Source organism: Poecilia reticulata, chromosome 8, assembly GCF_904066995.2.
Source record: "Poecilia reticulata chromosome 8, P_reticulata-male-v2, whole genome shotgun sequence".
Lineage (NCBI taxonomy): Eukaryota > Metazoa > Chordata > Actinopteri > Cyprinodontiformes > Poeciliidae > Poecilia > Poecilia reticulata.
In genome coordinates, this window is record NC_088837.1 from 19060834 (window position 1) to 19131838 (window position 71005).

General features: G+C 38.3%; 4 protein-coding genes across 4 annotated transcripts in view; 1 reads left to right on the forward strand and 3 right to left on the reverse strand.

The window, feature by feature from the left end:
• ints1 (integrator complex subunit 1) overlaps window positions 1-15012 on the reverse strand; it is a 19419-nt gene extending 4407 nt beyond the window's left edge. The window contains exons 1-38 of the mRNA XM_008415910.3: window positions 14877-15012; window positions 14437-14557; window positions 14062-14352; window positions 13774-13970; window positions 13302-13439; window positions 13056-13215; window positions 12863-12968; window positions 12547-12733; window positions 12030-12175; window positions 11771-11912; window positions 11195-11371; window positions 10998-11106; window positions 10801-10921; window positions 10633-10710; window positions 10379-10536; window positions 10081-10177; window positions 9897-9988; window positions 9581-9641; window positions 9299-9496; window positions 9075-9204; window positions 8746-8925; window positions 8491-8640; window positions 8223-8402; window positions 7491-7595; window positions 7213-7380; window positions 7002-7113; window positions 6712-6870; window positions 6477-6623; window positions 6294-6392; window positions 5964-6088; window positions 5589-5843; window positions 5341-5500; window positions 5130-5261; window positions 4077-4245; window positions 3733-3859; window positions 3525-3640; window positions 3351-3438; window positions 2983-3233 (exon numbers count right to left, since the gene is read on the reverse strand). Coding sequence (XP_008414132.1) covers window positions 2983-3233; window positions 3351-3438; window positions 3525-3640; window positions 3733-3859; window positions 4077-4245; window positions 5130-5261; window positions 5341-5500; window positions 5589-5843; window positions 5964-6088; window positions 6294-6392; window positions 6477-6623; window positions 6712-6870; window positions 7002-7113; window positions 7213-7380; window positions 7491-7595; window positions 8223-8402; window positions 8491-8640; window positions 8746-8925; window positions 9075-9204; window positions 9299-9496; window positions 9581-9641; window positions 9897-9988; window positions 10081-10177; window positions 10379-10536; window positions 10633-10710; window positions 10801-10921; window positions 10998-11106; window positions 11195-11371; window positions 11771-11912; window positions 12030-12175; window positions 12547-12733; window positions 12863-12968; window positions 13056-13215; window positions 13302-13439; window positions 13774-13970; window positions 14062-14352; window positions 14437-14491 — 5366 coding nt within the window. The 5' untranslated portion in view covers window positions 14492-14557; window positions 14877-15012. The remainder of the gene's footprint in view (window positions 1-2982; window positions 3234-3350; window positions 3439-3524; window positions 3641-3732; window positions 3860-4076; window positions 4246-5129; window positions 5262-5340; window positions 5501-5588; window positions 5844-5963; window positions 6089-6293; window positions 6393-6476; window positions 6624-6711; window positions 6871-7001; window positions 7114-7212; window positions 7381-7490; window positions 7596-8222; window positions 8403-8490; window positions 8641-8745; window positions 8926-9074; window positions 9205-9298; window positions 9497-9580; window positions 9642-9896; window positions 9989-10080; window positions 10178-10378; window positions 10537-10632; window positions 10711-10800; window positions 10922-10997; window positions 11107-11194; window positions 11372-11770; window positions 11913-12029; window positions 12176-12546; window positions 12734-12862; window positions 12969-13055; window positions 13216-13301; window positions 13440-13773; window positions 13971-14061; window positions 14353-14436; window positions 14558-14876) is intronic.
• Window positions 15013-21151: 6139 nt separating this feature from the next.
• On the forward strand, window positions 21152-32731 carry mafk (MAF bZIP transcription factor K). The gene is made up of 3 exons (XM_008415909.3): window positions 21152-21374; window positions 29600-29678; window positions 29763-32731. The coding sequence occupies exons 1-3, from the start codon at window positions 21211-21213 to the stop codon at window positions 30195-30197; spliced, it is 678 nt and encodes a 225-aa protein (XP_008414131.1). The 5' UTR covers window positions 21152-21210; the 3' UTR covers window positions 30198-32731.
• Window positions 32732-33899: 1168 nt separating this feature from the next.
• tmem184a (transmembrane protein 184a) lies at window positions 33900-54527 on the reverse strand. Its single transcript, XM_008415907.3, has 9 exons — window positions 52651-54527; window positions 52298-52498; window positions 46110-46275; window positions 45206-45296; window positions 42402-42477; window positions 39044-39135; window positions 37947-38116; window positions 37629-37826; window positions 33900-35247 (listed from the first exon to the last, which is right to left on the reverse strand). Exons 2-9 carry the CDS (start codon window positions 52496-52498, stop codon window positions 35018-35020), a joined length of 1224 nt encoding a protein of 407 aa, XP_008414129.2. The 5' UTR covers window positions 52651-54527; the 3' UTR covers window positions 33900-35017.
• Window positions 54528-54634: 107 nt separating this feature from the next.
• On the reverse strand, window positions 54635-57575 carry psmg3 (proteasome (prosome, macropain) assembly chaperone 3). The gene is made up of 3 exons (XM_008415906.3): window positions 57426-57575; window positions 56076-56298; window positions 54635-55330 (listed from the first exon to the last, which is right to left on the reverse strand). The coding sequence occupies exons 2-3, from the start codon at window positions 56286-56288 to the stop codon at window positions 55178-55180; spliced, it is 366 nt and encodes a 121-aa protein (XP_008414128.1). The 5' UTR covers window positions 56289-56298; window positions 57426-57575; the 3' UTR covers window positions 54635-55177.
• Window positions 57576-71005: the final 13430 nt, after the last annotated feature.

Genomic DNA, 71005 nt, shown 5'->3' on the forward strand with positions numbered 1-71005 from the left:
AAGTCAGAGCAGGAATTCACAACACAGGCAAGTTTGGAGCTTCCGCCTTAATCCTCTTGCCTTCATTATAATACACTGAGCTTTTAAAGAGATCACACTACAGACGACTTCTGCTGGTTTTAATTTCACACCAATAGACCTAATTATCGAGTTCTCCCTGGTCCAAAGCATTGTGGGTGACAGGGGGAGTCGAAAAAGTTCATCTGCGCGGAGAGAAGGAAAATCTGGTGCAATTTAGCTCGAGTCTATCAGTGCAACATAAGAAAATAAAACATTTTGCAATATTTGAAGATATTTTTGAGGAAATGATTGAGAACTAGAATAAACACTAATTACCGCCTTTGTGAAACAAATTAGGCAAATTTCAGGCTGCATGGTGGTGCAGTTGGCAGAACCATTTCCTTGCAGCAAGAAGGTCCTGGATGTACCCTGCGTTAAGTCTGCATGTTCTTTGCATGTTTTCGCCACGCACACATGGTTACCAGGGTGGTACGGCTGTTGATACACACAGGCTGCTCTGTGTGTTGTAGAAACTCTATTCTACTGGTATTTTCATGCACAAAACATCTCTCAGATTTACAGAAATTGGTTTGAAAGAGCAGAAGTTGAGTCGAAATTGAAGCACTGCTGACAATGAGGACAAGTTCAGAGAAATCGGACAATTACAGTCTGCTGAATATCTGTTTCAAGTGCAACGTTAAACTTGTAAAATCAGAACTTTATCCGTCCAGTCTTGGATCAGTGGTCCAGCCTGGGTGGTGTAATGGTGTTGGGGAGATTTTCTTGGCACACTACAGGCTCCTCGACACCACAGACCATAGTGTTCCCTCTGCTGATGACGACTTCATCCAGCAGGATAACGCACCGTGTCACAAAGCTCAAATCACTTCAAACTGATTCTTGAACATGACGAGGAGTTCACAGCACTCTGATGGCTTCTACAGGTATCAGACCTCAGTCCAACAGAGAACCGTTTGGATTCTGACGATCAGCAAATTAGCGTCATGATGTCAACATTCACTACAACTTTGTGGAAATACCTTAAAGTTCTGCCTCTTTAAGCCATATTGCCCATCATTAACATTTTTTATAAATGTAAAATTATTCAGTCAATGATAATAAGTAGAGATGTGCCGATCAGGTTTTGTCCTGCCGATACCGATCACTCATGAGAGCCGATCACCGATACTGATCACCGATACCAATCACATAATTATTTATTTTTTTTTTATCATAAACACTACTGGTTACATTATGTGGAAAAAGGAACCATGTATTCACCTTAATTTAGACAAAAACTTGTTTTTAAAAACTTTTTCCAAGAAGAAAACTAAACAAAACAGGCATTGTGCAAATTGTACTGCTATCGGTAATACTATCTTTAACAGACTGATAACATATGAAGGCTCTGAAGAGGCTAAATAATGCAAAGACCCAAAATAAAACCTCTCAACATTGCCAAAAAAATTTAAGTATAAAACCTAACATTCAAAGGCAAATACAGGATCCATTACAATAAACAATCCAGAGTTACTTAATGAAAACTTCCTGATAGCATGGCGGCTAGCTGATTACTGTTAGTTCTGAGTGGCTGTTTCTGGCTGAGCGGAGTAATTATGCAGAAAAGGGAGGAGATCGATTATTTTTTCAGAGATTATCTGTCTCATGTTAGGACAGCGAAAGTTTTAATACATATGTAAAATGTATTTTTTTTTTAAGTTAGATGCTGCAGCTTTAAGCAGAGGTTCGGTGTGAGAGTCACTACCAGGTGGAGCAGAGGCGGCGCTCCGTCTGTGAAATATTACTACCTGTAGCGCATAGCAGCGGTTCAACGGCGAGAGCAGAACCAGCGTCTTACATCGCAGCTCGAAGACTTAAATAATTTTGCGGGTTATTTGTTTAGCTTTCTGACCGTCATGCTAATCCGGGTGAGTGTTTGTAGCTGTGCGCTGCTTTACCTGCTATCTGATTCTCCATATGTCTTTTTTACTGCAGTGAGCCTCGATGTAGCCAAACTCCGTCAAGTATGGCATTGTTTTTATGTCGTATTAGTTTCGTTGTGTTGATGCATTTTGACGTGCTTCAATTTTCCGCCACAACACGCAAACTTCCCCATTCACTCAGTGCGTTATAGTTCCACATCGCTTAGGATTTGTTGCTGCGCGTTTGCGTAGAGTGAAGGAAAGAGGAGACCAGCTGCACATTCAGGCTGCGAAATGAGATGCAGGTAATCGGTATCGGCAACAAGAGCCAATGATTGCCGATCATGCACTTTTTCACAAAAATTGGCCGATTATGATCTGTGACTGATCGATCGGCACACCTCTAATATTAAGTGATACTTTTTTTTTGTTTAGTTTTGACATCAATTGACTTTTGTGTTCAATTATTGGTTAACAGTTGGTATTTAAAGGATTCTTCTTCAAATCTCTTTAAATGTCACACACACATTAACTCGTAAGGTGTTTTTACACCCAAGGTATCACATCAGTTTAAAACCAAGTTTGGTTCTCACCAGGAGTGAGAGCGAGAGTGAGCATTATCCAACATGGATCTGACTCAGCTACCAGATCAGCAGGTTTGAGCAAAACGCCTTCTTGTGGCCGGGTTTACCCTGCATTCAGAATGAATTACAGTAAACAAACTAATAAACAATTCCTTGAAGCGTAAAGCCCAATTCAACTTTCAAGATGTCTTCTCTGACAATTTTGCCTGAAATAATGCAATAAAATTAACTTATTTGTTTTACACTGGCTCAGAAGACAGAATCTGCTTTCTGTGTTTACACTCGGTTCTCTCACCCTGGACACATCTGACCAATAAACAGACTGAATGCTCACACTTGGCTTTTAGTTTTCAGGTCTGCTTGAAGTTTTCTTTGTGTGAAAACAAACCGAGCCACTGGAAAAAAGTTACGACTTAAACTCATTAACTGATTCAAAGCAAAGCAAAGAAACTACAGGTGTGAAATTAAAACCTTACCTGTCATCCCACTTCTTTGTGCAGTTAATGAGGTATTCCGATACTTTCTTGATGTTTTCGAGGGACCCGTCACAGTAGGAGTGAAGGAGAGGAAGTCTGGATTGGATGAGGGAACAGGAAGCCTGGTCCAAGCCGCTTCTACCATCGCTGGGTGAGCTGACGCTACTGAGCTTTGATTCCGACAAGATCAGGTCCACCAGGCTGATGAGCTCCTCGGAGCTCAGTCGCAGTACGAACTTCTCCGTTTTCTTCTGCAGAAGCAAATACAATCAGAGTCATCAGCCTCAGCAGATAAAACTGTTTCACCTTGTTTTCAACAGAAACAACATGAAGTTGTCGGGAAAGTGTGAATGCAAGTTTAAAGTTACCTGAGGAATCTTCTGGTCACGTCCTTGCCAAATGCGTGGAATATGACTGCATGCCCAGAGGAAGTCTAGGGCTGATGACGGATCCAGTCTAACAAAAAAAATAATAATTATTTTAGTCATTTGTAATTTAGTATATATTACTATGTCATGAAGAATATTGCAGATGAATTTTACTTGTAGTCTCTGTGCTTGCAGAGAAGAGCGCTGATGCACTGCAGCAGGGTGGACCAGTTGGACTGGTGAGTAAGCAAGGCCAAAAGATAAGGTCTGTAAGCCGGGGTGCCTCGTGCCTAAAACACACAAAAAAATTGATCATTAATGCAGCATATTATTCTGTCATTTGACCAAATGAAAGAAAGTTCCTGTACAAATTTGATTTTACCTTGTTGAGGGCAAAAAGCAGCTTCTGCTGCAGGTCTGGGCACACTGAAGTCACTTCAGGGTCGAGATGCTCCAGCCAATCAACCAGCAGGCCGGAGTTCAGGCCTGACTTGGTTACCTCACAACCGCTGAGGAAGGGCAAACTGAGAGGTTAGCTCCTAAACCTATAAATCTGCTAAATCAATTAGGCAAGACCCAACAGAAGCTTAAAAGTACAAGAAGACACAGAGCAGGTGCAGTTCTGCTGGCTCTGTCTCTGTCAGGTGTGTCTCTCATTTGGTTCAGTCAGACGTAAACGTTTCTAGTAGAAACCAAACGGGATAAACTGCTACGAAGAGTGCTCACCTCTTCGTTTCCACTTCCTTTTTCCCTGGTCTCTCTTCGCCTTCCTGGAGGAGCAGGGATATCACCATGGCAACAGGGCCAGCCGCCCCATTCTGAGTGCCAACGGTCATCAGCAGAGACAGGAGCTCCTCCAAATACGGCGACTTTACCTCCATCAGCCCTTTCAACACTAACAGAAATAGGACAGAATGATTAAACTAACAGAAACAACCACTAAGCTTTAACCTGATACATGGAATTAAACTTAAGTTTGAGATGCCATTAGGCTACAGCTTTGCCTTCTTCTATTAATTGCATTAGGGCTGGAACGATTAATCACGATTAATTGTGATAAATCGACTATTGAAATAATTGTCAGCTCTTTTAATTATTGCCTAATCATTAACTGGAATACACACAAGCAGAAAAAGGCCATTTGCTGATCAAACAACAAAGTCAGAGCAGTAATTTGGCCAAAACTGTGTAAAAAAAAAAACATTTTGCAGTTAAGATGACTAAAATTTGTCTGTAAATATGTCCTACCCTGAACTCAGGTGGCATAGTTTTAGCTGCACTTTGTTTTTACAGAATTTTAAACTATCTTATTAAGCACTTTCTGTTACCCAAATATCAGTTAATCCAAATAATTGTCAAAAGAACATTTTGTTCTATATTGTATTAATGCTGAGCTCTTCACATGTTTATGTTAGTCAGCCTTGGCAATAAATGATCAAGTTCACACCAAAAGAATGTTGTTTTGCATTTTAGGCACAAAAAACAAATCTTATTTGAAAAAAGGAATCAAATTATTTATTTGCATCTTTTAATGTATTGCTGAATGTGCCGATGTTTTTATGCGATTACTGATCAGAATAATTTATTAATCAATTACTAAAATAATTGTAAGTAGAATTACAAATTGAGTAGCAGATAACCTTCAACTTTCAGCCAGAATTCAGACAAAATTCTTGTGCATATAGAGGCTCTAATGAAAGAATGGTAATGTCAAAGCATTGTGTATGCATAATAAGCAGCTTTAAGGATCCGTTTATTGTCCCTCAGCTCCACTGATACCTTTGCCAATGAGCTCAGGTTCAGCGTTGCATCGTTCCCCGGCTTTCAGCATCGCCATGACAGCTCTCAGTGGCACCTCGGGGTCTCTGCGGTACGCCAGCGCCTCGGCCAGATGGATGAAACCCGTTCTCACTGCAAAGCAGCAAACACACATCAAGTTACTCATGCAAACATCAATCCACCAGCGAATAAAAAGACAAAGTATTCTCACCGTCACTGTGTCGCTGTATGTGAGTGCTCTGGCCAGCGAAGGTCTTGAGGAGGGATTTCAGAGGTCCGACCTCAAGCGTCGGGTTGTCCAACCACATCAACATCTCGACGACGACTTTTAGGAATAGAGAGGAGAAAGCAATGTCCTGGGAAACGAGGCGCTGCAGCGGCACAGGACAAAACAAAATCAGACTAAACTATTATATCAAGCAGGAAGACGGTTACACACTGCATGGTTATATCTTTCACCTGGTACAGATGAAGTTGGCGCATTAGAGGACAGGAGAGCGCATGGCTGCGGTGCATTGACAACACAATCGGCCCCGCATGGGTGGAAGTGAGCAGAGCTGCAACAGCCTGCAGGAGACGAAAGGCCAGACCCCCCTGCTGAATCTGCCCCTGCCTGGCCCGCATCAGCTCCTTAGCCAAGGCCTGCTGCAGGGTGAGAGAGAGCTGACTGGGAGGAGGCCCATGCCAACGAGGGTCCACCTTTATCGGGAAAATCTGGGGAAGACAAAAATAAACCAATCGGTTTTATGCACATGCTTAACAACTTCACGGACGACAACAAAGAAACAAAAAGTGGTTTGGGAAGTTGTTTAGAAAACCAAAAGAAAGCAAGACCTGAAGCAACATGCCGGTGAGGTCGTCCTCAGGCCCGACTGGTGGGAGCTGAGTGGCCGCTCTCATCTTTACTGAACTGTGAGGCGTTTCCATGGTAACTTTTGCCTTGTTCGTTTCCAACGAATCTGCCGAGAAGAAAACATTTAGGAATCACAAAACCTAATTTGTATCCTGTGGTTTCTAAATTACATAAGGATGTGGAAGTTTAATGACGTAATAAAGTTTTGCTGATTAAACTCAAATTATTACAGCTATGTAACAATTTGCTGAACATGTTGTTTTTATGTGCAGCACAAAAACAATAAGAATCTGGGAGATAAAGTAGCTGACCTCTGCGCGGCGGAAGGGATGAGCTAAGCAAAGCATGGAAAGTGTGCCCCCCAGTGGCCCCTCGCTCATGCTGCACCTCAACCAGATGAGCCATGTAGTCTGTTGGTGAAGAAATAAACACATTATGACAATTTTAACTGCACCAACTCTTGAAAAGAAGAACATCTGAAGAAAGAACCTTACGTTTGTCCATGATGTTTTGCTCCAGACTGTCTGGATCATGAGAGACAGCCTGATCCAGGTACTGCAGGAGTTTACTCATGCTGGAGACGGGAATGCCAAACGACTGGACGAACAGCAGCAGCTGCTGAGGCTCCAAGTCCTGTAAAGCTGAAAAAAAAAACAATGTTTGGTTCATGTAAAAAAACAAAATACTCTCCCATTGGAAGGTAATTTGAGGAACAGTAGGACGTTTTACCTGCATCGACTAATCGAGAGACCTCTGAACGGATCATCCTCAGTTTCAACCAGTCCGGCAGCAGCAGAGCCTCCTCCGAGGTGTCGACCAGGAAGGCAGTAGGCAGAGGTTTCTTCTCAGGAAACCAGATGCTCAACAGAGCATAAAAATCACTCTCTCCTGTAGGAAAATAACAAAGGGGATCCCGCTGTATTACAATCAAGCAGAGCCAAAACTGCAAAAATTGTTTGGACGAACACTCTGTTCTTCCATCTTCTTTAACAAAGCAAACCTAAAGTAAGCTAGTCTACCTTTGGGTGGTCCCAGCGTTAGCAAGATGACCATTGCATGGACAACAAGAATGTGCATCGTGGCCGTCTCTCCTGTCGTCCAGCGGAGGAACACTTGGTCCTGAGACTCTGACTGGGAAAGAAAATTAAAATAAAATAAAAAAAATCAATGTTGAGATCTGTTGCAAAGTTTGAAGAAGCGGTTTCACTTTGTGTTAATTGCTCGTCTCACCCAGCTGTACAGATCCTCGCCCTCCTTCGTCTTCCTCATCCTCTTGATGTACGTGGAAAATATAGTGAGAAAAGCAGAGAGCACTGCATCGGACTCGGGTCTGCTGGAGTGTTTGGAAAACAAACTGTTCATGATGGTGGAACGCTCCACAATGAGTCGGGCAATGTCCTGGAAGAAGAAAGACGGCGAGAGAGGGAAAAAAAAAAAAAAGCTGTCAGCACTCCTCTGGGAAATAAAAGCGGAGGCAGGAGAAGATGCAAGCAACTTGCTTTGATTACCAGCGCGAGGTCATTATGAGCTGCCTGCTCCTCTATCGGAGCATGCTGGGAAAGGTAGATGAGGTATGCGCTGATGGTCTGGGGATCTGTTTCCATGTGAATGGCCTTTAAGAAAGCACACAAAAAATATCAATTGTTAGGAGAAAACAACTGGTTTGTTCGCTTTTCCCACAGTAAAATTCAAGCATTTTTCCAGGTATGTTTTCAACCTTTCCCAGCACCACACTTTGGAGATAGAAACAATACAATCTAAAGAAGACAGTTTCAATTCATTATTGTATGACAAAAGTTATTACTGCTAATAATGTCTCGTGATGGTGTTCCACATAGTAGGGACAAAGTAAACTAAAATATAACAAAATGTTCCGTCTTGAAAAGTCTCTCTCCTATGCGCATGTCACTTGAGCCATTAGGAATAATAATAAATGTACATTACATTGAACAAATCTGTTTGTGTTGATGTAAACGACCTTCCTTCTCAAATTAAATGCTTAAACACAATAAGAATCATCACTTGACTTTCTCTAAACAGTCTTTTCTTTCACAAAACTGTGCAAATGGAATATTGAGCACTTTCAAGGGCTATATACAGAAATCAAGCGCTTTCCAAACCTTGAAAACATCTTATAGAAACTCAAGCACTCCCAAGAATTTCAAGCACCCATAAAAATCTGGAAAAAAGCTCCACAAACGGCACAAGTTAGCGACAGCTCGTCGCTGATCCGAACTGACCTGCTGCAGGGCGGTGGACGTCATGCCACGGACGCTGTCGAACAGGGGGAGCTTCGGGAGGTCCTGCAGGAGCCACTGGTAACCAGGCAGAAGCTCGGCGTCTCCAGAGTCTTCCTCCATGGGCTGCTCTCGCTCCTCTCCGTCTTTTAAGCCTCCTTCGCTCAGCACCAAAGACAAACCCTGCGTATGCATAAAATACAGGAACTTAATTTGCTCCGCCAACACAATGCGACTAGAAGGAGTTTTCACTTGGGTTTTAGTTTGGTACCTTCATAGCTAGGACTCTGGAAGCAGCTTGGGAAGAGCTAAGACGGCGCAGGAAGTAATCCAGAACTTCGCAGGTTGTCTGTTCATCAGCTTTAGAACCCAGGAGAAGATCCTGGAGCCGTCCAAGCAGCTGCCTCTGCTTTTGTTGTCGCTACGAGAACAAATAAGGAGCAGTTAAGAATCTGTGTTTAGTATAATCCAGCATGCATTGACTTTAATTCAGGGTAGTAACTATAAGAAAGAGAAAAAAATGTACCTGTCTCTTTTTGGCTTTCTGCTCTTTGCTCTCTCCATCTTCGTCGTCCTCCACTGGCAGGCTGTCATCCGCGGCATCGTGCAAAAGGAACTCACACAGACACTGAACTGGAAGCACGTCCAGGGAACCCTCGCTGGACTGGACCAGGTCGGCCAGCCAGGGCATGGACTGAGAGGACGCCTTTCAGATTAAAAAGCAGAAACCGCAACAATCAGATAAAACTCACATTTTCCCTTACGTTCATCCATACAGCGGCAGCTGAAGATCTATGTCCGTCCTCAAGACGGCAGAAAACTCAGAAGCGAGTGTCACACGGATGTGTCCATCACCTGTCTCTGGATGATGTTGAGCAGAAAGTCGGGGCTGCGGCTGCGACAGAGGAGATGACCGAGGCGGAGCGACTGGTTGAGGCTTTTCACCTGCTCCTGCACCTGAGGGGGGGGCCGACGCGGAGGACCCCTTAAAACAAAAACACACATCATGGATTTTAGAAGGCGGGTGCGGGGGGGAAATTATAAGCTTAAAAATCTGGATCTCTCGATTAACATCTCACTGTGGGTCCAGGCTGGTGAGCTGAGACAGCAGCAAGCTGTTGCTCTCTGTGATGGTCTGCTTCGTAGAGGCGGCCGCCAAATGGCTCTCAAAGGCCAAAATCTCCTGCTTCTCCCGCTGGGAGATCTGCAGCTCCCTATTGATCATTTCTGTCTTTGTGTCCTCGTCGGCGATGGTGCACGGCGGGTAAGTGTAGTTACTGAGAAATAGAAAAAAAAAAAAAAAAGTCTTAGCCAGTGTTCGCTTGGAAATGATTTTACTACAAATTACATGTTACACTTACTTTGTCATTACCATCTCCATAAGCATTTTCAGGGTAGGATAACCATCCCAAGCAGCCAAGCCTGAAGAAAAAAAAAAAAGAAAGAAATGTTAGAGCATAATAATTACAGTTCATTACTAGAGTATAACTTCAATGTATGTGATAGACCAACGCAAACTAGTACATAGTTGTAAAGTTTAAAAGAAGTAAAATACATAGTTTACAATTTTTCAAAGATAAAAATGTGAAAAATATGGCATGCATTTATTGCTAATGTATTGTGAGAAAGTGAATAATGAATACTTTTCAATGTGCTATTCGAATGCTATTACTCTACCTATTTTTTGAGGATTAAAGGCAGCCACCACCAGCAGCAGGAGCCATGCCTTCCAATAGAGAGTGGATATCGCCAAATTTGGCGGTTGGTACCTTAAACAGCAAAGTCATGAGTTATTTTTAGTTTGTGTTTGAGTGACCCAGTGTGTGTGTCTTTCAAAGCCAATAAAAGACCAATGTCCTACCCAGCTGGCAGCTGAATGTTCTCCGGGTGATGGTATGTACACAGATTCAGCACCGCATCAATGAGCTGGATCCTCTCCACTCTCAGGACCTCTAGATCTGTTCAACAGGAAACCAGATCAACAAAATTAGCTTTGCTCCTGCTTCACATACACAACTCACAAAGATAAAACGTGAATGAAGGAGTTTCCTCTCGGAATAAGTCAGGCGGCACATTACGCCGAGGCACAAGTGTTTAAAGTACTGTCCAAACATTTTGACAGAGAGTAAAATAAACAGCTGGAACGGATCCTCGCTCACCATCGGACTGAGCCGCGGCGGCTCTCTTGACCAGGTGATCTGCAAGCTCCATGGCGTCGGCCGGGCCTAGAGGCAAATCACGGGACAGCCCGATGACCAGGATGCGCATCAGCGTGTCCTCGAGCAGCGGCACCTCAGAACAAAGGCGGAGGAAGAAACTGAGGGACAGAAAAAAAATAAAAATAAATACATTAAACCAATTAAAGACAGTTGGAAAACAAAAGGACGTTCAGAAACGCTGAAAGTAAACTCACTTCCTGTCACTTTCTGGAGGCCAGTTGTCCCACTTGTAATAAGTCTCAGGCTGCTCGGTGAAAAGCACTTTGTGAAGGCTGCACACGAGAAGGAGATAAAGTAATAGAAACAAAAGTGACGCGCAAAGCTAGTTTGACAGTAAACATATCGGACAGGTTTACACTCACCAGTGAACGTAGTCTTTTGCGCCCACTTTGCTGATTGTAGGGACCACCGTGTGGAGCCACCACACAGCGTCTCTCTGGATGGAAGCAATCTGATTCTGGAAGGACCTCAGGACTTCAAGATCTGAGAAAAAAATAAAATAAAATCGCTCAAGTCAACAAACAGCTGATCACGCATCATTGATCACGTCATTCCATACTTTTTTTCTCTCCTTTGTCCCAAGCAACGCCAGCTTCCTTGACTTGAGCAGTGATGCCCAACATCATGGAGACTGTGAGTAAATCCGTCACCTGGATCACGAAGCGCTCCTACAGCGAAGGACGGAGGTTAAATAAATAAAGAAAACGGCTAAGGTGAAGCAAAGCGGGGGGGGGGGCAATCTTCACGTCTGCTTACTTTGAACTCCATGTCCACATAGCTGGTCTCTTTTCTCTCTTGCATCAAACCGAAACAAAACGACTGGAAATTGATCTCGTGCTTCGTCTGTTTGATGATCTCCCTGAGCAAAGCTCGAGAGGCTCGCAGGTAGTCGTCCTTATTGGTTAGCAGATCCTGGAACACCATCGCCAAGAACTGCACATGCAAAGACAAGACAAGAAATTTCTTTTGAGGAAAAACAAAAAAAAACTTTAACTGATTGCAAATAAATAAAAACATTAAATACCTTCAAGGTTCAAAAGTCTAAATATTTTTTAATTTTAGAATTTTAAAGTACCGTAAATTTCTGGACTGTTGAGCATATCCAACTATAAGCCATACCAATTAACTTTAACAAAAACAACAAAAAGTACATATATAGGCTGTATTTGTCTATATGCCACAGGAGTCCATGTTTTAACATGCATACAAAGAACAATTTTTTTGAACTTTTAATGAAAATATGAAAATAATTACATAACAATATGTAGTTTTCCTTGCCTCAAAGGAACCCTCAATTTGTGTCCATGTGACTCTAAATGAGTCTAATCTCACCTTCGGTGCTTGTTCTGGGCTGTGCTGCAGCACTGTGTGCAGAACCTGCATGTTGTTGGGATTCCTGGCATTAGAAAGTTCGTTGAAAATCACCAGCTTCACCATCGTGCCCAAGTTGTCTCTATGTGCGTTTAGCAGCTCTCTGGAGAAGAGCATCCAAAGCACATGTTAAGAAATGAAAGAAAAAATAAATAAAAAATAAAAACACTGACACTTTTATAACAAGTCAGAAGAATGATAGCGAGCGGTTTACACACACCTCACACACAGCATATAGTGATTCAGCAAAACCTTAGGTTTCAGGCGGATCTTGATGAGGCTGGAGATCACCTCCATGTCGTCTGCTCCGTGTGTGCTGCAGTTCATGCACAGCGACATGAGGAGGTCCTGAGCGGGTCGAGTCAGCTTTGTACACAAGATGGGGGAAAAAAAAAAAAGCAACAGTCAGCTACAAATAACGACGATGGAATACCTCTAATATATTGACACCACTGTACTATAAGTTACATAGTGCAGCTTTAAGGACATTACAGCAAAATGTCAAACTTTAAACCAGATCACAGTTGATGTTGACTTTCAGAAAAAGCTAAACGGTCCAGACATTTTTTTTTTTTAGACTCACAGATGAAAGTGATAAAATCAACAGCATCACAAATGAAACCTTCAAAGCAAATAACGATCTCATTTCAACCAGGAAGAATCTATGTCCTTTGGCATTTTTTTTTAATAACTAATTTTGTGAAAGACATTACCCAGCATTCATGTGCATTTCTTACCTTCGGGTTCTGGAGCCACATCTCCAGCCTCTGCACAGCCAGAAGACGGGCCTCTTTGTAGCCGCAAGTTGCGGTGAGCAGACGCAGCAGATTCCGGGACACATTGTCCATCGGTTGCCTGCGGTTCAGCTGATCCCTCAGGACGTCCAGCACGTAGTCTTCCACACTCTCTGCCAATTCCTCATACCTATAAAACGAGACACGATCAGAAAAAGACAACAAAACCACAGCAATTTAAGAGGTTTTTGAAATAATGTTTTAATTATTTAAAACACTAATAGAAAAACAAAGAAAAACAGCCATGCATCAGTCATACCTTGGCATAATTTGGCCGTCATCCTCAGGACTAAGTTTCTCTTCTGCTATTAGTAATTCAGTCTGACTGTCATCTTCATCTGGCGTTGATGGATGAGGGCTGTTACCTGGAAGATCAAAAAGCAAAATATGACATCAGAAGTCAGTTAAAAAAAAATCATAGATCTGGCCAGGTCAGAGAGTATTTACGCCACCTGCACTAAGATCCCCAGGAGTGCGACCACTGTCGGCCTGCAGCAGCATGCTCTTTGGTGGCATCTTAGTGCCAAATGCCGTCTGGATGTTGTCGACAAAAGTCTTACAGTGGGAGCTGTCAACCCATATTCTTTCTCCAAGAGAGTCTTCGATATAAACCTGAAAAAAAATGCAATTGAGCACGTGCAGTAAGAATTTAAGCCAATACTTACATTTTGCTGGTTTAAATTTCCAAATGTTCTCACTTTGACAAAGATTTCTGGCCAGTTCTCGTCCTCCTCATAGGCTGCCATGAGTAAATTGCACGCCAGAACTGACACCAGGCTGTTGCCTTTTGCTTTAAAGTTGATGGAAGCGTCCCGTCGCAGGAGGCTGCACAACGCCTGGTGATGACGGAGAGACGGGTAAAGAAAGTTTACTAGAAATTTAACAATTATAAGATTATTTGTTTATAGTCAAATTACTTTCTGAATGAATAATTGGTTTATTTATTAGAATTAAAACAGAAAATTAGAGAGAGAGAAAAAAAAAAAAAGCTGTTCAAGAATCTCTGGTTTAAGTGTATACATTTGACATGGTGGCAACGATGTACCCTGGCAATTGTAAGAAAGTGGATTTTGTGACTGCAGAATTTCAAAATTTGTCAAATTTGATCATTTAATCTGTGTGGATTCTATTACACCTTCATTCCATTCAGTAGATCGTCTGGAGTCTCACCTCAATAATTCCTTGAGTAGCAAAGACATTGGGCTTGATTTTGGCCAGAAACATTAGGCTGAGGTACAGAGTGATATCCGGTTTGGCTCTGTTCATCTTCAGCTGCCTCACTGCTCCACACAGCAATCCCTCGACGCGATCGTCGTTTCCATCTGACTCTGCAGCTTCGATCTCATCCAGCAGAACAGCTGGAGATACTGCACAAATGAGGAGCAATCTGTTAGGAACTACAGAATTTTTAGCTGTTCATTTGTCAGATTATGTGCTGACATAAAACAAGTGGTTTACCTTCGATTGGTACCACTGAAGGCTCCTTTATCGAGGGTGATATAGCCCTCTTGTCCACTGCTGCAACATCGGCGAGGCGTCCCAGAGCACTGACAGGAGGTGTAGTAGATAATTTGGGTCTCTTGGTAAGGGTGGACAAGCCGGATGAGGAGGGCAGAGCAGAAGAGGCCTCTCTCTTACGGTCAGCAGGTAAACCAGTTGATGCTGGCTTTAGGAGGACAGGAGGCGCTTTGGGTTCTCCTGACTGGCTTTTTGATCCCAGAGCAATAAAATCCCCTGGTGGAGGATGGGCTGAGAAAAAAGATGGCACATTTATCATGTCCAATTTACATAAGACAGAAATAAGAATCAGGCTGGCTTTTTAAATTGTGCTACCTGACGGTTTTGCAGCACTTGGGCGCCTCAGTGTTGTAGGTTTTGGACGATTCATCTTGATAGACCGGTGCAAGAACTTAAACAGCAGGATGAGCTAATAACATTGTCGTTGAGGAGCCCTCTAATGATAAAATAAAATAGTAAAGACAAAGTGCACACGGTTGTGTTACAGACTTAAAATAATTTCGATATGAAGCCTTTATACTTTCTATTACATCCATATTACACACAGGAGTGGCAAAGTAACAACAAAACACAAGCAAAGCCAGTTACTTTTAGCAATTCAAGCTAACTTGACGGGCTAAAGTTTTAGCATCAACGACAATCACAGCAATTTTTAATTTACCTTAAAACCAGACAGACATTCAGAAAATATAAACGCTTTATAAAAATTACTAACTCAGACAAGGAATAATATACCATGTCAAAATAAAAATTACCGTCTCAATAAAGATACCCCAAATAGTAAGCGATGGTGGCTTCTTCTGTTGTTATAACTTTTTCATTATCCAAGAAAATTACCAACACCGCCATCCTGCGTAACGTGGTGTCATAACAGTAAAGCGGCGCAGACCGATTTTATGCTCTCTTTTCCTAATTTTTACTGTTAATAATATTGGTAATAATATTATAATGACAAATATTACAGTCAATTTATGTTTACATTGAAATATTTTCCAAGAAACCCCCAATAACTTTAAGCTTAAACGTTGAAAATATGTTGATGACTTGTAGTTACTCAATGTCGCCACCAGGAAGCAGTATTATACCTACCCATCCTCATGATCAGAGACTCGCTAACAGAATGACGTACTATGTTCACAAAATGGTACGTCATTCTGTAAACTTATGGATAATGAACACAAGAGGGCAGTAAAAACATAAAATGTTGATGGAAAAAACATGAATCAACTTTTTTATCTTGAATGATCACATAATTAAAACATATTTGGGGTCAAATGTGTATAGAAAGCATCCAGATGGATGAATAATCCCTTTAAGCTAGAATTTAAATTGGTATGTTTTTGTGACAATGTAAGAAAGGATGAATAAAAAAAAAAACTTGCTGAGAAGGTTGTTTCTTTTCCCTCTCTTTTTTCACCAATTACATTTCGATGGTTTTAATAAATTCCAAACATAAAAAGGGAATATATATATAATATATATATATATATATATATATATATATATATATATATATATATATATATATATATATATATATATATATATATATATATATATATATATATATATATCAAGCTTTTTACACGTCACAATTAAAGTTTGAAATCAATGTCTCACTCTCTCTGATGCTTTCTGCATCCCTTTGTTAAACATATGTAAAACACACGTGATTCCCACATAACTGACAGCTAACAATGTAAGCATCAAATGTATTATAAATACCCATGACAATGACTAGCATATGTCATCACCTTGAAAAAAAAAATAGCCACAATCAAACAGGGTGTTGGCAGCATTATGCATGGGGATGATTTTTTTTTAATGAGCATGGAAGCTGGTCACAGTTAATTTCAGTCTCTCCAGATGAGCAAACCTGATGGAGACAAAAACTTTTACCTGTAAATGTAGAAAAAAGTTCCTTCTCAAAAGGACTGTCTGAAGGGGCTGACATTCAAATGAATGTAATACTCATACTACAAAAATACTTCACCATGTGAAAAAGATCAAAATTATATATATAAAATGTTTTTAACCTAAAAAACACACAATATTTACAAATTCTTAACAGAGCTTTCACCTTCATGCATTACTCACAAAGCCTCTGTTCTTGGAAAACAAAACTGAAGCATCAGAGCACTTCTTTTCCTTCATGTTCATATTTATTCCCAGCCTTGTTCAGTAGAAGTGATTTGTTAATTCCTCTGGGTTTACTCAGCTGTGACAAGACGGCTTAGTATGGAAAGATTTTCCCATCTTCCCACTGAAATGCGTAAATGCCAATACCACAGCCTTCCATTTTGTTAATTTAATACATACTAGTGACAAAGCAGAACCTTGAAGCACTGAAATCCATCCACAAAGGCTTCTCCATACGCTGCTGTTGCCACCACTGCTACTGTAACCCCACCATGTTCCTTTCCATGCAGCTCTGTGCTGCCAGCTGGTTACATAAAGTGTTTTTATATGAAACACATTTTGGTGAAGTCAGTGGAATGTTCAGTAAGTGCTCCAAATTAAATCTTGTGTCACTCTGGGAGTCTACAAGTGTGCAAAAAAACAATTCTTCAGCTTTAAGGATGACGTACGGCTCATGGTGCGCCAGAGGCAGCCTTCTGATGTGCCAAGTATTTTTTTTTTTAAGCAAGCTGTGTCTGAGAAAACTTATTCAAAACTTACTTGAAAAAATATTTTTACATTACGCATTTCATTTTCAATGCTTCAATCAGCTTAGAAAATCTTGCAAGTTAAACATTGATCTTTCGCTTCAATCTAGTGCCCTCAGAAGTAGCAAAAAAAAAAAACAAAAGAGTTCTTTACAACAGAGGGCCTCTTTCAACCAGATCAGATTTCTGCCTTCAACAGTCTGAGTCAGAGAGAAAAAAAGATTAGTGAGTCAGTGTTACTTCCTGTAATCCAAAACTGGCAGAAAGGAAAGCAGACCCCACAGATAGAGAAACCAACAGGAAGAAAATATTTCTATGTAGATTCTTGAGCAGATTTTTTAAACGATGTGTTGAACATATTTGTTTATTTTGGCCTATTATTGTGCTTGCTCCATGCAGCAAGACAGTGTTCAATTGGAAGAGCAGCTGGATATGTGACTGATGCAGGATTTCAGAAATGTTCCCACAGATGCTTGATCTTATCTCTCTCTGTGATGCGCTGACTCGGCATGTTTCTTCAGATTCAGTCCATACGTTTCTCAAATTTTTCTCAGCTTTTGTAATGGACATTAGATTTAAATTATGACTTGACAACATCAGTTTAAACCTCTCTTCAGTTTATGTGAATTCATCTTTAGCCTGGGATAATTTCATTAAAATAAATCTCATTACTCAAACAATCCATTAGAATATATATATATACATATATATATATATATGTAAAGAGAGAGAGAGAGAGAGAGAGAGAGAGAGAGAGAGAGAGAGAGAGAGAGAGAGAGAGAGAGAGAGAGAGATCTATATATACTGCTCGAAAAAATAAAGGGAACACTTCAGTGTTCACTTAAATGTTAAAGTGTTCCCTTTATTTTTTTGAGCAGTGTATATACAGTATATTCTTCTACCGTCAATATCCAACAGTAATTGGAACAATATTTGGATTTTTTTTTTCTTTCAGCCAGTTCAGCTCTACTTAAAAAAACAAAAATCATTTAATCTCCAATATTGTCCAGTTGAGAGTAGTATTATTCTTACAATTCCAATTAATTTAATAGTAAAAGTCAATCTTGGATAACCTCTAATTGTTTATGATCCCATCTGATCAAGTATTTATATTCCAGTTTTAGTTTAGTTTCTCCTCATCAAATTTAATGTATTTTACATTAGAATGCCATATTGAAATGCCTATAATTTGTTTATGATCCCATCAGGTGCCATTTGACCCATACACTTTGAAATTCATGTTGTTTATTTTGATTCAATGTCATCTAATCTATGTCAAATCAGTATGTGAAAAATATTGCAATCTTATCTCCTCTTTGGTTCATCCAGATTGTACGCTATTTTGTTTGATCTCCTTCCTCCATTCCTCCACACATTGACTCTCTTCTGCTTATCTGAGGTCTAGCCGTAAAGGTAACAAGGCAATTTCAAATCCCTGGGTGTCTCTAACAACACTTTCAAGCTTTTTCTAAGGGATATATTAATCTCCAATCAGCACTCTGTCTTCCTTGTGGAATAGAGGTGGAAAACCTCCAAAGTTCATGAAGCTTTGATACTTAAATCGTGTCAAAATGACCCCTTTTGATGCAAAGGAGCAGCAGCAACTTTTATTATACACATGTCTGCTTTTTGTCACTTGGCAGTCATAAAACTGAGTGCACAACAATTACCTGTGAAGTTCTCCAAGGCTCTATTATCAGGCCACTTTCATTCAATATCTATTAATCTCCCAGCTCAAATTATGGAATAATGCAAAATATCTTACAATGGATGTGCTCACATGTTGTTATGAACTTTAACCACTACATAAAGTCTACCACTTTATCAGCATATTTCCACTTGCAAAATTTGTTAGAACACTTTTATCAAAAAAGGACAAATCTATTGCAGCAGTTTTGATGCCAATCAGCATATAAAGTTGATTCAGATCCCAAATCTATATATTTTTGAATTGTTGTTCTTACGTTTAACTCTATATTAAAAAAAAAAAAAAAAAAGCAGAGGTGGAGCGGCTCATCAACCCATGCATCTGCCTGACTGATACATACAGGAAACGCTGCGGTGCTGCTTGTGGTTAATGAGGCGGTGATACAAGCTGAGAAAACAGAAGACTGTTAGTCATCAGGTTCAAGTGCCATTTGGCTTTAAAACATGTTGCAATACGCATGCAATAATCAGACTCACCATCTTCAGCAAACAACTGATTCCACGTGTGATTTAGAGAAAGATACCATTCTTCGGAGTCATATAAGGTAAACCGAAACAGTTACCATTAATGTTACAACCTGTCAGTATGGTGCGGTAAATGAAAAGAAATCTGAGTCAGTTTCACCGGAATATGCCTTTTGCGTACTGGACAGGCATTCCTTTGTGAGTTCAAAGTCTCGTTGCTAATAAATTGTTTCCTCTAATATAACTAATCGAGATAAAACAGACCATAATCGTATTTGTCTGAATAAATGCAATTGCAAAATTCAGTTCAGCAATTACTAATCAGGCATAAGTCAAGAAGTATTTATAGGTTAGGATAACATCATGCATGTGACTGTGTGAGTGTGACAGATTTTTTTTTTCTGTGCATTTCCTCATTTACTGCTAAACATAGTGTTGTAAAAATAAAATAAAATTAAGCATCACACAGCAAGAGTCTCAATAATGAGACAGTGTTTGACCTAAAATGGTCAATGACAAACGGACACATACACGCACACCCACCCACGCACACACACACACACGCACATTACAGAGCTGCAATTTATTTCTGCAAGGTGTAAAGAGGTGATGCTTTACAACGTGCATAAATTATTTCACAAGTTTAAAGGATAAATATTTATATAAACAAAGTAATGTACAATTATTAGTATTTTTAAAGGGGGGATAATCCTTTCCTCTGTTGTTTATGACTGTGTCCCCCCATAGGCAGGCCAAATGTTGTTTGGGGCCCAGATTAGAGCTCCTTTTGGGGGTCCACTTCCAGCTACACTCATCACAGGATGAAGGAAGCTTTAATGTTTAGTTCACAGGCAAACAAACCAGGCTGTTACTCACTGATCTATACCAACAAACAGTGACCGTGTGTTCATGAACTGTGCCCCTCAGCTCAGACACATGAAGCACAAATTAATAAACTAGCATCAAATGTAGACGTGTTATTGCAACTTTCAAATTCTGAAGGTGGTTTAATGTGCGATGTAAATCACTGGTGGTGCATTTGAGCATATTCATTCCAAGAAATTGTCGTTTCATCACTTATGCTGCCATTCCAGTAAAAAAAAAAAATATATATATATATATAAACTTGTCAACTTAATTTCCATTGCTTATCAATTAATTTGTCCCGGTAGCTATAAATAGTTTAATTTAATTGTGTATTATTTTACTGAATATTCTTCATGTCACCTTACTTGCACTGATTGCTGTTTTGACCCCAGTTTGGACCATTTTATGTTTTTATTTTTAAACATAACGCATGTCTCCTGATCAAACTAAAATAAATCTAATGTGTGAAATATTCTTAGCAACGTCACATAACCTCTTTCCTCACTGCAGGTCATAAGCAAGAGAGAAAATTACTTTAACTGAACTAATACCTGGTGCATGTAGAATGTCATATGGATGAAGGAACCATTTGGAAAGAGACAAAAGTCAGGAATGAAATGACCGACAGTCAAAAAGTATGAAAGCTCAAAGTTGCAACCTTGAGCTGTTGTGTAAATTCAGGTGGTCTTGGACCCCCAGACCAGCAGGGCCCCATGTAGAGGCGAAGTCTGCTATTTGGGTGAGCTATATATAGGTGTTTAAAGTGTAAACAGTGTTTTTATGCTTTTTAATACCAGTGTCAAATAAATCCGATTGTTTTAAGCTGGAAAGCTGAACTGGCAAATCAATAAAAGTTTCGACCTTATATGGCTTAACATATTTAAGGTCAGTAGTTAATTACCCAAAATAGCAGTGACGCCACATGCTGCAGTTAAAATAAGAGAAATCCTGTGACTTCTGGGCTACTACTCTGCATACTTTCCCCAGGAATGGAATGCTGCTGCTCCCAAAAGGCAGACAGAGGGGGTGGGAGAGGGGGGCGTCGCTGTTTTCCCTCCGTTAAAGCACATTTTTGAATACCTTGTAGCTCAAACCTGGCCATGAACGTGTGCGCTCACAGAACAGGCGGCTCGTCTGGCGGAGAGAGCAACAAGTACAGCAAGTAAACTGCTGGCAAACCGACTTTGATTTGTTTTGTAAAGTAAGCAAAAGCGGTTGCCAGCAGTATCTGTCTTCTATTTCTGGCCTCCCTCACCCCCCCCCCCCCCTTCCTCGCCCCGGGCCCCCCTCTCTAGACTGACGTCAGCAGAAAGTTATTTTCATGAATGGAGGGGGCGGTCACGAGGAATCGGTGACGTGAGCGCTTGCGGAAGCAGAGCGTGGAATGTTGGTACATTGTTGTTGTTTTGTAGTTAATTCAGTACGAGGATACACCACTACCCTCCTGCCGCGTCTCGCCGACTGGGTCAACTCACTTCGCCGCTTGGATAGGAAACGTACTCCGGCACCTTTACGCATCCCCGTCTACACATATCCGCGTTCACAGAGGTATGATTGTTTTTTTGTTTTTTTTCCTTCTTTTTCTTTCTTTTTTTCCTTTTTCTAGAATATGTTTTGACATTCCTCAGAAAATTGCTGAAATTTGTCACGCTGATGTATAGGCGCAGACACGCTGGTGTTGGATTCACTGGCCGGTTAGGAAGCTTATTGGTAGTGGTTCTGGAAGTTTATGTTGACTTTGTGGATTGTTTGAGCCCAGAGGACACGTGTTAGTGCTGGAGACAAAAAAAAAAAGAAATAGTGCACAGAAAGTGATTGTCTTTGAAGTGAGAAAATTATCAGAACTACTGAAGATGTTTTCCCTCTTTATATTATTTTTACTTTACTAAAGTACAGCTATAAAAAAATACTTTAAATTATTATCCAAGTTTTTTATAGTAAAATAATTTGCATGTCTGAAACCTTTGAAAATAAACTAGCATCAAAATAGCCTATAACAGCGTCACTCACTTAAAAATGACAAGACCATCGTATATCATTACGAGTTAAAAACACACTTTTAAAATTTTTTATAATGGTCGTATTTTTCAATAAAAAAAAAATCGCCAGTCGATCAGGTTTTTAAGGAAAATGGAAGTGAAATAATCCAAGAATTTCCACCTGTCTCTGCTGAAACTATTTCCACGTACATTTTTCACAACCTGTTTCTAACACTCAGCCCTCAATAATAGGTTCCTACTTTGCAAAGTGCCAGCCTACGGTTTTTGACATCGGAATCAACACGTGGTCTGCATTGTAGACATGTGGGAGAAAGGGCAGCAGAGACCACCGGGGCTGACTAGTCCATTGCAAGAGGGAGGAGGGGGAGGAAGGGGCATATTTCCACAAACTATAAATCACTCAAGTGGAACAAGTGCTGTTATCTTATCACTTGTTTCATTACGATTTCTGGGGGACAGAAATCGTCATGTCTTGGGTCAAGATAAGGGAGACATCCTATAAGGGCCAATGACATAATAGCACATGATTCTCATTACTTTAGCATTATCTTCTGCACAACATTTTGGACTTGTGGTCCAGTGATTAATAAATGGAAAATATTTGTGTCTCAATGGTTTATTCCACCGAGATCTGCCACAGATTCGGAGCCAGGAGGATGTTCTGATTCACTTTTGTTTCTGGTGGGCGCCTTTCAGCCTGGAGGAGGGAGGGGGTAGCGTGTGTATTGCGCTGTCATAAGGTTAACATGTGGCTCAGTCACCAAAGTGATGATGTGTTTTTTTGGAGGAAGAACTTGCAACAGCTGACTCATTGTGCCACCAAAGCACTCAAAGAGAATTTCCCCCGAAACAGGCAGCTTATATATATATGTATGTATGGATATATTATATATACACAGTTTATTCCCAGGGTTTACCATTTTGTCTGGTGAAATCGGTGTCACGGATTGCACAAGGCATTGTGGTGAAATGTTGTGAAAGTGAAATATTTGTGGTCACTTATGGTATGATTCACATGGAACACGTTCACTGTGGTGTGTTTTGCTCCTCTTATTGGAATAAAAGACGTCTTGTTGATAATTACCTTTTTAAGCATCATACATTTTTAATACTGTTGGATGTACAAAGTGGGGTATAAACAGGAAAAATAACACATAATTGAATGAAGATGTGTTTTTCTTCCTGAAACGGTTCTCTCTGCCACTTAAAATTGCGAATAGGTTGTTTTTTTTTCTCTGCTTTTCCTATTAAAGTCTTAAAAGGTTCCTTTCAAGCTTGTAATGTTTCAACAGAGCTGGTCTCAGGTTGTCAAGGGACCCAGGGGCTAATTTCCACCACAGCCCCACTAATGTCAAAGGGTGTGGTGATACATCCAGCTCACAAGACCAAACACAGCATTGTGATTGTGAGAACAAGAACAGAATCTATGGATCCTATTTTTTTTATTTATTCTTTTGCTTTCATGAACAAAAGTTTATAAAAAAAAAATCGGGGGTCTTAACACACATATATGCAATTAGATTAAACGTCAATAGATTTAAAGAGTGTCTGGTTTTATATTTTGTAATTTCGTTCTTTGATGAATGTCTGTTTGGTGTGGGATTTTCCAGTCTATGTTTAATGAGACTATTTTAGGTTTGATCTAGAGGTGATCACATTCACTCTAGACTCATTTTTGTGTCAAAAGGAAACGTCAGTGCTGATAGCTAAACTATTGGCCGGCTCAGTATTCTTGCATTACTTACAAATTGTTCCTATGTTACTATGTTGACACCCTCACAGTTAAATTTTTTCCAAAGAGCATCAAAAAAAAATTGCCATTTAAATTATTTAAAGTTTAAGTAGGCCTCATTAGTATTTAAACTCATGTTGCTAGCCAACTAAATGAGGAATAACTTAAGCACTTTTTTCCGAGTGGACTTGAAAATGAGACTTTCAAACAGATAGGTCAAGCTCAAAGCAGTTATCTTCATGTCCAGGCCAGAGATTTTATTGCACCTTCCTAATTTCTCATTTATGCCGAGCATGTTTTTGTTTTGCTTTGAGAGTTTGCCACAGCTTGCTTTGAAGGAACTAATGAGCCTGAACTAATACCTTAAAAGGAGAGCACAGATATATTTAAAACAGAGTTTTATTGAACAGACATGAGCAGTGTAACAGACATGAGCAGATAGTTATGTACCAGCAGTACATAACTCTCTTTTATTTTGCTTAACAGAGCAGATTTTCTTTAAAGGCCTAAGCTAAGCAATGCTGGGCCAAAAGCAAAATAAACTTTTACCATCTTAAAAAAAAACCCAGCAACCTCAGAAATGGCATAACAGTTTCAGAGAATTACTCTTATTTTATCTATCATTAAACAGCTGTCTTGTTTCACTGTTTCTTTATGGCGATGGCATTTTTCCCAACCTGACCTGCGAAATATTCACTGCTATTTTAAATTATTTCCCCGCAGCTACTGGGGGGGACCCTCAGACGCCGCATGTGACGCTTAAGCTGAGGGCTGGTTCTGGGTTTTATCTATTCTTTTTTGGCTTCTTACCACTGTGGTGAGAATAAACGGTCATCAGCAGGGCAAACAAATAATCCAAAGCATTCAAAGTGGTGGTATTTTTATTGCTTTAGAAGTTGCAGGAAAACCTCTCAACTATTCGCTAAAATTAATGTATGGAACCCTGCTGATGATCATTTTCTTGCTCACTCATATTTAATGTCAGTGTAAAAAAAAAAAAGAAAAGAAAAAAGTGAATAGAAGTGCGTGTTTCCTCCCTGCATTCCTAACATTTCTATAACAGTGTCTGGGAGAATATCTTTTCCGTGAGTCCTCCTCCCTTTCCGCACAAAGGTTCCGGCTGATCGTAGCAACTATTTCCAAAGTTCTCTGTACTTTTCCTTCCTCTCTCTGAAACAACGGGATTTTCCAGGAAACGTCAGATCAGGAGGGTGTGATTCCCTGCCGCTGGTCGTCGCTTTTACCCGTAAACAGCATGACTCACCATGCAGTTATGCTCTCCGTTTCCTTTGCATAACATCCCACCAAATGTGCTGCGCTGGAGAAAGAGCAGAGTGCCACGCACGTCAGTCGGGAGCAAAAATCTCCTCGCATTCTTGAATAAGTGTGGGAAAAGCTTTCTTAGAAGAGTCTAGACAAATCTGTTTTCTGTTTACTTCAGACTTATAAAGGAACAAAGACAAGTCAGCTCTTTTTTAGCTCCAGAGTATGAGCTCATTACTCTTTTGATAAGCTGTTTATTTTAGGAGGCAACTGGGCCCCACAGTATCATGCTGTAACCAATATTTGGTAATAGTTGGTGTCACTGATCATGCGGAAAAGTTTACTGAACCTCTGTTTGAGTCAAGTTGTTTTGGATTCACTCGTCTTGTTTCTATTTGCCCTCTCATGCTAATGTTAAACGCAGGCTTTTGGGTGTCAGAAGTCTGTTAGAGTTTCCTAATAAACTGCATATTTAGTTGAAACGATTTATTTTAATTTACATAACCTTTTGTCTTCACTGACATTATACAAGATGGGGAAATTTTTATTTTTCAAATAATGTCAGAATGATGAGAGTTGTTTTTGATTTATTTATTTATTTTTTAAATTTACTTCAAATTTGGAATTTTACTCTGAGATTTGCTACTGTACCTGTAAATAGTCTGGAAAAGCCCAGCTGATGATTTCATAGATTTGTAAACTTCTTTTTAAATTATGTAAAATGATGACATGTCTGTGTATGTATTTCCACGGAAACCATCAAATGCACTGTTTCCTTGTATATTCGTTGAATCAGCTAAGATATCAGGAAGAGACTTATGAACCTTAATAAGTCTGGGCCATCCCTTGGTACAATCTCCAGATGTTTGAAAGGCCCACGTTTTTCTATTCCAACAATTATATGAAGGTATAAGCATCTCTGTTTTGCACCTCAGAGATGAATGTGAAAAATGTGCATATTAACTAGTCCTGCACAGTATATTGCTATGGTATTATGGAATACGGCAGTGACAGTAGAAATTAGAATTAACCTGTATTTTTCTGACACTTTTCGTTCTTATCCTTCATCTCTGTGGCTCCAACCCTCTTGTGAGCTTTAACATCTCAGTTACAAAAAAAACAAAAAAACACATAGTGTGGGCATGAAAGGATGTTAAAGTTTACCCTACATGCTAAACATGTTACTGGGAGCATTGTTTGCATGGAATCTAACATTCTTCAAAAACTACTGCATTTAAGCAATCTGTTGCACTAACTGATATTGTGATGACTGCGAAGCAATATGTTATATATACTGCTCAAAAAAATAAAGGGAACACTCAAATGACACATCCTAGATCTGAATGAGTGAAATGTAATTGCCAATAATTTCCATCTGTTGTCTATTCCATTTGCACAACAGCAGGTGAAATTGATTGTCAATCAGTGTTGCTTCCTAAGTGGACAGTTTGATTTCACAGAGGTTTGATTTACTTGTAGTTATATTGTGTTGTTTAAGTGTTCCCTTTATTTTTTTGAGCAGTGTATATTAAAAGCAAATGAAGATTCTGGCTGAAATTGGCAAGATCAGTTCGTTATCCACAGAGTGGCACAACAAAAAGACAGATTTCAGTTGCAAATACGGGAAGTAATGCCTTTTGATTCTCTGTTGAAATTAAAATTGAATATGTCTAAACTTCCAAAATTAAACAAATGAAAGAGATAATCTGCTTAGAAAATCTTGCTCTTTATTATGGCCTTTAGCAAACAAATATTTTTCCAATGCTAGAATTCCAATAACAGCAAACGTTTAGGCTGATTATTTGTCAGACATTTGGGGGACAAAGTTTTAGTTATACATTTAAACGTTTAAATGGATCCACTAAGAATGTGCACAGCTCTCTCTCTAGTGCTGCTGAGTAAAAGTTATCCTTAGCTATTAGTCACTAGACATGCTTCTCCAGTGATGAAACATATGGAACCTGAGAGTTAAAAAGTGGTCTGTATTGTTTATGTTTCCTTCCTCAAAGAGTGATGGTGAAGTGCTTGCTTGCACACATGTGCAAAGGCTGCAGATGATTTGTTTGGGCAAGCAGTGGACGTGAGACTCTTCTGAATTCCAGACATTTTGGAATTTTTGCAACCATTATGCTAAGAGTGGGGATATTGCGACCCCCTCACCCCATACACGAGTACATCACAGAACATGTTTCAGAATACATGCATTCTCTCTCCCGAGAAGATTTACCCATAAGCATGTGAGGGATTGCACATGTGTGCTTGCTCAGGAATGCAATTTAGTTTGTAGTTGTTGTTTTGTTTAGTTTTTTTGTACCCGCCATCTGCGGCTTTGCTTTGAGGAATTTACTCAGGCTGTCTTATGGAAAACCTGATCTAAGTCGGTTTCTTGACTGTGTTGAGAAGCCATGTTTTGTTTGTGTCTCGTCTTTACGAGTGGATTTGGTTGTGTGACATAATTGCCACTTTCCCTCTGAGGAAACTTGATTATGAAAACCATACCGGCGTGCAAGTTGCAAAAAGAATAAGCACATGGCTGAAGAATTTCAGGGCAACAACTCGGCTTCTGGATTCTGGCCGGAGGCCCCTTTAGAAGAAGGGGAGGCCCTGCACCACTTTTCCAAGACTTTCAAGACAGCAAATGTAACAAGGGATGCCTTTTGGCACAATACTACTCAAAATTGTCTTGCTATAGACTAACTTGTTTCAGGAAATACTTTTTTTTCTCCCTCCGTCAATATTTAAAGCTTCTGAAATATCAAAAATGCAATGCTCTGTAGGGTAAATGAGACATTAGATCATTCTCAAGACTCTAAACAGATGTTTACACATGCATAGTTTAGCACCTTTCATGTATTTTGCTTCTGTTTATTTTCCGTTTAACTGTTCTAAGGGAAGTTCTTGACGTTGCAGAGTAACACGGTTGTTTTTCAGTTTCACTTCCCTGCAGTTTTCAACCGCATTCTACAAACTCTTGAATTAGCATAGACCTATTTATGGCCTAAAATGTGAAAACATGATAAATATCACGAAGCGAGCCCCCCAGCACCCAGAGCGTTTTTTTTCCAGTGAAAGCTGCATTTCAAAGCGCTGCAGAGGATATTTGTTCTCTCTCTGAAGTATCACTTATCACATACTCTCCTAGATTTGTTTAGTTGGCAGAATTTTATGTCAGCAGTGTGAGCTAAAAATATCCACTAGAGTTAAATAAGGGCATAGAGCAGTTCAGGAAAGCCCAATGTAAGAGGATCCAACCGGAGAGAGACGGCCTTAAATCGATAGACTACATTGTCTCGCAACAAAAATACATCACTGACTGTAAAGGAAACTATTTCCCTGTGACATTCTCCCTCCTGGAATTTTCCACCGCTGTACTCCTCTGTAAAGTTCAGCATAACTGCAAATGTTATACTGATGTGGGATGAAAGAGTGGAGCACTGAAGCCTGACAGTAGACCCACAGACATCACATTAAAGGATTAAACACTTTGCGAAAGACGGGATACGAGCTAACTGGTAAAATTAAGAGAAATATCACAGAAGCTAAGTTTAAGAGAGAGTCTTATGATCACATTTAAGAAAGTTTGAGTTTCTTGTTAACACTATCTAAGGGCCATACTGCGGTTATGAATGAGAGTTGTTTACCCTTTTGCTGACCATGTGACTCGCTCCCACGCCCATTCACAGGGCGTTTCCATGGTAGCTGTGGAGCATGGAACAGTGAACTCCCAGTCAGGCTGGTCTGCAGGTTCTGAAATGGAGCCTTGGGGGGATGCGTGCCACACTTGCTCAGTTTTTTCTCCCCTTTTCTTTTTCTTGTTCTTTGGTCATAAGAGCAGCCTGAGAAACCTATTCTGCTGTATAATAAGTGCCATGGGGGCTTAACCACCCCAACCCCCAGCTCTGGCAGACACACAGAAAGTTTAAATCTTTAAAGAGTTCTGTGAAAGAAAAACCTGGTGGGGCTTAGCTGTTTTATTCCTGCTTGTTCTAATGAACAAGTTTGGCTCACATCACTCTTAACAGAAAAGACAAACGCGGTCAAAAACTGATGAGGTTTAACGTGGAGGCTTGCTGCCATCTGCTGGCATGTGTAAGCCAAGCTCCTGTCAAAATTGTTACAAGGAGAAAAAAATATATAATACACTAAGGAGACCTAGTCTTCAGTAAAGCTTATAGTGAGATTGGGACATTTGTCAGTCTTTATTCAGTGAAGTGAAATAACCAAACTTTAATTAACCTAGCCCCTGCATTACATGACAACCAGTTCATAAACATACAAGATTTTACATGAACAAGTGTTGTTTCTAGCCAATGTGATGGGTTTTTCTGACAAATAGCAAAGCTTTTTAGAATTGTATAAGTGTTATATTAGAATTCTATAGTTATATAAAATCAGATCTATAATAAGCTTTATTTCCAAAAGTATTTCCTCATCTATCCAAATAATTATATGTTGTTCCGATGTTTAGCAATAGTCTTGCTCGATACTCTAAAACAAATGGCATCAAAAACGGGTGACTATGACCATTCAATTCAAGGACAACGTTCATTATTGGGAGTGAGATTTGTCAGGGCAGAGCGAGAGACGGAAAGAAAATCTAGATTATCAGTCCAATTGAATCAGATTTGGCAACTCTGAAAATTGTCCTTCGTCGACAAAAGTGGAATGGGTAGCTGGTACTGATAAGGTTAACTAAATGTGTTGCCAATCACCTTTAACACGCTGCTCTCCAGCTAGTTGAAGTTAAACAGTCTGTTTTTTATCCGTTTCATTTTCAGTGCAACTTCTGTGAGGTTCTGGTCAGTTTTCTGCATGCAGGGAATGACGACTCATTTCAAGACAAGCAAAGCTTTAAGGGTAAGCCTCATGAATTTAAGAAATGGTTTATAAAATTGCGTTCGCACGTGGAGTTGTTCTTTACTCACTTCCCACCTCCGGCAGGTCAAGAAGGAGACGGGCGAGAATGCCCCGGCGCTTAGCGACGATGAGTTGGTGGCCATGTCGGTGCGGGAGCTAAACCAGCACCTGCGTGGACTGACGAAGGAAGACGTCGTCCGGCTGAAGCAGCGGCGACGGACCCTGAAGAACCGAGGCTATGCAGCCAGCTGCCGCATCAAGCGTGTCACCCAGAAGGAAGAGCTGGAGAGACAAAAGACAGAGCTGCAGCAGGAGGTGGACAAGCTGGCCAGAGAGAATGCCAGCATGAGGTTGGAGCTGGATGCGCTGAGAGCTAAGTACGAGGCCTTGCAGTGTTTCGCCAGGACTGTAACCCGGGGGCCAATCTCACCCGGCAAAGTGGCCACCACCAGCGTCATCACCATTGTCAAGTCGACTAACCACAACACCAGCCCCACCCCGTTCTCAGCTCCCTCCTAGTGCTGACAGGACTGGGCTTTCCCTTCTTTTGCCTGGTCTTTGCTGGCTCTGACGCATCCTGAAGCCAGTCATCCTGTACTGAGAGGATCCTCAGTAGTTTGTTAGACTGAAGGATCGGGTGCCAGGCTCTGTCACGTAATGCTGCATTCACAGTTCCGTCTCCGTTCGCCTGCCTCTTACACAATCTATACTGTCTGCACACTGTTCACAACCCCGTCCCGACCCCCAGCACCGGCAGGGTATTGGGCCTCTGTGACCCGACCTCTGTGACTGATGGTAGAGATTTATTACAGTCTGTCTTACCGGTGTAATACTTGATGCTGCAGAACATAAAATACAAATGATTTGACTTTATGGGAGTATAGCTACTTGACACTTGTGTAAATTTACATAAAAAAGTGTCAATTTTGAAGCTGTTGCCTTAAAGATCTATAAGTACTCTACGACTAACATGCAGTTCAGCACAACAAGGAGTTAGATTTCCCTGGATTAAAGTCTAGAGGTTTCTCAATAGTTTCCAGTGATATAAGAGATGGATGAAACTGAAGTTTTCTCAGATTTTCATTTGTTCTTGAGCTTGTTTAGCTTATGCTAATCCGTAAAAGAAGCTGTTAACGGGATAACTGACAAACATATATGTGTGTTTCATGTTTGGAAAACCCTGGTGTGGGTAACATTAATTGGAGGCATTGCCAAATCCAGAGGATCTCTCCTCCATGTTTGCTTCAATTATGAAACATACCTAAAGGTCCTAATTTTTTCGCCATTTTAGATTATTTTTGTTAAAAAGGTTAAAAGGTATTAAAGACATTGTAAAGTTTGTTTGGGAAGTGTTGGGTGTAATTCTGATGGCTATTTTATGCCCCCCTGACTTTTCTTTTTTTGGTAACATTAACAGGTTTTAAATCTTTTTACAACTCAACTTACGACTAACTTTTTTACAATTGAATGTGCTTAGAAAGCAGATTGAGCTAAATGTGCTTGTAATAATAGAATTTACTTCATTATAGCACTTATAACTGTAACTATACAGTATAAAGTAAATTACAAGATGCAACAATGAAATTATTCTTGTATGTACTGGGGCTTAAATGTGCGATGATGATGATGTGATGGGAATATTTAGTGGAAGTCTAAAGTTAGCAAGGATGGTAAACTCTGCTGCACTTGCAATGTTTGGTGGGTAATCCATATTGGATATAGTGACAATGAAAGTAGTCCATGTAAAAATCAACTTTCTTCCTGTATATTACAGATTAAAGGTGACAAATCCTCTGCTAGTTATGCTGTCACTTACGTTGATAAACTCCGTCCAGACATAAAAAAAAAAAATCATTCCTACCGCTGGGTCACAAGAAGTGCTGCTGCTGCCGGTGTTGGTATTTTAAAAAATTTATTATATATATTTTTTTTTTACAACCAGTAGTTATTTACTTTACATTTGACACACTCTTCTACAAGAGAAACTCCTGACGCCTGTCTTCACAAAAAACATATATTAAATGGAGTAAATGCCTTTTTCTCTCTATGAACATCTTGCATTATTTAAATATAAAGATGACTTGAAAACAAGCTGTTCCTACAGAGGACCCATTCCTAAATTGGAGTCAATGCAATAGAGACTGCTCATGTCAGGATTTTTTCTTGCCTAAGAAGACATGACTGTTCTTCCCCTGTTCAGAAGCTGCAAAGAACAGAATGGGGAACTACGCTGCTGTACAACCTGCTGTGATTTTATTTTGTTTAAGCAGGGGCATTGCTGTGCTCTTACTCCTTGAATTTTCACCCAGTTCTTTTATGTCCTTTGTTCTTTTTCTGACATCAGTTTTATACAATACACATACAAAAAAAACATATATATATATATACATATACATGTATATTACTTATTTTTCTGTCTTTCACTATTCTGGGAGTGGTGTGTCTGTGTAATCACTCACTGAAGTTAGTGACATTGATGCTGACCATTTTCAAATTGTACTCACATTTACGAGACGACTGTGTTTATAACTTAAAACCTTTATGTATTTATACTCGACAATTAACTGCTTAAGGTTACATTTAGATGGCTCATATCCTGCAGCCTTGCAAACAGTGGAAATTGCAGTTACGTCAAATAAAAGCTCATTTAGAACTATTAGTAATGCACTAGTGTTAGGGAGATGTGAAGCGGACCTCACTAGTATGTGATCAAACAATAAACCATAGTATAGAATCCTTCAGTGCACATTTTAAAGCACACATTTACGTTCCCACAGAGACAAGTGTTGTGAAGACTTGGTCTTTAAACTTTCCCGTTGAACATATCTTAAGAGTTTATACATTTTATGTGTAAACCTGGTGCAGACACCACAGGTTTTGAAGTGTACTCCATGATAGTGATGCTTTTAGTGCTTTACGTATTCAGCACTGTTAACCCAGACCTGTTAATGTGATGGTGTGTTTCAGTCCTAAAGCCAAAACCAACATTGTTCTGTTTGCGTAAGTCAATTTTTACATATTCATGACAAATAAAATGCAAAGCATTATGCTGACCTCTAGTGGCAAGTCTTCAAAACTATTTATACACACTTGAACACTGAATCTGAGACTAGCGTGATTGATTTTGCACACACCTTAATATTATATGTCGTGTTTCCTATTGTCCCACGTAAAAATCAAAAAAAGCCTTAGTCAAATAAGAGACAAACCTTTCTCTGGGTGAATTAAATACACAAGCACTATATCCAGACCAAGATACATGATGGTCTTTTCTTTTATGCAAATCAGTAGAAAAAGTTTTTCCAATTAAATTGAACGGATGTTAGACAAAAATCTAGAAGGATTTATTTGTGGGACGAGGCACAGCCATCTTCCTGCCGTAGATGTTTACTAAACTTAGTCCAGACATTTTTCTTTCCTCTTACAGATTGTGAATATATTTGGCAATATCCAGAAGTTAAGTTACCTTCTGCCCAATACTTTTATATGAATTGTACATATATATAGAAGTATATATAAAACTTGTATTTTTAATGAAAATGTAAGAACTTTTATAGATTTTCTTTAAACATGTCTGATTAAATAAGCTTTTGACACCAGCTTTGCCAGTCTACAAGCTACTGTTTAAATTCAGCCATGTAGAGAATAGGCTAGAATACAGAAAGGACGACAAAAATCAAATATGGTTTTAGTAACTGCAGTTTGTTTTTTAGCCAAATTAGCTTGAAAAGTAAGAGTTTTTTGTAGTCTCACAGCAAAGATTTGAGGCCAACTAGTTGCCATCCATACCAACCTTGAACGAGGACAGTAAATGGCAGCATACCAGTTATTTACCCTTTAAACTTGTCAATCTGCTCATATGTTTTGTATTTATTTCATTGATTTGTGTAATTGTATAAAAGAAGAACAGCTAAATTATTTTTTATTTTGCATTTATTTACATGTTTTCTCAATGAACTACCCTTGTGTACAAATAAAACATTTTTTCTGCCCTGATTGAAATGAAAATATGGTCAATTATTCCTTTTAGTAGTATTGATGTGTGTTTATACCTCTAAATAAAATTTTCCTCATCAAAATGTTCAGTTTTTGTTGCGTTAAAAGCTTTAGAAAAGTCAAATTTAAGGCCAGTTTAGCACTACTTTGTACATTTATGTTAATAATAAATGCCTTTCCAGAAAAAAAACACACACACAAAAAAAAAAACACATACTCATTGGCACAAGTTAAAAAATAACTTAACAAAAAGGTCCCTGAAAAGCTATACTTACATATAGAGATTTAACCATAAAAATTGAGAATAAAAAGTAAAATGTATAAATGTTCAATAATTGAAATGGCCCGAACTTTTCACAATAAATAGAATAAAAATGTTTACAATTACATATTTGTACACAGACCATACTGAGCAGTACAATTAACACTAATCAACTTGTGAACACATTTCATGACCCTTGCAAGATGGGATAACATGAGCATTGAAATGAAATCATAAAAACTACACAAAAAATAGTCACAAAAGAGAATATTCCTTAAGAAAAAAAAAATTAACTTAGCCTGTATTACATGGCTGCCTATTTGGGCTACTCTTTAGCATGCTAAGAGAAAATTAATGAGATGATCCAGCTTCCGTCTTTGTAGACAATGGGTTTATCCAATTTATGCCTGCTATGGTGGATACAAAGGATAGTGAAGTGCAGTTTGAATTGCCTGCTCCAAAACTAATACGTCTTTGAACAAAAGCCTTTCATTCGTCAGGAAACCATGCCGAGGAATGCTCAGCAAATACTTCAAACAAGCAGATGTGAGTAACGGTCCATGAAGTGCCATTCTCAGCCATTGCCGGCTTCCCCTGCCTCCCACCTGGAGTCACATATTAATCATCCGCTCTTTGAAACTGACATGATTCAGATGGAACACACTTCAGACAGCCAGAGAGGCTGCCGTGGCGAGATGGCGCGGACGGAGTCGGCGTCGGGGGGGGGGGGGGACGCAGCTGAAAATCCGGCAGCTTGATTTAAGGGAAGCGCGTGGCTCCTGACTCGTGTGATGAAGTGAAGATGACATGTCATTTTCTAGATTATCGCAGCAAGATGGAGACGGATCAGTTGTCGGGCACATTCAGCGGCGAAATTTAAAACTTAAAATTTCATGCACATCCTCTGATTAAAATCATCATTACAGAAGCAGGTAGTCCCGTCTAAGTACTTGCGAAAATGAACCGCCTGTGTTCAGCCCAGCTCAGCGAGTAATGCAACACAGCTTTTTTTTTTTCCCCAGGGGGTCAGAGGTAAAGGTGGGAAGGGCACCAACACCTGGGTCTCTTGCTGGAAAAATGCCTAGAACTCATCATCTGATGTAATCAGCATGATTTTGTCAGACTTGCGAGAGCTCTTGTTGCCCGTGGCCACTTTTCCATTAGTGCTGGGCTGGCTGACCTCCTGTGTGGATTGCTGAGTGTACTGCTGATAGGCTGGCGAGAAGTTGTGGATGGCGTCCTGAACCATGTCGCCTGGGTTTATGGTTTCCTTTAAGCCGCTGGAGATGCTCTGCATTGGGGGAAGATTCTCTGCAGAAACAAAACAATAAATAAAGTTGTTGTTTTTTTTTGTTTAATCTGCAAAACTGTGCTGTTACTTTTTGTGCATGGCATGAAGAACAGTGAAGGTAAGGCAGGTGGGGGAAAAAAAAAAGCAAGAAACTTATCTGGAACCAGAAAGATTATGGTAATTATATCACATTTAATGTGTTCGTTACAATCTTTTGTTTTCTTTGCCTTCTTGTTTTATTATCTGGGTTGTTGCTTCTTATCCTCTTAATCTGTGCTTTTCTCTGTCGCCTCATTTCTTCTGTGTCCTTTACCAAGAATGCTCTGAAAACTGAAGCTTGATGTCCTAATGTGCGGTCACTGGCCATCTCAGGCCCCAGGGCTGCTTGTTCCTGATCTGTGACTGATGGTCCATCCAGCCTTCAGAGCATTTGTTGGTCTCTGTGGCCCGTTTCTTCCAAACTGTCATGCCCAATGTTCATCCCTGCTTTGAGACATCCTATATTCATTATCATGCCAGCCCACTCAGCTGTAATATAACTGACAATTAGCAGTGACAGTAATAACGACTTGTTCATAGGATTAAAACAGTAATCCTTACGAGAACAATGTGCACCTTCAAAAGCGTTTCCATAATTACTACCTTGAATACTAGATATTTTTCCCTTTATTTTATCCCCTGTCAGTCTTCTACGTACCATGCCTCACTTTCATGCATCGTTTTGGTTGAATCCGGCTTGGACGGTAATTTGCTTTATCTCTCTTTTCCTTTCCACCTCCCAGCTCCCCTCAGGCTCCTAGTGTGTGAGCCAGTTTCTTCTGAAGGTTTACTCTGGTAAAATACATTTAAAAACTGTGCTTTTCCTTACGACTGCCTATACAGCATTTCTAAACCAATGTTGCTTATGGGTTTCATTGCTTTATGTTCTACCACTAAATGATTCTGTTACAGCACATTGCAAAAGTGAAATATTCATAACTCCATTTAGATTTTCTACATTTTCACTACACAACAACAATGAAAAAAAAAAAAAAACAATGACATGAATATTTTAAAGCAAAGAATGTTTTTGTATCAGAATGGCCCAAACAGTGTGGCAAGACTTAAAATTGCTCATCAATGACAATCCATCCAATCTGATCGAATTTTAGCAATTTTCCAAGGCAAATTAATTTAGTTTTCAGTTTTTGTGTACAGCTGGTGTAGATATACTCCAAATGACTTGCGACTGTAATTGCTGCGAAATGCGGATCTACAACGTATTGACCTTAACATCACACCTTGTACATATTTCTTTTAATACAAACTAATTTTCTTCTACTCCACAAATCTGATACTTATTATTTTTTGATTATCAACAAAAAAAAATCCTAGCATAAAGCTTTTTATTTTTTGGAGGAGTTATGGTGCAGGACCTTGAAAACACATAACAGATTTTTGATGGTGAGAGAATACTTTTGCAAGACAGCATAGAATAAATTATGTGTACTACGGCTTCAGCTCGACTGCACAAAAAAAAAAATTTGCATTGAGCAAATCAAGGTACACAGCATCAATAGCCACACTGTTGTAAGCTGTGCAGAATGAGGTCTGCAGAAGCAATCACAGACCCAGACCAGGCAAAGGAATTACCATTACTGTACACATTTTATGGCGCCTGAAGACTTTGCAGCCCTTTGCACCCAACAGTCATAACCTTTGCAGTCAGTTTTCTGAAAAATCCTCAAGTCTTTTCATTGATGTGCCTCCCAGATGCTAAAGGAACGAACACTCTTTGTGATTTCACATAGACTCTGTTCTTCTCCCTTTCATTATTCAATAAATGAAACTCATGTAGTTGAAGCTCCTTTAAGATCCAACCCGGACACCCACAACATTCATGTGGCATGGATCCAAACACTGCTGTTTGTTTAAAAAAAAAAACATCTCAACTTTTGTAGAAATAGACTTTAACATAATTTAGAAACAGATGAGATGTTTGCGAGAATCTCAAATTCTTTGATGTCTTTTCGTGTTCTCAGGGCATGCGATCAAAAGTCTTTTCTTACAGCGATAAAGGGGAAAACAAACAAACAAAAAGCAATAAAACCCTAAGCTATAATCTTTCAAATGCTTTTTCCTTCATCAACATCAGATCTGGAGAAATAAAAGCTTCAGTTAATGTCAACTATTCTGTCAGGTTTTGGAGAACGCGTTGACTTTACAACACTGTTTAAAAGGCCAACCTATGAGTTAAAGGTCAGTGTGACTGGGCCAGCAGAAACAGATCACCAAAGAAATGCTGCTAGAAACACTTTCAAGAATGTCATTGGAAATGCGAGAAGGGCAATTAGCCTGGAAACACGTCAATATAGTTTATTTGTTGCGACGGCAGTGCCCATTTTCAACTAACGCAGCTCACCTGGCACATCGTTTTTCTTCTCCTGGTAGACGGTGCAGGGGAAGGCATATCGGAGCGCAATGGCAGCAAAGAACATTTCGATGCAGATGATGAAGTTTTGCCAGCCGGCTGCAACGGTTCCAGCACCCACATTATGTCCTTCGATGAAAAGTGCGTTGGGAATGACGCCGCACCGCTCCAGGATAGCAAGGACCATTCCTAAAGAAAAGAGCAACATTTTACCCGTTCATTTGTAGCTTCATGCACCGGTGGTGACCAGATTTCTATTAAATAAATAAAAACACACACACACACACAAAAAAAGAGGGATGAACTTACCTTGCCAGAAGGATAAAAATATGACAGACTTTATTGTGAGGAATTTGAGCACCGGTTCATACGGTCTGAGCAGGTCACTTGTGGCAAAGTAGAAAAGGAAGAGAGCGTAGAGGGCCAGGCTCACAGAGAAGTTGTAGATGATTGTGATGTACAGGTAGCCTCCATTAACACTGCATTGAGAGGAAGTGGAACAGCGTCAAACAGCATTTAAATATTCGCCTAAGCATAGGTGTAATTCCATGAGTGCATGAGAGAAGCAGGCAGACTTCCACGTTTGATTGTTTCTTGTTGCACTCGAACAGAGCCGCTGCGATGATTCAGCTGTGACAGCGCTTAATAAACCATTGCAGAACAGAGCGCATGGTTGGATGAAAGCATAAGAAAACAATGAGTGATTCATCGTGGTTTTGCAGCAAAGCTTGGAGGAAGATGTGACGTTTGTGGATGAATAAAAGAGGGAATGAATTAAAAATATCTTTAGGTTTGATATGAGGGCGAAGAAGAATGCTAACTGGAAACTCGTGCATCAAGCACTCATTAAGGTCTGCTTCCTTTACGTAATTTTGAAACAAGTGTTGTCACAGCTGACTCTTCAGATAGAGATACTGAGCTGAGGAGGATCAGAAGACATCTAATGAAGAATTTAGATGAATTTATAAATGCTAATTTACCCTCCTTATTATGTTAAGAGCTTTGCTCTTATCTGAAGCCTTGAAACTTTTACTAAACTTTTTGAGTGCAATTTATGCCCATCTTTTACATGAATTATATACAAGTGTAAAATGTAACAGTCTTTTTTCAATTCAAAGTACGCCAGGTAATTACAACCCTTCGTTCCAAAGCAAAAGTTGCAATATCACATCTGACCAAATATAACAGACTTGAGCTGCAAAGTCTGATCCCATAACTTTGAACTCAAGTCAACCATTATTATCATTCTCCCTGCAAAGAGGCGATATGCCTATCTCCATTTCCAAATTGTTTACATGTTCACAGAAGCAGCAAAACAAACCCTCTGGAAACCTCATGCATCAGTGGGATACACAAGAGAATGAAAAGCAATAAAAAAATAAATAAAAAAAGGAGGTGCTGCTCACTTAAAATCTCCGTCGTGATATTTGCCGAAGGCCTGTAGGATGATGGTGATGGCCGCCATGATGGGTTTGACAGCACAGAACTGGAGAGTCGCCTGGAGGTTACATGACGATTCAGAATGGCATACCAAGAGACAGCAAGCAAGGGCAAAACCAACAAGGACGGGGGCATCAGAAAATTGGGAAAATGTTTAGGACTGCTCAATGACAAGCACTTTTTTCTCATTATCACAAACAAAAACATGTTGATTTTACTTTACTGAAATGCACAAATATAGCTGGTTACTAATAGGCATACATTTGTTAGTAATGCCTCATACCAAAGATACCAATTTTGTCATATTAAAAATGTCCCTGCATTCAAGTTTTATGTTATTGACTACCAAAAAGAAGCAAGAAATGACAAAGAATTTCATGCTTCTTAGACAAAAACTATTGTTTTCGTAACTGTTTTCTTAGTAAGCATCTAAAAATATTTGAAGCTGGTTTTGCTGTGTCTATTTGAGTGAATACTTAAATAAAATCTCTTTTTGCATTATTTGCAACAGCAAGTCATTTTTAATTAGTCTATACCAGCTTTGAGGAATTAAAACCTGATTGGTCTATTGTTACTTGTACAACAGCTCAAGCTCAGTCAGATTGGCTACAAACCATCTGAACATCAACCTTCATCTTTTGCCAGTTTCTGTATTTAATTTGGATCTGTATTTTGACTAAGCCATTCTGACAGAATGAAATTTTTCTTGTCCAAACCATCCAATTGCAGCTCTGCATGAACCCATGGTTGGCAAAACTCCCTCTTTGTACATATAGTATATTAGTCACTAAATTAATTGTAAAGGTAGTCTTTTCTTTAAAATAATTATTTTTTTCTTAGTCTGATGTTGATTTAGAAGAACAATTACTCCTGGAGAGAGAAAAATGCAAGCCATAGATCCAAAGCATTCCCAATGGCAGGAAAGTAGCACTTTGTCATCTACTGAAGTCTGAATAAGCAAATCTAACAGAACTTCTCACATGAAAGTAACTGGCCAGCAGTGTTCAGTTTGATTAGTCAGAGGGAAGCTTCCCGTGCTTTGCAAATTGCCATGAACAAGTATTCAAACTGCAGAAAAACTGATTTACTTTGAAGTTTCCAGTGCTGACAGTCATTATTTGCCTTTAACTTGTTGCAGTGCCAGTCTGTCACTCTGAAAATTCTCAATGCAAAGATTTCAACATGAAACGCTGACATGTCTGGAATTCAAAAATACAGAGCATGTTCGTGGTTTCTCCCAAAACTTAATCCTGCAACTTGCACTCTTTGGAGATGTATCAGAACTTCATAAGTAAATTTATATGTTGGTACACTTCATGAAAAATGATAAAATGTCAATTATGCATGCCTAATTAGGATCATCTTCGAGTCGATGCAAAACTTTGATTTTTATTACTCTACATATAAAGCTGTGAAATTTAGGTTACATCTTGTCATGGCTGTCATCCCATGAAATTGCTATTTTGTGTTGGTTAGACAGTCATTAGTTAATACTCTTTCTGGTGTAATATAAACTATTAAACAGTTAAACTCTGCACTTAATTCCTAATTTATTTGGATCTTGTACAACAACTGTGCCAGGGGTCTGCAGGGTTCTTTCTTCTGCCCAATAAAATAAAACCTTCCTCAAGCATATAACAACGACACACTGAAATGTCAAAAAGCAGTTTAGCATGCAAGAGCAGCCCGCCCTCACCCTTATCATCAAAACCCACAGTAACTTCAAGCTGCTTTCCCATATCAGTGATTGAACTGGTAAACTGCTTTCAAATGACACTAACACGTTTTCCAAATGTGCAAAGACTGCTCATGTTAATAACGTCCCCACTCCGTATTTAAATAGGAAGGAAGGTCCATCAGATCTGCTGCATTGGTTGGATTTTAAAAAGTTTAGCTTTAAGGCACTTTTAAAAAAAGATTTGTTCTCATCTGTGCCATTTTGCTTCTGTAAACTCCAGAACTATTGCTTCCAAAATAAGGGCATAAAGAGCTCAGAATAAAGACAGACGCTTCTGAGAACGCTTGTTCGTGATTAACACAAGGAGTCCAATGGATGTATACCATTTACCGCATACGTCTGTGTGGTTGCTCATAAATCACTGACTTGGGTCGCAGTTCAGCCCTCATAAAATCGCTTTCAAACTCTTGAACGGGTTTTACTGAAGTTATTTCTGTTCCTTCAGCATGTCCCCCCAGCCCCATCTCATTTTTTTCTACCACCCATCTTCCCCTTATTATAATTTGATACAGTACTCTGAACAGCCAGCTTCTTTAGCAATGACCTTTTGTAGAATTCCTTAATTTTGGAAGGAGCAGTAAACTGCCTGCTGGACAACTGTCAAGTCAGCAGTTTGGCCATGACTGTGCAGGCCATAACTTTTTTGTGCTAAGAAACAAATGAACTATCACAATTTTCAGACAATTTCAAGTTTTTCATCACTTATCAAACAAAGCCATCAAAATGACAAGAAATAAATGCTTATTGAAACTATACAAGGTTCACTTTTTGACCCGAGTTACTGAAATAAGTTAACTTGGATGCTATTCCATTTCATTCAGGCGCACCTGTAATATGCAAGGCAGAATTATTATATTACTCTGAATCTCTTCAGCACTCCTTTCACATTGGTCCTGCTGTGCAAATCAGCATTTTTTAATGTCACCGAAGTACTTCGACAAATAGCAGTGAGAATCATGCAGAATAATGTGTTTCAAACTGCAACGTATTCGTTCTCAAATTACAAGAAATGAACAGATTCATTTATTTGGGGTAAACCTAAATATTAAGTACTACGTTCCATTCTATTAGAGAAATATCCTTTATCACTCTCTCAGTTGTACCTCTAGAGAGAATTTGAAAGGTTTTCAATTTAAAACCTGTGTACACAACACTGTCAAAGTACACAGTTTATCATCTGCCTGTGGGGAAAAAAAAATAGTCCTTTTCACCATGCGTTTTGTTCTGAAGACATCGCTCAGTTTCAATATCCATCAGTGTTAGAGAGGAAGCCTGTGCAGCATCCCAAGACACAGAAGGAGCTCTGTGCTGACAGATCAGATCATCTCTCTGTGTACATCATCATGCTGCCTTCACCCACCCTCACCTGCGTTTGCTTTCCCTTTCCAATGTTTTTAAACCCACAGAGCATCCAATTACCACAACTGTCAATTGTAAGCAGTTTGGAGGCTTTAAATAACAGCTCAGGGTTTTTGTTTATTTATTTAATGATGACAATCTAATGTATTTTTATTTTCAGCGTGAGCAAGTTTATTCCAGAGATCAGAGGGATCATCTCCAGAGTAGAGGAGAGGACTGAGGCTCACCTGTTTGCAGAATCTTAAGAAGCCGATGGAGTAGCTCATTCCAACCAGACAACACGTCCCATATAAACAACTTGACCTGTGTAGACAGCACGGAGAGATGGACTGATTTTGCATTGCCAAACAGGAAACCTACCAGCATGCAAATACTAAGTGCAAATTATCACATAAACGAGAGCACATGTGTAAGAAAACAAAGACTAAATCAGCATTTTAATGTAAACCGTTCGGCTATGTGATATATTGACAAGCAGCAAAAATTGTTACTTTTAATTGTATTATATTGTTAGTGCAATTCTGGGTTTCATGCATTCATTTTGATTATTGTATTGGTTACTTGCTTATTTACTGTCAACAGCGACCCCAAGTCATCTAACCATTTCAATAATCACTTATCACCCACACATTTGACAATTTTCCCTTCACTAGCGCACATTAAACTTCAAACATTTTATTGCAACACAATTTATATAAGAGAATAACAAAAGTTTGAGCAGCAAAAACTAATTTAACAATCTACAGAAAATCAACAGGATATCTGTTGAGCTACAACACCTGTCTCTAACAAAATAGAAGTGTTACTCATTCATTTAGAGATGTAGTCGTTTTTTATTATCACTTCTTGAGGAGCTGTTTAAGCTTTTATTGTAGCCTCAAGCCTGGGAAAGATTAAGAAAATTAGTCTGCCGAAGTGCAAATACACCTCTTATTATGGGTTTTCTATATCTAGGCAGCAAATCAGCCTGATGCAAAGGCCTGAGCACATAAAAATGATAAAAGTAGCAAAAAGGTAAATAAAAGTCCTTTGCATTACCAGAAATAAAAATGTAAGTCAATATATTTTTTAAAATCACCATTACATCCACCTTGCAGGATTATCTAGAGATGGAATGCAGGTGTTTAAACAAAAATGGGGCTGCATAAAACAATCGTAAAATTATATTTTGATTCTGTTTGGATGCTTAAATTAAATCAAATGTATTAAAGTGTCTTACCAGTAGCAGAGTTCAGCTCTGTGTAACTATATGTGAAGTACAATAAAAAATAAAAAAAACAACTAAGAAACTTCCACTTAAGGTGCTAAGTCCTTAGCAGTGCTACTGCCAAACTAAAATTCACCAAGGTTAATGGAAATGAAACTTACTTTATCATGACAAAGGTTTTGTCATGATATATAATTATTAACAATATACTGTAAATGTTTTTAGGACTCTAAATAAAGACACAGCTGGTAAAACGTCTGATTTCTGTGATGTCAAAAAATAGACTGATGAATAATTTCTAAACCTTTTCCACATGTGTGACATTTATTTTTTTAACTATTCAATAAACAACATATAAGATAAAAAAAAGTTGCAATAACTTTATTATAAAGGTGTGCACCATGTTCAGGTTCATTTACAGCATTCAGTGTCAAGAATTCACACCTAGAGTCAATTATAATAACTAAACTAAACCTTCAATTGTCTTAAAGGTTGACATTAGCCCACCTGCATTTTTTTAGGTAAAGTCATTGTTTGCAAAGTGGTTATAAGGATCAACATTATTTTGTACGAAATGTTCCATGGCATTATATGCTGTAGTTACACAATGGGGCTTTGAAGCAGGTGGGAAATCTGGAAAAACAAGGACATTAAAAAAATCTAAACCGACTAAAAGATGAGTAAGAAACTTGTCAAGGAGGCTGCCAAGAGTTGCAGGAATTTCTAACAAGAACTAGTGTTGGTCTGCATGTGACAGCCATCTCCTGAATTCTTAATGTCTGGACTCAGAAGCAGAATTCAAAGACAAAAAGTATTTTCCTCCAAAGAAAATATGCAGGCCTCAAAATCTTCCTAACCAAAATGCGTGAATGCCTGATGGAGCTAAACTTCAATTTCAGGATTACAATCTCAAAGTGCATGGATACATTTTGCAAGGTAGAGCAATTTTAATTCAAGGGTGTGCACATTTATGCTGCATTAACTCTATTTGCTTTTCTACTTTCATTACACAAGATTTTGTCACATTTCCCAGAGTAAAAAAAAAAAAAACTTTCAAAAAGATTTAAAATAGTTAAATTTCAAAAACCTTGCATTTTAACAGGGGTTTGTAGAGCCTCTGTCTATAGTATTGATTTAGTCAAGCTGACCACTGAGTGCGACGAGTCATATTCACCCATCCACACTCCCAAATTGCAACACAACTATTCTTCCCGCTGAGTCACAACCACCAGCCTCCAAAGGTTTACAGTCCATTACGAAAGTTGTTCCACTTGAAGCACAGCTTTAAAAATCATAATAAACTTAAAGTTCATCATCACTTCTATCCTTAGCCATGGATATTACACCATATTCCAAATCTAAATGAATAAATGGGATAAATGAATTAATTTATTTGCAGGAAATTCCTGACTGGTTTGACTTTAGACACATTGACTTTTTTTTTTTACATATTTCATATGAATCAGGTGAAACAACAAATGTTTCTGACAAAGAAAGTCTTAAACTAAATATCTCAACACTATAGTTTTGTCTTTAGAACCTGGCAAAGAGTCTGTGCCCAAAACACAGACTATAAAGGGCATTTCAAACGCTGAAAGATAAAGCAACTGCCACCTATGAGAGTTGTTTACTACTAAGACTTTCAGAGTGAACTTCAAACTAAATGTTAATCTAAAGGCCAGAAAGACAATTCTGCAGCTTATATAGCCATAGAAATATTTGCACAAACCCAGCTGATGCATTTATTTGTCCTGAATTAGCATTTTGAATATAAAATGACAAGGAAATACATGTAATAGGCAAAGTGATTCAATCTGTACTTACTGTATAGGCTTCCCTCTAATCTCAGACATGATTGCACTCTCTCCGCCGAGATACTCGAAGGACAGGCTCAGGAAATTGTAAATAACAAAAGCTGAAACATAAAGAAATGTTCTTCCTTTAATAAAATATCTATATTTTGCACCACTGCAGCTTCAGAACAGTTTCCCATCCCCTTCAAGTCTTACTTTTCTGTGAAGGTCAAAGAACATGAGATGGAAATAAACTCCCACATAACAAAAAAATAATAATAATCATCATTAGTTCGACTTTATAGAACAATGAATGCTTCAGTACTGACATTAAGGCTTTTCCAATGGTTCTGCGTCTCGAAAATCCCTTCTTAATCCTTTGTTGCTATTTAAGGGAGGATTAAATGAAGCAAATGCAGATTGTGTCCGGTGTAGAGAAGGTTCATTATGCTTTAGCTGCAAATAGTGTCAGTGCTTTCTGGTGCAGTCACAATACGGGGCTTTTAGTAATCTCCACAATCTAATCTTACAAATAGCTTTTATTTAAATTAGAATGACAATCACCTTTGCAACTTAAAAAGTACTTTTATATTTCAGTCTACAAATAATAATTAAGATGTACAATGGTAGATTCCAGTGCTACACGCCACACTTTATCAAAACTAACAAAAGCAAAGCCTGTCACAGTCCAAGAAAAAAAAAAGGGATGCTACTAAAATTACTCCTCCAAGAAATGCAACACCTCCTATGATGAAGTCTTTAGTTATGAGAACAAAGGCTGGAGGAAGAAAAACTAGTTAGGTCACTTTCTTGGCTCTCTGACATCTGCAATGACTAAGGGGGCAGGAAAACACCCATCTCTGCACTAAAAAAGAAAAAGAAAAAAACGAAGACATCTACCAGATACCAGATCACACCTTTAGTGGTACACATACCTTCATAACAGTCTCGAACGGAATCGAAATAAACATAGTACTGGTCGTTGCTGATGAATAGGAGACTGAGCCAGGAGTCAAAGGCATAAACTGGCACAATGAACAGTATGCGGATGATGTAGCGCTGCTCATTGGGGACAGTGTAGGACCGGAGGTGTGTGTAGATCTAGAATAAAAAACACAAAACATAAAGTATCAGTTAGAAACAAGAATATAGTTAGAAAACCACTGAATTTGCTTAGGAATTTTACAATGTGTGAACTTTGTTTCTGAACATGGAATAAAGCATGGCAGTAAAATCGGACCACTGCACTTCTGAAATCAGAAAAGCATTGTAAAAAACAACAGATAAGAAAATGCGCTGCCTTAGTCAGACTGTCTTAGCTGGGGTTTGCGTTTGGTAGTCATGCCATCATTAACTGATACTGCAATGAAATCAACCAACGTCCTGACAAAGCTGCCTTTTCAGCAAGCTTGAAAACTTTTGTCTCCAGTATACTTTGTGACAATTAAAAAAAATAAATAAAACGTGGTGTTTTAGTGTTGATGGTTTTTCGTAAAATCAAGTTTAATTTAGATCTTTTGTTGCTTAAATGTAGTTGTGAAGCTCTTTGCATCCTGATAAGGCATTACAAATTCATGCTTCTTCAAAAATGACATTCTATCATGACATTCGTAATTTCTACCAACCTTAGGGGGCTTTGTCAACCAGTTAGTTAAAACCTTATCTACTTTATTGAACTTCTGCTTTACAATAAGGAAATGTAGTTATGCAACTAATGATGTCGATCAATAGGAAGCTGCTTGAACAATTTGAAATGATAATGGACCAAATAAGAATCGACTGTCCCAAATAAGATTCGGAACCAAAATGAAAGGAAATATAAAATCTCTATAAACCCATATAGAGTAATTGTTAGTTGTGTAATTATTCATCTGTTAATCTTATCAAATGATACAGTTAAGTAATGGCTAAACACATGGGTACAAAACAGTTTGTTTACAAGTATGAAGTGAAATAAGATTGAGATGATATGGCAAATAGGGGTACAACTTTGTGACAAGGGGAATTGGCCTTTTAAAAATAGCTAATGGCAAAATTTGAAAAAAAAAAAAAAAGACATTTTATTATACAAATTCAAAACATGAACAGAAAGCAGTAACTTTATAGGATATCAGACATGGATGTAATTTTCCATCATTAAACATCAGCAAAGTTAAGCATCAATATTTAAAAGCCTGCAGGCCCAATTTAGATCTTGCATCACTTGTAATTTTTATTCGGTAAATTATGTCAATTGCACATAAGAAATGAACACTTCATTTTAAAATTTTAACTGCATTTATATGCACACGAAAATTATGTGTTCCTTTGTTCTCGTCTGACTTTGCATGAGATTAAAGCACGGACTCCTCTCGTTTATATGCGGCATACATAAATGGTTAATTCCAGTTATTGGGATTCTTTAAATGATTTATAGCTCTCGGTTTCAAAGCCATTGTACGAGACCTCACTGTCAATATTTCTGTAAAGGAAAAAAAAAAAGCGAGCAGCACCCTCATTGAAAATCTCTGCACATCTTTCTGTTGTGTTCACATCAATGCCTCTTCTGTTGAATTGAGTCAAATAAATACCTGAAGCTACTGGCGAGTTATATGCCGCATTTCCATGTCAACTTCTCACTACGCTCAGAAGCCAGATGTCATGTTTTGTTTTTTTGTTTGGAGTATTGTATACATATAACATGATGCTACATCATTATCAAAAACAAGATTGTGACTTAGCCAATGTTTACATTTATAAAGCTATGGATTTTATCAGGAAGGTATAATTAATAGCCACAGATCAACTTGCACCCACTGTTTGTCTGCTATTATGAAATGAAGCTTTAACATTGTCTTGAATATACAGATTACCCAAGTCACATTTTAACAACCTGCCCAACACTCATGCTTTAAACTTGCAGGGCACACCTTGTTTACACCAAGAGTGCTTCCAATTGAATTTTCACACAGGAGTAGAGAACGCAGTATACCAATGTTGCTTCCATGGGCTGATTAAGGTCTTAACACACATGACTCTCCCACGTGGCCCTCTATGGCCTCCATGAATGCAACATGGCACATCTGACAAGTTTGGGAAATACACACAGCAAATGTCAAGCTATGTCGAAATTAATCTCAACAGTGACCTCTGGGTTCTACAAAATATCTAAAATAACTAACACTCAAGAAATACATTTTAGAAATTCAACACAAACAAAAGTGTTTGTTGTATTCTAATAAAATTGTAATATTGGTATTCAGCTAGCAAACAAAGTAGGATGTATGAAAGAAAATTTATGCAATTATTCAGACATGCAGGGATTTACCTAAATTATTCCACTTTGACAGCTTTTAAAACTTCTTCATATAAGAGTTACAATCACAAATGGAAATAAGATAGCCACAATGTTAACAGATTACAAATACCTAAATTATGCCAAATTAAATTTAACGGCAAAAACAAACAAACAAAAAAACATATCTGACCAATATGCTAATATTCATTCATCTGAAGATTAATGAAGTTGTAAATAAAAGTCATCGTGCTCACAAACTGCTTTGGGAAGAGTACTACATATTTAGGAAACTAGTTTATTTTTTGTATTGGTTTAATGCAAATTCTTGTATTAATCAGACTGTTTTCTCTAACTGCATGAAAAAAAAAATCTTTCATGAACAGAAGCTGCTTGATTAAATTTCCATTAGAAGCTGCTCATTAAATCCCGATCACTGCGAGACTGGGAATGTGATGAATCTTTTCCTGTGGACCGACTCCACTTGGCAAACAATCCAGAACAGAACCAGAGTTCCCTCTGACTGCAAAACGCTGACCACTGACGACAGCAGCGCAATCGTTTTCAGCTTGGACTTATTTCTGCAATTTTCCACCTGACAGTGGAGAGACAACGCACAGGAAAGAGGGAGCAGTTGAAACATATTTGCCCCTTTTCATTTCCAACACTTTAAGTTCCAAAAGAGCTAATAAGACCACCTGGACAAACGTTTAAATATCAGTATGAACCGAATTGTCGACAACCCGGAAAAAATATTTAAGGTCAACGAGTGCTTAGTATTCAGAAAGAGCATTTAGCAATTTATAGCCATTCTCTGAAGCCAAGTCAGATGAAACACTGCCAGCATTATCACGTTGGTCCAACAGACCGTTTTATTCCCCCAGTGTGCCACAAGAGATGCCTGTTGCAAACTCACTCTATTCCCCCAGCAGAAAACTCGCTATTTATTTGTTCAATTAAAATGTCTTGCTAGCAAGAGTTTGGCCAAACACGTACTATATTAAAAACATAGAAACCAATTTGCAGGATATTGAGTTACAAATCCCTAAACGAGGGTGTTGCTGCTGCCGCTGTTGTGTCTCCCTGATGCGCAGATTACTCATTAATTATTTCCACAACACAGCATACAAATACATGTTAACAAGCATTAAAGAAATTCTGTGTGGCTGCTTACTAAATGTTCTCGTGTTTTATTTTAAAACAAAAGACGAATATTATGGCTGAATGTGAACAAAATAAAAAATAAAAAAAAATCTGACCTGGAAAACAACAAGCTCAAACAGCTTCAAACAGCTGTGAACGTTATCCCACTGTCTACTGATTTCCCTGCTGATAAAACACAGCACCCCTTTATATTCACAGCAAATGATAACATTGTAATGATAAGCTATCATCTCTGCACAGTGGGCAACGTTCCCTCACATGAGGAAACACTAATTTTACAGCAACGATGAGATAGCAGTGGGTAAAGGTGGTGCACAGTAAACAATTTATTTCTCCTGGCCATCAACTTCTGCCATGCAGAGAGGGCTTGCTGTGTTTCCGTTTCTTTGTAATCAGTTAGGATTTTATTTATTTATTTTTTGTAACTTAAGGTCACTTTTGTGTTTAGAACAAGCAAACTTTGAAGACATGTGAGAGTAAAAAGAAGCCAACTGTGCTCTGTACAGTTTGCCATGATTTTTCAGAAGGTTTAGGGGAAAAGCAATGAAAGCAAATGCGCTTTCTTTCAAAAGCGTATTTGTGAGGTCAGACACTGAAGTTGGACGAGAAGGTTTGACTCAGTCCAATTCATTCCAAATGGTGGTCGAGGTCAGAATCAAGTTCTTTTGTTATAAACCAAATCTTCTATGTCTTTTTAGTACAAAACTTTGTGCACTGGTGCAAAGTCATGCTGAAACAGGAAGAGGCCTTCCCGAAACCATTTCCACAACATTACGAGCAACAATTTTTTTTTCCAAAAAATATAAGCACAAGCCCGTGGTGAAGAATTAAGAATTCCATTTTACTGGAACTAAAGGGCCGAGTCAAACTCCTGAAAAACAGCCCCATGCAATAATTGCCTCTGCAATAAATGTTGCATGTTTACACAATGCAGTAAGGAGAGTTTTGTTCTCCTGGCAACTGATAGCCCCAGACTCAGAGAAACACAATTTGTCACTCAAGAGCCCACTGCATCCAATGCTTTACATTGCACTTTTTGATGCAAGTGCTTTGATCTAGCCGTTTGGCCATAGAAACCTATTCCATTATACTCTCTTTCCACTATTCTTGAGCTAAAGGCCACAAGAAGCTTGGAGTGTGTTGCTATTGATTCAGCAGAAATATGGCAACCTCTTTTCTTTATGTGCCTCAACATCCAGTGTAGCCACTTAGGGATTTTACATGGCCTATCGCTTTGTGGCCGACTTCCTGTCGTTTCTAATCATTTCCACTTTGTTATTATATTACCAACAGTTCACTGTTGGACATTTAGTAGCAAGGACATTTTATGGTGTAGACAGATGGCATCCTATCAAGGTACACGCTTGAATTAACAAAGTTCCTGAAAGGGATCAAAGGTGTTCCATCTTAAAACTGGAAACATTTCTTTAAGAATATATAATGTACAAAAAAATTTGACTTTATACCATAAATTAGTGAAATAAAAGGTATATATTTGCAATAAGTATAATCTTCAATTGCTGCATAGTGGCAGAGATGCATGGTTTTCCTGTGTGTGCACAAGGTCTCTCAGAATACTCTGTATTCCTCCCACACTCAAAAAAAAACAACAAAAAAACATGCATTTTAGTTTTAATGGCCACTCTAAGTTGCCCTTAGGTGCAATTAAGTGTGGGCATGCACTGCAATTTTTAAACAATACAAGGTTTATGCAGGTGTAGTAAATGGGTGCCCCCTTCAAGTTAATGTGTTTGGAACACATCGACAATAAAGCCAGACTTGCTAAAGTTAAGGTTTGAATACATAAAAAAAAAGAATAAACGTTTCTGTCAAATCCTTATCAAGTATACCAGTGTAAGTCAAAGTGCCATTTTTTTAATGTAGCTGTTGATTATTTGTGAGATGTCTCTTTGCCTTTCTACCTTTATCAGTGCTTTTTCAGCATGGATATGGTAGCAGAGTGCAAAGCAATGAAAACTAACCACTGTAATTAGGCACATTAATATCAGAGATTCAAATGGGAGTCTGCTGCTCCCATTTGTGGGAGGCTGCAGCTCCCATTTGTGGGAGGCTGCAGCTCCCATTTGTGCTCCAATCGCTAGACTGGTAATGATGCTATTAGTTATGCAATTCCCTCAAAAAAATAAAATAAAATATTTGCCATCAAAGGTTGCAGTTTTTGGAAACTCCTATTGATGACTGAATGGAAATACACCAAATCTCACTTATCGTCTTACAGATTACAGCTATGCTCTATCAGATAAAGTTGGTTGTTTTGGCAAACAACAACTCTTCTGCTCTTCTGAAAATGTTGCACCTAAAACAATAACACATTTTATCATGGAGGGTTTGTGCCTTGGTACAGCCTTCAATATAGCAACACCCTTGAAGGCAATAACAAAAACAGCCACCGGTAAAATAAATAGCAGTATGAAAGGAGAAGTGGCCTTAAACCTCAGATTCATGGTGCAAACCTAGAAAAAAAAAGACCCTTTATTGCAGAATAAAGGGTCTTACTTAAGGCAAAGGAGGAGTCCCAAAGCATCTCTGATTACATTTTCACATAATTGTGGCTGCAGAGCTTTAAGGGTGTGTTTCTCTCTGCTGTTATTTGATGATGAGATTTTTGTTTTTCTCGCTACGGGGTGTGTGAAAAAATAATTTAGTAGAGCACCACAAACTCACCTGGTGGCATGTTATGAGCAAGGCGGACCAGACAAATATCCCAGACAGGGCCTGAGCAGTCACTGTGTTCAGAAACATCTGATCCGTGAGTGACCCGTTCCTTGTCCGAATGATGGTTATGTTTTCCGGAAGTATTGGTTCATCCAGGTGAACAATCGAGTTATTTTCGGACGATGAATCCATGTTCAAAGAGCCGTTCATCTAAAAGAACGAGAGTCAAGAAAGTCACCGTGAAGCGAGTTTATTCTAGCAGCGATAGATTTTACAGACGACATTATTTGATAAACATCTCAGACGCTGATCGGTAAAATGTCACTCATTTGATCCCTCTCTGCTGTCAACAAGCGGCTCACCTTGTTCCGAGTGGAAAGCAGCTTTATCCAGTTTAGAAGGCAGTGATCGTCCCGGGTCAGGGTTAAAGGATCAGCATAGAGCACAAAACACCTGTTTGTCAGCCGTCAGCATCTACAAACCCCGTTTTAATTTCACATACGAGACGTGTTGAGCAGGAACAGACTTCCTTGTTTTTAACAGGTGCCTCAGTAGCGGAGGTCGAAGTCCACACAGTAGATGGAAAAACTTAAGCAAAGGCTACAACAAAGAAGGGAACTACAGCAGAGTGCTGTTCAGCACACCAAGATAAACGGAACTACAGCAGAGGGCTGCTCAGCACACCGAGATAAACATCTAAAAGCTTTCTAAGAAACACTTAAAAACTGAAACCTGTGTGCGCGCAGCGGTTGGACTCGGCTGAAGAAGTAAATAGGCTGGGCACAGGTAAAGGAATCACGTGTTCTCGACTAAACGGATGTCGTCATCACGTTGACTAACAACGTGCAATCAGTTTTATTAGCCTTATTGGCGTGTCAGGTGCAAAGCCGTTTAATCTCTACTTTTTATGCATTACCAGCATTTCCGGTTAACATGAATGATGTTTGAGCTGGGGTGGAGCTACTTAGCATTCAGTTACATTCACTATATATACTTTATAAGGAAAATACTTACATGTGGTAGTTTCACTGGACCAAATATAATTAATATTATTAGTGATAATCTCTTACTTGAGTATTTCTGCCTTCTCTAAACATCTCATTAAACTTAGAACAAGAATGGTTTAAACGAAATATCCCTGACACACTTAAGGTTTATGTTAAAGTGGCTTGTTTGTACACAAACTGTTCTATTGTTATTTTCTGTATGCGTGTATGTGAAGATCAAGTGAATATACAGTTAAAACAATACACCTGGAATTACTTTACCCTATCCTACCATGCATACACCAATGTAAGTATTCCCTCTAAAGCTTCAAGTCAGGACTGTTTGGGCCACTCAAAAATAATCTGCTTCCAGTCAGAAGAAACAAGTTGAGTTTACAAATTACTGCCAGATCTATGAATATAATCTGTGGCTTACCTGAAGCTGCCAAAAATACACAGCTTTAATTAGACCAATAAACTGGTTAGTATTAGCTTTAGGTATAAACTTGCAACATTAATCTTTGCTATATCATTTACTTGAGAAAATTTTATATTGTCAGTTTGCATGGTCAGCCTTATTTCAATTCAACTTTGAATTGAATTGAATTTATTGGGACACATTCAGATTTTATAGCCATTTCTAGGAATGTCTAATAAATAATCTACACATCTCTTTTTCCATGGGGTATAAATATGACAGAACTAAAGGGTCCATTTCTTTTAGCCAAATGGCCAGTAGGCTGGATGACAACCCTGGTTATCTTGTAACCAAACAGTCAGGACGGCTGGGGAGGTAAAATTAAAATCTTCAAAGCGCTCTGCAAGAAAAAAAAAAAAACACAACAAAGACTGACATGTTGGAGTCAGCCAGTTTAAGTGACCCCCCAAACCCACTCAAAAAAACATTTTCTGTCTTATCGCAGATTGTGGAGTTTGCTAAACCCAGCTAGGACTTTGACTGGAACAATGTGCTCTGGTTAGGTGTGGCAAAGATTTTTGGCATAAGCTCCAGGTTTCCTTAGCATGAAACAAAGAGTAAAAATGTAGAAAGGCATACCAACAGTGGAGAAAATGTGATGTGGTTTACCTTCTAAATTCCTTTGGAACCTTATTAGGTTTCCTGGCATTATATTACTACTACCAGGACAATTTTAAATAAAATCCTGAGTGCTAGTAAACTGAAAATGGTTCATCAATTGGTCTTTTCAACTTCTGTTTTGTTCTACTGTTCAAAATATGGACAGCAGGGCTACCAATGTTGGAACTTTCTAAACTTATCAGTGCAACATTATGCTACGGCCATTAAAGATATATCGCTATCAATAAATGTGTACGGCATTAAAAACCAACTCGTTCCTCATAAAATGATGAAACATGTTTATTAAACCAAGATGAACACATGTTGAATAAACATCTGTCTCGCATCAAACAGGTTCCAGTCAGTCATTTCCAAGCTCACTAAAAGCCTTCAATTCTCACAGACTATTATTATTAGAGAAATAAAACAATCCTCCTCCAACTTCCAGTAATAAAGCAATATCCAGCTTTGAGAAAATGAGAAATGACTGTTGACCTTTACTTCATGTTTCTGTGATAAGAGTGCCGCAATAAAAAGACGTCACCAAACATTGCGCAGTCCATTGTGTATGGAAGGAATTAGTCATTTATAACAGGCCGATAAAGCAACCAAAAAGTCACTAGACTTAAAATAGTATCTTGAACTTGTCATTAAAGAGTTTTATTTCTGAACCTTTCAAGTAATGCAAAACTTAGCTAATGGATTTTGAAATACAAAAAAGTAATATTTTATATCATTTTACAAAATATGACACCGGTAGGAGCAGCTACCGTTATTTCGCCAGGTCTTTTTAGTTACAGTCATTATTTTGGGGGCTCTGAATTTCTACCACACTTTGCAGCTTTTGATGATCTCTTTGATTTCTCGTATTGTGTCTATGGAAGAATCCTTCAGGGCCAGTCCCAGTAAGACAGGCCTGTTTCCAGCTTCAAGGGATATGAACGTGGCCAGGTTTTTAGCACAGACATGAGTCAAAGGCTGTTGAAATATGGAAAAAAGAAAAATAAAACACAAATTAGATATAAAGCTCTTAATATTGCATGTCAGAGCTTTAAATTCATACACCCGGTAAATAAGAAATCAACTCAAAACCACTTTCCAATTGTAACTTGAGAGAAAGCCTAATCAAATAACATGTCACTGCTGCTAAAAATGTGCTACATTATTCTCCGTCTTCAACAATATATCATAATTCACTCAATAAACACCAAGTCAAAGGAAAATTGCTTTTTGAAGCTTTTTTTAAAGCAACTAGCACTCATACATCTCCAAATAGAACAATCAGTTATCTTTATTCTGTTTTAATTAAATTGTTCATGTGTCTTCAAGATGCTGTGTAATGCATATAACTAGGAGATTACAAAGGAGAAATGTCCTTATCTTCTTCTGTCTTTTCAAGACAGAGTAATTCTTTTTAAATAAATTAAAAGTCTAATCAACATCTTGCGCAAACTTTGTAACAATTTATATTTCTACGGATGACACACCTTATGCACTGTGTGCCTGTTAAAATGACAAGCTCAAGCAGAGATGAAATGAGTTTTCTTGAGTAAATTTTAAAAGACCGCTGAACTCCGTGCATCTCATTTCTCTACAATCTGCCTGAGTAGTTCAGAGCTGATCTCATCTGGCCTTTCGCCGCGTGAAATGAGTTACCCCATGTGACAAGAAGTCTATAATCACACTGATGCAATATTAATCTGACCAATTTCACCCAGCGTACCTCATCTTTGCCCAGCAGCACTTTAGTGGAGAACGTCGGGGTGCTGATATCATTAGATCGGGAGTCAGGTGTGACCGAAATCAATGTCCCGATTTTGCCGTACTGGGTAAGGACCACAAATATGTAATTACTGAACTGTGTGCAGACGACTTCTGTTGAGATCCCATTCACTTCTTTTTGTGCTTGTCTCGATTTGATGATGGGCTCAGCCATTTTGTTAATCCTGGAGAGAGAAGCAGATAAAACAAAAGATACTAAATTAATATATATTTTTGAAAAGTAGCTGGGTCTTATCAATGAACATTTGATCCGTCACAAACAGATTTAAGTTTACTGACAACGAGTTATTTTATTTTAAATTAAACAGTCTGCTAGTTAATGTTATCAAGCATCTAGATTCCAAAAGTATTTTGATTGCAAAAACCTATCGATTTCAGCATTAGAACTAAACTGTTTCATTTTAAAGTGCTGAATAAACACCAGTCAAATGTATCATTTTAAATACTTAAAAAGGCAGAACTCTCATTAATGACAGATTGTTGAACATTGCACAATATCTAAAAATCTTTTTGAAGATGAGCAGTTTTGCTTTCAGATAGCCAACAGTTTGAGCCAGAGTGACTTTTTTTGGTATACTTGCATATTCAATACATGTAGTTTTCCTTTAGTATGAAAGTGGGAAATTGTCTGTACTTGATTATGACTTTATATAGTCCAGAAGATAAAGTCTTTATCTTCTGTTAAAATTCTGAATTATTAAATTCAGAATTTTATGTTTATTTTGAATAATAAGGTTAAATTAACTTCTTTTCAAATCAGATTATTATTTACCGGGTGTTTAATGGGGAACACATATTTATTACCTTTTTTGGAGGGGCGAATGAAAATACTATTACAAGTCAAATAACCGATATGTTATTCTAACCACTAAAGGAACAAATCACTAATCAAGGAAGGATAAACTACGTGCTGCATAGTTAGTAAAGGAAAAAAAAAACTTACAGAACATTACACCTTTTTTTAAGACATTTTCCTAATGTATCTAGTATAATCATACCGACTGATATCTTTGGACATTTTCAGACAACGGGGCATAAAACAGACAAACATTTACACCTGAAATGGCTAAATAGGCTACAACTACGTCAGAAGAGAATATGCACTATATGCCCAAATCCACACGCGAGCAAGCCAAACGGATCATTTAAGGTATTTTGAGTAAAGACAAGCTTCATAAGAATGGCTGATGTTGCAGCTTGGAAGCTAACGTTAGCTTCCCAGCTACGACGAGCTCCGGTAGAAAAACGAATATCGCTGTTATAAAGAAGTACAAACGTATAAAACTCTCACCATAAATTTCTGTCTATCGAGTTTATCTGTATACAATATGGAGACTTTTGTTGGTTTTAGCTCAGCTCTGCTAACCTTACACAACTATGACAACAAACCGAAACAAACGTGTTCCGCTGTGTTGAGAGTACGTACTTTACGTGATTACGTCACACCAAATCTCCACCTATCGTGTGGTTCGTGGACAAAGTGGTTCCAATTTCTTGTTTAAGTTGGAGGATTTGGCATGACAAGTAACAGAAACTGTTTAAATGTCTCTTTTAAATGTAAATAACTTGCAAAGGAGGCCACTAGACACATTTTAGTTGAACTAGATCTAAAAGTCAGTCGAACAGAAGAAAAAGGATCATAAAGAAGAAAATGAAGGTGAGACCGCAAAAGCAATTTAAGAAAAAGAAAAGGTAGGAGTTTATTCAGTGGAAGGCGTGAGAGGTGAGGAGAGAAGAAATAGTCATATCACATCTTAGTTTCTGACATACAGGATTAAACAGTACCTTAGTCGCAGTAGGGAAACATAGGTAAATGTGATTATTGTTGAAGATGGAACTAGTGAACATATTCTGCTGAACTATCATACGAAAATTTACGATAATGGCATGCGATAATGTTTTGCCAGCCGCCAAAAACCATAAATAAGAAGAAATCATGTGAGTTAAATATTTTTTTATTTTCATTCTAAATTTCATCGTAGTTCAACTTTAGTAGTGTCTGATTTTCATTATTTTCAATAGCTGTGATTCCAATTTAATCTGCTTGTGTTCCTTTAAATGGCTTAGTTAGGATAAAATTGTTTGGATAGAGCTGGATGGTGTCACAGTTAATACTGCCATCATATTGCAGCAAGAAGGTCCTAGGTTCTTTTTGTGTTTCCCCATGAAAGTGGGGTAGAATAACTCCGACTGTTAGCTTAATTGATCTGTTTTAATTAATCTTACGTTGCCCTTATGTGTCCCCAATGTGTGCGTGCATTAGTGTGGAGTTTACATGTCCTCATCCTATATATGTTCAGGCTCCAAAAATTTACATTTTATGTAAATTGGTCTCTCTAAAATCACCCTGATATAGGTGTGTACATACAATATATGTATGTTTTTTTGTCCCTCGTCTTTCTGTGCTGTTCTGTGATTTAAGTGGTCTTCCAGAATAATTTCTTTGGCTTATATGTTGTTTTTTACTTGCATACATACATTTTAAATAAAGTACTCTATTTCTTTCATTTTGACACAAGGACACATCATTCCTGAGTAGTTTCATGAGTTTCCCAAGTTTGTATTTATAAAATTGTGTTGGTTTTTTTTCATAAATTGATACTTAATTAATTTACTGTGATCACAGAGAGGAAAATGCCCTTGTTGTTAAGTCAAAAGCTGCTCACATAATGATGCTTTAAATAAAAAGCACTTTAAGTTTCCCTTGAGTTTCATAATCAACTGAATTTAAGGCTCCTCCACAGTTGGCTGTTATTAAACATAATTTTCACAGTAATTTCCCTACAAATAACTGACAAAGCAGGAGAGATTAAACAAGGCTTTCATGAAGTATAATGCAAACTTAATTTATTTGGGTTTAAATAAAGTCAACTGAACCAGCTGCTATAAGGCAAGCAGCTATACAGCCAGGGTGTGCTTTAATTATAGCCGTCAATGGAGCTTTCAAAGCAGCAGATGATGTGTGGCTGTTGATTTTCATCTTTGTGTCTTCATTTTATTAAAGACAAAGTTCAGCACATTCCAGATTAACCAAACCTCTGATTTTAAGAGGATCAGTCAAAACAAAAGCTTCCGTACTTTAAACCCAGGAGAAATGAAATCAATTCAATATTTTAAGAAGACAATAATGATGTGATTAAGTGAAACACATATAGATTGAAGTTGTAATAATTTTTTGTTTTTATTATTATTGTTAAACACATAGTAGCTCAGGAATTGGTACACACATGAATTGAGAAACTACTCCAGATCAGTTACTTTTTCTGCAACTGCAGAGATGGACAGCTGAGGACTTTTCACTGATAGAAAAGTGCTTACATTACAATTTTTTCAGGTGGATGTAAGGCTCCTCAGAAATCTGTAAGTGCTGCATCAGGCTTCCTCGACATGATGGGGGAAAGCATCCTTGTGAACACGCTGCATTCACAATGTCAAAGAGCCAGCTCTGCTGAGTTGTTACTCATTCTGAGCAGGCAGCAGCTTTGAAATTGGTTGGACCAATTCTTTTGCATCCTCACAACCCAATGTGTGTTCTTGAGTGATCATCTTAAGCTTAAATTCTAATCCAAATATTCCTATGATTTCAGTATATATGTGAATAAATCGTCTTGACGACAAATATTTTTTATTTGGAAATCGCCTGCTGCACAAATTGTATTTTAGAATTAGTTTTAGCAACAGTCAATAATGATTTGCAGCATATTTGAAAAGCCTGTTGGTTTGGTACCTACATATTAACTTAAAAAATTACATTACTGAACATTCCATTTAGTAAAATAAGTGCAAAGGAATAAAACAGAGAGATGGTCTTAATTTTAATAGCTTGTTTTTATAATACTTTAAATATATATCTGAGGAATGTTTGTTCAAGCTCATAACCAGTCATTTTATTCATGATTAATTCACATAGAATAGCACAGCATTGTTGTCGTTGAACCTAAGCCCCTAGAAACGCTTACTTACAGTATGTATCCTCGATTGCTTTGGCCTCCTGTAACATGAAGAAGCTTGAAGTTAATGTTTTCCTTTTACTAAAACATAAAAGGATGTATTTATTATTAAAATATATATGTACTCACATAAAACAGAACTATGAAAATGATATGTTTGTATATTTATGTTGTCCAAGAAATTGTCCAGAGCTCAAAAAAAATTTTTTTTTACAAACTCACCATCCCTTGCCTTGCCTGTAATGACAATTCAAAACACACAACAAAAGAATTTCCATTTCTAAAGATTTTAATTTTATCAAAAGCCCTAAAACTCTAATATATATTACTCAATTCTGAATGGCTAATCCTCAAATAATATTAAGTGTATAGCTCCATTAACGTCTTTACTCAGCAATGACAGACAAGAATTTCCAACTTTTACATTAAATGTTTCTAATTTCTATATTTTAGGTGAACATGTTACTGATTTTGGGTTATGAAGTTTTGTAGTGATTACCACTGTTGCCTGCAGCAAGAACATCTTAGGTGTGAGCCGCGGCCTCCTCCCTTGTGTCTAGAATTTGCATGTTCTCCACTTGCATGTCTGGTTTCTCTCCAGGTACTCCCATCTTCCTCCGATTATTCACAACATCACTATTAGGTAAATAAGTCCCTATATTACAACTATATTTGAGTGTGTGTGTGTGTGTGTGGTCATTTATCCTGTGTGTCTCTATGTTATCCTGTGATGGACTGGTGACCTGTCCGGGGTGTACTACGCCTCTCACCCAGTGACCCCTGGAGATAATCCAGCGGCTACCTGCCGCCCTGCACAGGTAGCCTCTAAAGAGGATGGATGGGATTTTTAATGTTAGCTGTTGCTCAGGGAACTAACAACAACATCTGACACCGGTTATAGCTGCTCATATGATGTTTGATCTTTTTTTATGTTTCTCTATCTTAAAATACCACAGAGAGTTTGAAAATAATTCTTGTCTCAAATCACTTAGTCCATGTAATGTTACACTGTGAATTACTTAGGCTTTGCTTTGCATAATGAATTGCTGTCGACTCCTGCTAATGGCTGCAGCGGCTGCAGGGCTTAAGGGCTGCTTGCTGTTTCCAGAGAAAATGAAGAGTACTTTAATTTATTATGAGGTGATTTAAGGGGAGATAGCACTGGGCATGGACTCCGTCTGTTTTTTTCAAATCACAAGTTTGCACTCTTATTTTGCCTCCATGTTGTTCCTTGAGGTAGTTTACATTTATATAAGATAGATAGTTTGCTTTTATCTGGAGGAAATACATATAAATGTAGCCCTTTAAGTTCCAACATCATAACCTAAAAAATAATGCAGAAAAAAATTAATAGAGGGAACAGAGATAAGATGCACTTTTGATATTTTTTTTTGGGGGAGGGGGGGCAATAAAATTGTGACAAACCCTAAGCCCAGACGTTTAGCTTTGGTGTGACACAAAGAAAAGAAACAGAGCTGATGCCGCTTAAGGGTTCTGAGTTCTATAAACACTTCCCACGGTAAAGCTGAGTCTTTGTGTCTGGCTGTCTCAAAGAAAGATTCTGTGTGTCAAGATATCTTCCCACATAAATATCTTATTTGCAAGATGAAGAAGTTGCTGGTCACTACCACCCCCACTAGATATTGTTACATTCAATTTGTGTATGCCTGTTTCTCTTTAGCAGAAACTCTCATTTTTTTAATCATCTGTGGACTTTTTTGCTTGGTAGCTATATTTTTACTTAACAGTGATGTCTGGAGAGCATTTTCATCACAGCTCCTTAATAAAGTCAGAAAATATATTGCAGAGGAACCTGTCTGCTTTGCTGATCCCCTTATCATAAAGTCTCACCCTAACCCATAGTTTATAGCCAAGTCCTAAAGACAAACTGTAACTATCAAGCAGCTCTGGGATTAATCTCCCAAGACACCCTTTCTCCAAAGTTTTATGACTTTGAAGGAAGGATCACCCTCTCAAAGCTAGCCATGCAATACACACTCAGACATTACCCTGGTGGCCACTAGAGTGCTGTGCTGCATTAAAGATACAGCTCAAAGACAACTTTACCCTGATGTTTAGGCTGATCTTATGCCACATTAGACGAACCACTGGGAATACTGTAACACTGGTTAGAAACAACAAAAAGTGTGATTTAGCAATATGTGAAAAGCCAGTGTGGTAGTTCTGTCTGCAGAGTCAATATTGTCATAGCTCTCTTTTGTGTTCTGAATTTATTTAAAAAGGACCACTGGGTGAAAGCTGACTGGCAATGAAATAAAAGAGTAGCAAGCGACAACCCCCTTTTAAAACAGTGAAAACTGTTTATTAATAATTAATAATCGCTCCACAATCAATTTGCTACGGTTTCTGGATATTTTCACATTTTTCAGAAGTCCCACTTTAAAAAAGAAAAAATAAAAATCTGCAGCAGCAATCCCATGCTTGACCACTTTCCTGTCCACGTTCTATTTTTAGATGGGACTAGAGACTGCAATAACAACCAACTGCTCAGCAATGCAATGCAAAAAAAAAAAAAAAAAAAAGAAAAGTCATTATAGTATACTAGAGCGTAAAAGTGGTTTTGATATTTCATGTTTGGCACATCCTTGTCAGCGCAACCGTGATTCTATTTTGTCACCGACAGAAGGAGGATTCAAGTATTTTACAGAGGAGAACAGAAATCAAAGAGGCTTTGAGCACACCTCGATTTCCGTCTCCTCTTCTGACTGTGCTCCAGAAATGCACACATCAAATTCTGACTGGAACATCCTTCAGTCAGTAAACGTTTTCAGCTCAGACTTGGAATGCTCTTAAATGACTACATGCACATCAAATCATATCGCGCAGCAGCAGAGGTGTCACAGAAACACACATCTCCCAAAACAGCACCGCAGCCAATTTAACAGTTAATCTAAGCCTTCATCAGCAACACAGAGGCTCCTGGTTTAGATCACAAGACAGAATTTCAAAATTCTACTTTTAAATGTTTTGTGAAAACACAAATCTAGGGGAAACATCAGTGTGATTTAGATTAGAAAATATATGTAGTTGATGGGAAACTTCATTTAATTCTCAAAAACCTGTGCACACAAGGGATGAGGCAAACAAGAATGACTGAATTGCGAATGGATGTCATTTTTGAGATCTTTTGAGATCTTTTTTCAGATCTTCTGTGACTTAATTCTGAGATAAAGTTTGAGCACCATTTATTTGGGACTGAATGCAATAAAATCAAACTGAGTGAAATTGTAAAACGTATTTTATTGGTTTTAGAAATTTAGATGCCATACCAACCAGACTTGGTAATGCTGTAATCTTTATTTGCTTAGAACAATTTAGAAAATTTTTTTTCCTATTAGGAGCAAATATCTAAGAAAATAAATAGTAGTAATTGCAGGTTTAGTCTCAAAATAGCTGGGAAACTCCTAGAGTGATGCTGGCAGAAAGGAGAAGATGTTAGAAGAAATCTTTAAAAAAAACTGGTAATGGTGCCGTTTATTTATTTACAGCAGTTTTTTCCAATCTCAGGGATTTGCAAGAAGGGTGAAGAATAAAAAGAGTCCAGTGGTGACAAAAGAATCATTACTTTAAGTTTTTCAATTTACTTTGCACACATTTTATTACTTGCACTTTTGCTGGTGCCCCTTGTTGAGAGATTGTTGTAAAGAAGCTTCCTCTTAGTATTAGGGTTACTTTTCTGTGTCTTTCTACTAGATGTTTACTGTTTGGATGTTAGTCTGGACTATCTCTTTCACTTTGTTTGCCAAGCGCATCCTTTCTGTTAGCTGTCACAACCTTGATCTCTTTCCAACCTTATGTTGTCCTTAGGCCTTTTGTTTGTGTATTCTACTCACCTATCAGAAACCAAGACACTGTTTGTCATCACAGTTGCCTCACAGCAGAAACGTCTGCGAGAAAAACCGTTTCAAGGTGGAGTTTGCATAATCTCTCTCATAGCCTCAATGTTTAAACTTCAGAAAATAATATAGCGGTAGTGTCTTCTGTCGATGTCTTGGCAAAAATAAACAAGAGCCTAATTAGAATATGTTGGAGAAGAATTGGTACTGAGTGCTGTAAAATACAGAAATTGCCCAATTAAAGACGTGTTCAGATTTTTTATGCCTTATTGTTTCATATCAACAAATGTTCAAATAAAACAGAGAGAAATTTGAGTGAATGCAAAACATGCTTTTGAAATAGTGATTCAATTCATTAAGGGAAAAAAAACTTACAATCAACCTGGTCACATTTGAATAAATAATTATCTCCCTTACTGAATGATGAGTTAGTTTTAATTAACCAAATATTGAGGTTCAGTTTCACTGGCCAAGATGAAATAGGTCAAAATACCTCAAAAAGCAACACATCCCTGATCTTAAGACATTCAAGATTAGAAAGAGAAAAATTATCAGAGAGACATAGAAAAGAAAAACATGGAACAGTGGTGAATCTTTCCAGGAGTTTTTGTTTTACTAAAGTTACTCCAAGAGGCCATCAGTAACTCATCCAGGAAGTCACACAAGAACCACAGCAACATCGAAAGCACTTACAGACCACATGAACCTCACTTATAGTCACTGTTAAACACTGGTGACAAAAAGGTTTGAAACACCTGTCTCCCCTTTGCCAAACAACAGCTTGATGATTCCTAAGACTAATATTCTGTTGGACTAATGAAACATCACACAACTTTTAGTAGTTGTGCATTTTGTTGCGTCTGTCCTGACGTCAAGCATAGTGGTGGTAGTGTCACATTCTGAGACTACTTTTTCTGCACCTGGATGACTTGCTGTAACTGATGGAAACATGAATTTTGCCGTCTGGCAAAGAAATCTCAAAGGAGAATTCAGGATCTTAATGTCAAGTATATTGTGGTTACACAGCAGGGAAATGATTCAAATTACTCATTCAACTCTGAATGTTTCAACAAAAAAAAAAGATGTACAAAGTCAAAGTCTGGTTGTAAATCTGATAGAGATCCAGAGAGGGTTACGGGGGGAAATATTTTTGGTTTGAATAGCTTCCTTTAAAAAAAACAGTTTGATGATCTGAAATGTAAGTGTGAAAGAGAAGCAAAGCGATAAATAATGCAATTTTCAACACTACTTCAAATGGTATCCATATAAAAAAAGAAAGAAGGTTATAAATTGAAGTGGAACTGCAAAGTCAGAGGCCTCTAATATATTCCCCCTTCTTGAAAGTGGAACCTAATTCTTCTGTAAAATCTATAAGGTTGCACAACTAGGGACACTTCACCATCTATGCTCAGTTTTATCAGGTGTCTCGTTACATTTAAATAGGAAGACCCCATCTCACTTTTGAGTATTTTTGGTTGCTTAGATACTCTACCTGCAACTAATTGCTCTCATCTCTGAGGTACTTGACATATTGGACTCTTCATGTTTTCTTTCTTCTCACAGTATTTTATTTGTTTGTGATCATTAATTATTGCTAATGACCTTCATTAGGTCTTAATGGAGTTTATCTTTGTCTATGCATGTTGATTATACCAGATGAGAGCGAGCCGTGGCTAATTAAGAAAACACAATGCTTAATAGAAGATGGAATTAACGTCCTTGAAGTCAAGAGTTATTGATGGGTCGCACTAAGACCATAGAAATAGTTGAGCACGCTTGGTTGATGAGTTCATTAATGGTAATCAGTTTCCATTGGCTTTTGACACGTGTATCAAAATGAAACATAAGTACTGTGCCCTATAGTGTTGTTTAAATTCTCACTCAAATGCATCAACTGATTAATTCAAATAACTGTGTTAATTTGTGCTACTGATTATCTGCCCAGGCTTTGATGCAGCACCTCATTAGATTTGAATAGCCAGAAGGCGTTCATAACAGCTTCACTAAGAAACAGAATATTCCGAACAATTAATGATCATTTTCAGAGGCATGATATGCAGTTACAAATTTGCTATGCATTTCTAAAATTAGTGATATTTCACATCTGACATTGATGCAACCCTGTCAACCAACCTGAAGTAAAATTGTAAGACTTTTTTTCTTTTTTTTTTACCAAGGTGGGAAAAATAGGAGAAAGCTTAAAAACACATAGTCCTATTTTTCACATAGTAAAAGAAAAGAGATATTTTTTTTCCCCCAGAGCCTCAGGAGCAGATCTCAAATGACATCCATTAGTTTTCTATGCTATTGCTCAGCTGTCCCATGGAGAGATCCCCTCACACCTTCAAACCCACAGAGATACCTTAAAACCAGCCACCTCCTGGAAAAACAGTAGGTAGATACACAAGGAGTTTATCATTACTGACAGATAGTGTAGTTTGAGGGGGAAAAAAATATCTGCTTCCAAGAATGAATACAAAGTTTACGGTTCCCTCAAGGTTACTTTTAGGAAGGGTGGAAAAAAAAAAATCTGAAAGTCTGCATCCAAAGTTTGATTTTTAAAGACAGAAAGGTAAAAAAAAATAATTGGAAACTTCAACTTCTGAGACATGAAACAAAATGTTGTCAGAAAAAGCACATTAGTGCTCGTGCCTCAAAACAAAAAGAATGCAATTGTAAAAACCTTTGGGTGAAAAGGCAAATGGCGGACAAAAACATCAACGGTTTTCGTCTGCCATCCACTTTTCAGCAGCAAAAAGCAATACAGTGAAGAAGTTTTCCAAGAAAGCCCAGATTGTGCTGAATTGAATGTTCCAGAAAACCACTTTCCTTATGAAAGACTAAATTTATTTCCGACAGATTTGAAATACTTCTGAAAAAAAGTTACAAAAAGCAATGCAAAGGAAAAGAAACAAAAAGGAAAACTTCACAAAATCACACACAATTTTTTTTGAGGATAATGAAAGAAATCTCTGATATCCACACACACACTGTACCAATAACTAAAAACCAATGTTCAGCTCCTGCTAGAAGTGTAGCTCTGATTTTGTTTTACCTTTTCTGAAAATTGCTTATAGTTATTAAAGTCTATAGTTATCTTTTTATTTACCAGTTTATAAAAACATAACCTGGTTGCAATGTGAGCAGCAGCTGCTCCAGTCTTGGATTGTATTTAATCCACTCCGTCTTTGTGGAGCTGATTTATGCAGTTCTGGTCAGGAGGAGTTTACATCCGTTCAACATGGGCATAAATGTCACATCAATTTTAGGCTTTTAATGATGAATTGGAATTTGAAAATGTTGTAATGGTTATACAACATACAGCTTAAGTGCTGGCAAAGAAATTGCCAAGACAAGATAACAAGACAACGACTGAGCTACTTGGTTGCCATGGGGAGAGGTTAATTTGGAAGAGTTAAGGTGAAGCTTTCAAGCCAAAGAAAAATGCATGGTGACAGTAGCATCATTCTGTTCTGTTGCCAGTGGTACTGGTGCATTGCACAAAGAGTGTAGAGTAACAAAGAAGGAGGACTACCTAAAATAATTGAACTTCACCTCAGATCAACAGCTAGTCGGCCAAAAGTCATTTAGACTTTCCTGCCTGGTTAGAAAGTTCTAACCAGGCAGTGATTCCAAACATACATCAACACTTGTTCTGTGATGGATAAAGCAGCCGGGTAACATCAGCCTTGCTAGGTAATGCTATACATTTTAACACATGCTTTTCATTAAATAAGATCAGTAAATACAATACTTGTTACGTGTTATGCTATTAGATTATTAAATTGTTTTCTAGATTCAAAGCTTAGACTCATCAAAAAAAAAAAATTGCCACTTTTGGTAAAGCAGAACATATGTAACAATATATTTAGTGACTTATTATTCAACTGATTGTGTTAAAGTATTTTCAAATCCCCTGAGAGGTAAGAGGGAACTTTAAAATGTAGAGGAGTGAAACTTCCTTTGCATGTATAATTTGCTGTGATTAATTTGCCTAATAGCACACAGATAAACACAGGCATAATTATGCTGGTTAATGATGTACATTTTTTATCATGGGGTTTCTTGTAGAACTCCTTCAGAACAAAGGTTATGTGAATAAAGAAAAGAGATTTTCCATCCATGTTTCACATGTAAAGCTGAAACATACATGATGTGACAGAATGATCGCACGCGAGCTGGCACATCATCACATTCAGCTTGCATGAGCAAAACCTCTAAACCAGTGTTGAGTAAAGCAACACAAGTGGCTCCTGTGCCCTTTCGGTGCTAATAATTTTCAGCCTGTGCACAGCACTCAAATTGTCAGTCCTCTGTATTGCTGTCTGAAAGGAATCTTATCACAGGGTCCTCTGTTGTCTGTCCCCTGTCCTTGTGTTAGTACGCAGAGCAGCTGAGAGAGGCTTTATCAGCAGACAAGAAAGCCTTTTAATCACCAACCCGTTCTCAGAGAGCAGCCATGGAAGCAGGTTCGCACCATCGGGAATGCTCAGATCCTCATCTAATATTCGTAAAGGTGGAAAACCTAGTAGACAGATTTTGGGCTGAGCCAGGGAAAAAAAAATCTGTTATCTTTTAGGAGTCGGAGCAAGCATTATTTATTATAGCACACACCCTCTTTTGAGATCTATTATGCTGCTGTGCTGAGCTGTGGGATATTTTTGTATAATTTATCACCATTAGCTGTTCAAACGTGTCGTAAGCTGCGTTTCGGATGGAAAGGAAAAAAAAAACCTGACAGAAAAAATAACAAAATGGGGATTTTCAGCATGACATTTATTCTAATTTAAAATTAATATACACACATACAGGTCCTTCTAAAAAAATTGCATATTGTGATAAAGTTCATTATTTTCCATAATGATCAGGTTTTTTCCTGCCGATTCCGTTTCCCAGGAGGGCCGATCATCGATACCGATCACATAATTATTATTTTTTAAATCATAAACACTACCAGTTACATTATGTGGAAAAATGAACCATGAATTCACTTTAATTTATACAAAAACTTGTTTTTCATAACTTTTTTCAAGAAAAAAACAAAATAGGCATTGTGCAAATTATACTGCTATCGGTAATACTATCTTCAACAGATTGAAAACATATGAAGGCTCTGAAGAGGCTAAATAATGCAGAGAGTCAAAATAAAACCTCTCAACATTGCCAAAAAATTCAAGAATAAAACTTAACATTCAAAGGCAAATACAGGTTTCATTACAATAAACAATCCTGAGTTACTGAATGAAAACTTCCTGTTAGCATGGCGGCTAGCTGCTTACTGCTAGTTCTGAGTGGCTGTTTCTGACTGAGCGGAGTAATTATGCAGAAAAGGGAGGAGGCAGAGGAGATCTATTATTTTTTCAGAGATTATCTGTCTCATGTTAGGACAGCGAAAGTTTACATATGTATGTAAAATGTATTTTTTTTAAGTTAGATGCTGCAGCTTTAAGCAGAGGTTCGGTGTGAGAGACACTACCAGGTGGAGCAGAAGCAACGCTCCGTCTGTGAAATATTACTACCTGCAGCGCGTAGCAGCGATTCAACGGCGAGAGCAGAACCAGCGTCTTACATCGCAGCTCGAAGACTTAAATAATTTTGCGGGTTATTTGTTTAGCTTCTGGACTGTCATGCTAATCCGGGTGAGTGTTTGTAGCTGTGCGCTGCTTTACCTGCTATCTGATAGCTCCATATGTCTTTTACACTGCAGTGAGTCTCGATGTAGCCAAACTCCTTATACCATATTAGATTCGTCGTGTTGATGCATTTTGACGTGCTTCACCCCATGAGCTTCAATTTTCAGCCGCAACACACAAACTTCCCCAGTCACTCAGTGCGTTATAGTTCCACATCGCTTAGGATTTGTTGCTGCGCGCTTGCGCAGTGTGAAGGAAAGAGGAGACCAGCTGCACATGCAGGCAGAGAAATGAGATGCAGGTGATCGGTTTGTGTGATCGGCAACAAGAGACCGTGATCGGCGATCACCGATCATACACTTTTTCACGGAAATCGGCCGATTATGATCGGTGGCCGATCGATCGGCACACCTCTACTATCTATATGATATATATTGACATTTTACCTACTATCTCTTATTTCATTGGCAGGATAAGTGTCGAGTTTGGCTGGCATTCACAGTTTGTTCTGTGATGGATCCATGAGACTACCGGGTATATTTTTTATAATAATGAGGACAATATTTTACAGTGACATGACATCATCTTTGTAGGTGGGACAGCCTAAATTCATTCATCAACCCGGGTCCCTGTGTTCGATGACTGGCTGACATTTAGTGGAGAGGCTGTGATTCCTCATTGGCATTATTTACAGCAGCATGAGGCTCACAGATACATACATTGCACACACCTGAGAAAAGGTCAAGCAGAAAGATGGATAACAGCAGCACATTACCTCTGCACCCCATTACTGGTCTTTGTCGCAACATGTGAACTATGAGCTTTTTCTTTGGAAGCAAACTTTCGCAGTTTGAATCCGGTTTGATCTGAAGCTTGTAGACATTTTTAAATTGCTCTCCTCAAGTCTGTGAGCAACAGCGGGAGGCTGGTGAAATTATTTATACCAGACGTTTAATTTTTGATAATGCTTTCACCAAAACAGTAGGTTGTAACATTTATTCAAGGTCTAAAATGTCCAGGGGATATTTAGGAACATAAATGAAGTCTAGTGACTTGCATTTTGTTCCAGACCCTTTGAGGCTGTTATTTTATGTGTTTGCACAGGCTATGTTTTGTTTTGTTTTGTTCTCCTATTTCCTTTATTAACAAGTGTTGTGATCCTCAATAATACTTTTGAGTAAGCACACCCACCGACCACTGGGTGCAGCTTGCTGGGTTGGGCCTTCAGAATTACCTTCATTCTTGATGGCATAGGTTCATCAAGGTGCTGTGAAACATTCCCACAAGATTTTGGACCATCTGGACATGAGAGCATCAAAGAGTCACATCAGATTTGTTGACTGTAAATCCACAATGCAAATCCTCTATCTATCTATCTATCTATCTATCTATCTATCTATCTATCTATCTATCTATCTATCTATCTATCTA

Excerpts from the sequence above, each read along its gene's own strand:
- tmem184a (XM_008415907.3), bottom strand. The coding sequence starts at position 52,498 with ATGAACGGCTCTTTGAACATGGATTCATCGTCCGAAAATAACTCGATT. Across the intron at positions 37,827-37,946 it reads ATTTTTATCCTTCTGGCAAG|GAATGGTCCTTGCTATCCTG; the intron begins GTAAGTTCATCC and ends TCTTTTCTTTAG. Across the intron at positions 35,248-37,628 it reads GAAGAAAAACGATGTGCCAG|AGAATCTTCCCCCAATGCAG; the intron begins GTGAGCTGCGTT and ends TTGTTTCTGCAG.
- mafk (XM_008415909.3), top strand. The coding sequence starts at position 21,211 with ATGTTGGTACATTGTTGTTGTTTTGTAGTTAATTCAGTACGAGGATAC. Across the intron at positions 21,375-29,599 it reads ACATATCCGCGTTCACAGAG|TGCAACTTCTGTGAGGTTCT; the intron begins GTATGATTGTTT and ends TTTCATTTTCAG. Across the intron at positions 29,679-29,762 it reads AGACAAGCAAAGCTTTAAGG|GTCAAGAAGGAGACGGGCGA; the intron begins GTAAGCCTCATG and ends CACCTCCGGCAG.
- psmg3 (XM_008415906.3), bottom strand. The coding sequence starts at position 56,288 with ATGGCTGAGCCCATCATCAAATCGAGACAAGCACAAAAAGAAGTGAAT. Across the intron at positions 55,331-56,075 it reads TGCTGCTGGGCAAAGATGAG|CCTTTGACTCATGTCTGTGC; the intron begins GTACGCTGGGTG and ends ATATTTCAACAG.